The sequence below is a fragment of the Silene latifolia genome, chromosome 3, assembly GCF_048544455.1.
Source record: "Silene latifolia isolate original U9 population chromosome 3, ASM4854445v1, whole genome shotgun sequence".
Classification (NCBI taxonomy): Eukaryota; Viridiplantae; Streptophyta; class Magnoliopsida; order Caryophyllales; family Caryophyllaceae; genus Silene; species Silene latifolia.
Genome location: NC_133528.1, coordinates 128719557 through 128791645, shown reverse-complemented (window position 1 = coordinate 128791645; position 72089 = coordinate 128719557). Strand labels below are relative to the sequence as shown.

At 39.1% G+C, this 72089-nt stretch overlaps 3 protein-coding genes across 5 annotated transcripts in view; 2 read left to right on the top strand and 1 right to left on the bottom strand.

The window, feature by feature from the left end:
• The window catches only part of LOC141648013 (protein PLANT CADMIUM RESISTANCE 8-like), a 3338-nt gene extending 665 nt beyond the window's left edge, over positions 1 to 2673 (top strand). The window contains exons 1-5 of one of the 2 annotated variants that reach the window (XM_074456423.1): positions 1 to 25; positions 418 to 623; positions 1329 to 1400; positions 1802 to 2014; positions 2313 to 2673. The exon at positions 1 to 25 is cut by the window's left edge and continues 64 nt beyond it. In XM_074456423.1, the coding sequence (XP_074312524.1) occupies positions 431 to 623; positions 1329 to 1400; positions 1802 to 2014; positions 2313 to 2407 (573 nt within the window). In that variant the 5' untranslated portion in view covers positions 1 to 25; positions 418 to 430 and the 3' untranslated portion in view covers positions 2408 to 2673. Of the gene's footprint in view, positions 624 to 1328; positions 1401 to 1801; positions 2015 to 2312 lie in introns of both variants that reach the window. The other variant, XM_074456422.1, reaches the window with a different exon arrangement.
• A 33111-nt stretch (positions 2674 to 35784) lies between these two features.
• LOC141648012 (putative CoA ligase CCL8) lies at positions 35785 to 57246 on the top strand. The gene is made up of 17 exons (XM_074456421.1): positions 35785 to 36061; positions 37652 to 37821; positions 38190 to 38402; positions 39432 to 39621; positions 39702 to 39790; positions 39927 to 39996; positions 40080 to 40132; positions 40259 to 40366; positions 40730 to 40828; positions 41001 to 41093; positions 41207 to 41284; positions 41753 to 41854; positions 42032 to 42122; positions 55723 to 55796; positions 56178 to 56357; positions 56882 to 56935; positions 57042 to 57246. The coding sequence occupies exons 1-17, from the start codon at positions 35914 to 35916 to the stop codon at positions 57087 to 57089; spliced, it is 1860 nt and encodes a 619-aa protein (XP_074312522.1). The 5' UTR covers positions 35785 to 35913; the 3' UTR covers positions 57090 to 57246.
• Positions 57247 to 61995: 4749 nt separating this feature from the next.
• Positions 61996 to 67051, bottom strand: LOC141648011 (protein NRT1/ PTR FAMILY 1.2-like). Of its 2 annotated transcripts, none has more exons than XM_074456419.1 (4): positions 66817 to 67051; positions 66473 to 66690; positions 63302 to 63858; positions 61996 to 63199 (listed from the first exon to the last, which is right to left on the bottom strand). In XM_074456419.1, exons 1-4 carry the CDS (start codon positions 66950 to 66952, stop codon positions 62260 to 62262), a joined length of 1851 nt encoding a protein of 616 aa, XP_074312520.1. In that variant the 5' UTR covers positions 66953 to 67051; the 3' UTR covers positions 61996 to 62259. The 2 variants fall into 2 exon arrangements, with proteins under 2 accessions (XP_074312520.1, XP_074312521.1); XM_074456420.1 differs by having other exon boundaries at positions 63302 to 65361; positions 65684 to 66690; positions 66817 to 67034.
• Between the last annotated feature and the right edge of the window lie 5038 nt (positions 67052 to 72089).

Genomic DNA, 72089 nt, shown 5'->3' with positions numbered 1-72089 from the left:
GGTGTTGTAGCATCAACATTCATCGGTAAGAGCTTCTTCTATTGCTGAGACGGTCTTTTCTTGACTTATTGTTATTCCAGGAGACCACAGTATTTGGTGAATGTTTATCTCCTAATTGCTGTCTGTTTTTCTAATTGATGTGGGCCATGTTACGTGGACAGTTCGCTTGGTCACGTGTCGTGAGTAAAACACTTTCGACACATCATTTTAGGCCGGTAATGTTGAACCTTTTTTCACAAAATAGCAGTGTTCAACACCGAACACTTGCAGCAGAGTCTAGGTTGTGGCGATTAGATGAGCATCTTAGACACATTTTATCAATGTAGTTGGTAGCTGTTGTTTAGAACTGTATAAAAATAGCCAGGAATGCATTATAGTATGTAATAGCTGGAAAAATATGCCTTTCACCTATTGCAGATTTGTAGATTAGATGAGTAATGAGGACGGAGAAATCCAGCCAGTTATCGAACCTGAGTCTGAGCCTCCGAAGTCAAAAGTAGATGCAAAGACTGAAAGAGAGGCCAAGGTGAAGAGAGAAAAGAAGTCCAAGTCAGATGCAAAGGCTGTTATAGGAAATCCTTGGAACACAGGACTGTTCAAATGTCATGAAGACCGGACAAATGGTATTTTGCAGTTCTTAACTTTACGCCACCTATGAAAGGACATTGTGAGCTTGCATTTTATGCACATCTTTAAGTTATCGTAGATCCCGTAAGGCATTGGCTACACAGTATTTATATATATATGTTAGTTGACCTGTACCTAGTGAAGGAGAAGACTGATTATTCTTTGATTTATTATGATGGAATAAAGTTAATAACTATTTGAATCGCTGAAAATTGACAGCGCTTTTTATGTGAAGTCCTATCATCACCATCCCAGATTTATTATGTCCCCAGTTAAACTATGTATCAACTGATGTTACTTAAACACGACGATTTCCAAATATATGTGAAAGTGTAATGATAAGTTTTTTCTTGTTTGATGTATTTTATATTAAAAAAACCATCTTCGAAGTATCTTTTTTAATAACTGGTAGATACTGTATATTGAGAGAAAAAGTCGGTTAAATTGACTTTAAATGAGTAATAAAAGTCAAATGGAGACAATGTAGTGGGATAGAGGGAGCATCAATTAGTCATTGCTATTTTCGATACAATTTTCATCACGTTTCATTCAAAACTAGTCTGTACGTGTTAACAAGGGTAAGGCTGTGTCCATCCCCACCCCTCTCAAGCCACTATTTGCAAAAACCCGAGGCACTGAGGTAATATTATCCGTGTATTATTAAGAACACGCCATGGTAACAGTTTTGTGCTTTTCTACAGCGGTGGTGACAGCATTTTTACCTTGTATAGCATTCGGGCAGATTGCTGAAGTGTTGGACGAAGGACAGTTAGGTAATGCTATAATCTGATTGGTTTCCCTTGAATCCCTTCTACTAAGTAGTACGGAGCATGGTTACTGGATTCGTTTGGGTCCCAACGAATCGCGAATCGTTAAGAGAGAATTATATCCTGTCCTTTACTAAAAATACATATAACATATTCTATGAGAGCGAATCGTGAATCGGTCAGGGCGTATTCATAGCGAATCCAGTAACCATGGTACGGAGTAACAGTCAGTCTTGTGTGAGACCGTTTTATGCATACACCCAGGTGTTGCTATTAGTAAGCCGTTACCCTATTACGGCTGTTAGTATTTGAGGAATATAACATAAAATGAGACCGATAAAGGTCTTATAGAAGTTTCTGTAATGTACTAATGCTACATGAATCTTTGATTTCCGACCTAATTGCAGCTTCTCCATGGGGAAGTTTCTTTTACTTAATGTTGATGCCTGCAATTTGCTGCCAATGGATGATGGGATCAAAATACCGGAAAAAGCTTAGAAAGAAATATGACTTGGTGGAAGCTCCCTATGGTGACAAGGTCTCTCACATCTTCTGTGCATGCTGCTCCCTTTGCCAGGAATACCGAGAGCTCAAAGTTCGAGGACTCGATCCTTCTCTTGGTACTCCCGTCTTTTTTTATCCTCATTGATCAATGTTTTGCAATTATTTTGTTTCCGATGCTTCAAATATTCAGCTAGTCTTGCTATAGACGGATATATCCGTATATAGCTAAAGACGGGTCAAATAGTTTGAAAGTAGTGACATTTTTTGCCCCCACCACCCCACTTGTTGCTTGTTTTATTAGGAATGTGGTATTGTATCTAGCCCGTCTTTAGTTATAGACGGATATGTGCCGTCTATAATGAGATTTTGTGTCAAATATTAGACGTAATATAATAAACAAGTTAAAAATTGCAGGGTGGAAAGGAATCTTGGCTCAAAAAAAGGGAAATCTGACAGCAGATGCACAGCAGCAAAAGACCCCACCAGAAAATCAGGAGATGCTCAAGTAACCTGCATAGGATGTTAGTTTATCTGATTCTCATGTATTTAAGTCAACCATTGATTCTATTGTTCTCGGTATCTAATTTGTAAGCCATGTTTGCGAGGAAATGCTTTTTAATCAGCAAATATTTGCATCTGGTACGTAAAACTGGTTTGATTCCACTGATTTGCTTGCTAGTCCCTTCCGTTCCTAGCCTCGTGCACATTTGTACTCCAAACGATTGTATCCCAAATTATGCACGTCGAGATATACTCCACATTTATGTTTTCTGGAGCACTTGGATCAGTTGTGATACTGTGGACAAACATGAGTATTGAGTTTGATACCTAGCAATGCACTTTTGAGAAAACTCCAAGGTAAAAAGGTTTGTACCAAGCGTCTACCGAGTCTGTTTTGTGTTGGCTGATTTTTAGAGTAAACTTCCATCCCTCATTCTCGTTCGTCTCATTTCTTCTAAATATATAATACTCCGTATTCGAATATAACACTGTATTGCATTGCATATATTTTGTTTTAGGGCGCTCGAAACACTCTCAAAATAAATAATTAATGAATTGAGTATTCACTGAATTTTTTGGGACACTTGAATGAAATGACGATTGATGTATCTATCCCAAAAGGAACATTGGACTGATGGACTCTAAATCATTTGGGTAAAAGAACTTGGAAAAAGGAGTATCGTCTCCATACGAGGATGGATCATCTCCATTACTTTTTCTCTTCATTACCTTTTATTTTCTCTAATACACTAATATAAAATCATTATCCTCTCTTCACCTCATCAAAACACTTATTAGTTGAATCGTTCCGAAACAAAATCTCATTCGTTGAGAGGTAATGGAGATGATCATTTTCCGTCCAAATACATATCCTTTACAAACTGGCTCGCATAAGAGACCGAAGGACGAGAGATATTGGGAGAGTTAGGTGTGTGAAAGATATGGACGACAAGGTTCTGGTTCAAGATAACGAAATAAAGGCTATATGGAGTTCTTACTTTGATACTTTATTCAATGGACATCAGGAACAAGGTTTTGGGGATGTAGAAGTAACACCAAGCATGGTTAATTGGGAATTTGTGCGTAGAATACAAAAGAGTGAAGTTAGAAAGGCATTAAGGAAGATGGGGTCAAAGAAAGCAGAGGGACCAGATGGTATACCCATAGAAGTTTGGAGGTGCTTCGGGGAGAAAGGGGTTGAATGGCTAACCATGCTCTTCAACAAGATTTGGAGGAGCAACAAGATGCCATCAGCTTGGAGGAGAAGCACTCTTGTCCCTTTGTACAAGAACAAAGGTGATGTTCAAGAGTGCTCCAATTATCGAGGAATTAAACTCATGAGTCATACGATGAAGTTATGGGAGCGGATAATCGATCAAAGGCTTAGGAGATGTGTAGACATCTCGGATAACCAATTTGGATTTATGCCCGGGAGATCGACTATGGATGCGATTTTTATCATGAGACAGTTGATGGAACACCATCGGGACAAGAAGAAGGACTTGCATATGGTGTTTATTGACTTGGAAAAGGCATATGATAGGGTACCAAGAGAAGTACTTTGGTGGGCTTTAGCGAGAAAGGGTGTGTCTCGAAAATATATTGACCTCATAAAGGACATGTATGAGGGGGCTAGTACAAGTGTTCGCACTAATGTTGGGAGAACGGAAGAATTTCCCATTACCATCGGGGTGCATCAAGGTTCCGCACTTAGTCCTTTTCTCTTTGCTATAGTTATGGATGAGTTGACAAAGGATATTCTGGACGACATCCCTTTGTGTATGATGTTTGCTGATAATATTGTGTTGATTGATGAGACAAAAGAGGGGGTGGAGAGAAAGTTGGAATTGTGGAGGCAGACTTTAGAGACTCGTGGGTTTAGGCTGAGCAGGAGTAAGACTGAGTGTAATACTACGGTTTTAGGAGTCTCTGGGTACTCTATCGAGTGGGGCTTACTCTGTCGAGTAAGTATGTTTTGGTATACGAAACAGTGTTCTGTCTGTAGGGTACTCGATCGAGTAGCCTTGGCACTCGATCGAGTAAGCGGCACTCGATCGAGTATGTTACTCACTCGATCGAGTAAGTTGGTTATCGGGTAATATTTTGACGGGTTTTGTTAATAATGCGAGTATATATAATACGCCGTTATCTTTCATAAACACTTTTATAAACCTTGTACACCCAAAAAGAGATTGCAAACTACGTTGTTCTCCCCATTCGCATTATTGGCAAATCCCGGAGCTAGAGAGGTCGGATTTCGTTGTTCTTTGCATCATAGTGATCCTTGCGTCAAGGGTAAGATCCACGTACCATTTTTATAACATTTGGTTGACTTTGTTTAAACCCTAATTTTGGGAATTGGGGGTTTTTATGATTTATTGTGTTGTTAGTAATTGTATGATTATGTGTTAGGAAGAGGATTCGTAGAGGAGAGATTTTGAGACAGCTGCTAAGATCGTCTGCTGTGTGTTTGCATTCCAGGTAGGGTTTTCCTACTCGGTATTAGTTACATGATATGTGTGGTGATTGTCTTTGTAGTTAGTGATTGTTGATTGATTCAGACGGTTGTGATTGTATATTGTTGATTGATTCAGACGGCTGTTGATTTTGGTGTTATGGTTATTGTTTATCTGTCTGTGTTCTTCGGGGTGCATCCCTGGCTGAGTGGAGTCACTTGCGGGAGTGGTTTCACGCCCATGATTCGCCTTCTGTGGAACCCGCCATAGAAGGGATGTGCACATTAATAGACTTGGGTTCATCGCTCGATGGAGATGAGCGGGGCTTAGATGGGAACGGCTGCGGTCCCCACTGGCTGCGAGGAGTAACCTGTTGTGATGGGTACTCTGGCAGGGCTACACACTTTAGTGTGTAGTCAGTTATGAGAAGTTGATTATGGAGACTGGGGTTGATGTGACGATTGAGCTGTTTGTGTACTTGTTCCATTGTGGCATTGTTATTGTGTAATTAGTATGCGACCCGTTAAATGTTTTAAAATCGTGGTGATCCACTCGGGGTGGTGAGCGATTATTGAGCAGGTATGAGCTGATGCGTATGGGATAACTGGGAGGAGTCACTACGATGCAGTTTAGAAGTCTTCCGCTGTGTTTGATAGTTTATAGGCTTTTGATAGTAGACAGTTTTGGAGAACTTGTATCTCTTTATCAGTTTTGGTTTTTGGCATGTAATCACATCAAACGTTATTTACTATTTAAATATGTTTCTTTATTGTCCGATGATTATCATTGCCTCGGGTAACCGAGATGGTAGCACTTCCATACCTTAAGCGGTCTTGGTAAGGCACTTGGACTATGGGGGTGTTACAAAATGGTATCAGAGAGACGATCCTGAAACCTGTAACTAATGAATCTAATGAACATAGGGAGTCAATTAAAATGAACCTGGGGTAAAAGTTGTAGGAGTTAATGCAAAGGCTTAAGAGACGTCCTAAAGTCGCGAACTCGCCCTACAATTTTGAACCGGTCACGTGGGGTATGTGTCGGGATCATTATGTGCTTATTGTGTGCTTTGTGTACCTATATAGTAGTATGTTGTGTGAATTGATGGATGCATGCATGTGGAGGATGAGAGATCTGAGTTGAAAGATGATGATGACGTGAATTGTATGTTGGTTGATTATAAAGCATGAAAGTATAATGATTGATATGATATATATATATATATATATATATATATATATATATATATATATATATATATATATAGAGCAAAGTTCTTCTAAGTCCCTTTTTTTTTTTGAGTCCATAAGTCCCTCCCACAACCCTTGGATCATGCATGGTGGAAGGTTGAGATTGAAAGCAAAAAACACACTTAACACTAATGAATTCACTTCTCTCTCTAGTTTTAATAATACATTCACTAATTCATTATCATACACAATTAACACCATATTTTGTCTTATACTTCAAATTTTATGAAAATTTTGTTAACATTTTTCCCGTTTCGATTTTTTTCGTTTTTTTTTTTTTTTTTTTTGAGACAAGTTTTTATTTGTTTCGTTTTTTCGTTTTTTTTTTTTTCGAGACAAGTTTTCGACATTTTAGGATTTTACGAGTGTAATTCTAACAACAAAAAGTGTAATTTTAAAGAATATTTTCGAAAATTTAGCGTTTTACAAGTTTAACTTCAATCTTTTCCGAGTGATTTTAACGAATAATATTTTGAATTTTTGTCATTTTATCACGAATTATTGTAATTTAGCATTTTACGAGTGTTATTTTAATGACAAAAAGTGTTATTTTAGTCCAGATAAGTGTAATTTCAGTCCAATGAGATTGTTATTTTTAGTCAAGGAGAATGTAATTTTAGTCCGAAAAAAGTGTAATTTTAGTCCGAGAAAAGTATAATTTCAAATCCATTTGAGAATGTAATTTTAGTCCATTGAGAGTGTAAAATTAGTCCAATGAGAATATGACCAAGTCCATTGAGAGTGTAACATTAGTCCAATAGAGATAAGTGTAATTCTAACAGAAAAAAGTATAATTCTAACAACAAAAAGTGTAATTCTAACAACAAAAAGTGTAATTTTAGCCGAAAAAAGTGTTATTCTAGCAAAAAATAATTTTAACAGAAAAAAGTGTAATTTTAATGAAGAAAAGTGTAATTTTAACAGAAAAAAGTGTAATTCTAATAACAAAAAGTGTAATTTTAAGAGAAAAGGTGTTATTCTAGCAAAAAAAAGTATAATTTTAAGAGAAAAAAGTGTAATTTTAATGAAAAAAAGTGTAATTCTAACAGAAAAAAGTGTAATTCTAACAACAAAAAGTGTAATTTTAACAGAAAAAAGTGTAATTTTAGTGAAAAAAAGTGTAATTCTAACAACAACAAAAAGTATAATTTTAGCAGAAAAAGTGTAATTTTAGCCAAAAAAAGTGTTATTCTAGCTTTTAAAACTAGATCTAACTTTTTCATTTGGTTTTTTTTTAAAAAAAAAGATTAAATCTTCACCATCACAACAACACCAACACGACTTTACTCGAAAAAAAAATGATATGTAACAAGACACCCAAAATCAAAACTAATGTCATACTAACACCCAAAATAAAAAAATGCATGTAAAAAGACATAAACATAAACAAAATCTCATTAAACAATAAGACATTTTAAATACAAAATCTGAAAATATAATTATAAAACGAGATTTGAAAAAAAAATATATAAACATAAAATTATTTAAATCTTTCTCCTCATTTTATAGAACTAATAATTAAAATCAAAATTATATTTCAAAAACAACAACTAAAGCAACAACACACGAAATAACCGAAAAAAAAAAAAAAAAAAAAAAAAAAAAAAAAAACGAAACCAGATCTGAAAAGGGAGAGGGGAAGGAAAAGGAAAAGAAAAGGAAAAATAAAATAAAAACAAAAACAAAACAAAAACACCATCAACGACCTAACATCCCCATCAAAACTTGAAAAAAAAAAGTAGATCTTAAAAAAAAGGGTAGATGGCGGCGTGAGAAAGGAGGCGGTTGTGGTGGCTCAAGGCGGCATGCGGGTGGTTACATATTGGTTGTTGGAGAATAATGGGGAGGAGGATGAGGTGCGTGGTGGTGGTGTATGTATGTGTTGTGTTGGTGGTGGTGCTGCAGTCGGCGGAGTAGGAGAGGGTGTGGTGGTGGGTGTGTGTATGGTGGAGGTTTCGGTGTGGTGTGGGGTGGGTGGGTGTGGGGTGGGTGAGTGTGGGTCGTCAGTGGTGGGGTGATGGCAGATCTGGGGTGGGGGTGGGTGGTGGGGCAGGTTGCCGTGAGGTGGTGGGGGTGGGTGGGTCTCGGTGGTGGTGAGGAAGAAGGAGTAAAATTTTTAGGGTTTATAATTTTAGAGAGAGGAGAGGAGGTATGAAATTGTGGGAGATGGAGAGAGAAGTGGTTGAAAAATAGTATATATATTAAATTAGGGATTGATTAAGTGGGTTAGTAATTGATTAGGTTGAGTAGAGAGATAGAGTGTTAATTGGGCTAATAATCATCATTTTTAGCTTTTGATCTCAACCATTCATCTTCCTCATCCAATGGCTTGGAGGAGGACTTATGGACTCAAATGTAAGACATGGACTCACTTGATCTTTACACTATATATATATATATATATATATATATATATATATATATATATATATATATATATATATATATATATATATATATAGAGAGAGAGAGAGAGATAGGATCATGTAAGTCCTACTCTTTTGGTTGAGTCCTTGAGTCCTCATCCAAGCCATTGGATCAAACAAAATGAAGGGCCAAGATTAAAACAAAATAAATGGGCTAGATATAAAAGGAACACAAACCCTAATCACTTTTCACTCTTTCATTCACATCACTCCTCTCACTCTCTCTCTTCATCCTGACCAAAAAAAAAAAAAAAAAAAAAAAAATCGACTCCACACCAACCGTCACCACCACCACCCCACGCCGCCACCAGGTCCGTGCGCCACCACGTCACTCCCCTTCCTCTTCTCCGCCCTTCACGACACCACCACCAGTCACCTCGCCTTTCTCTTTCTCTCTCGTTCACGGCACCGCCCCATCTCCTTCTCCTTTCTCTTTTTTTTTTTTTTTTCAGATCTGAAAAAAATAAATGTTATTGGTTGTTGATGGTGGGTTTTAGGGTTTAGGGTCGTGGTGGGTTTTTCGTTTTTTTTTTTTTTTTTTTTTTTTTGCCGCGTGGGGGAAGGAGAAGGGGGTGGTGGTGGCAGTTGTGATTGTTGGTTGTGTCGTGGTTGGTTTTAGGGTTTAGGGTCGTGGTGGGTTTTTGGCGGTTGTGATTGTTGGTTGTGTCGTGGTGGGTTTTAGGGTTTAGGGTCGTGGTGGGTTTTTCGATTTTTTTTTTTTTTTTTTTTTTTTGCCGCGTGGGAGAAGGAGAAGGGGGTGGTGGCGGTTGTGGTTCGTGGTGGGTCTGCCGTGTCAATCTTTTATTTATTTTTTTTTTTTCAGATCTGAAATAAAAAGTGGCTTGGATTGTTGTTGGTTGTTGCGGTTTGGAGGTGGTGGTGGTGATGAGGTGGTTGGGGCAGGAGGTGATAGGATGATGTTGGTGGTGGTTGAGAAAGAAAGTTAGTAGTATAAATTTACATTTTTGGGACTAAAGTTACAAATTTAAGTACTAAAGTTACAAATTCAAGGACTATAGTTACACTAGTAGGACAATAAAATTACAGCTTTGTTGGCTAAACTAACAACTCGTGGCTAAAGTTACATTCTTGAAAAACAAAAGTTACAATTGAAAGGACTAAAGTTACAATATTAATGTATATTAATTCAAATTTTTACATATATAAACCACCATACGACTAAAATTATGATTCTAACGACTAAAATTACGACTCCAACAACTAGAATTACACTTAGAAAAGAAGGTAAAGTTACACCCATAAAAATTAAAAATATAAATTTACTTAAGAAACATCATAGAATTAAAGTTACGGCTTCAACGACTTAAGTTATACTAAAAAGGGGTAAAGTTACACTCATAAAAATTATAAATTCAAATTTTTTCTTAGAAACATCATACAACTAAAGTTACATCTTCAGCGGCTAAAGTTACACTTTAAAGGGGTAAAGTTACCCTCGTAAAAGTATATAAATTCAAATTTATATATAAAACCACCCTACAACTAAAGTTACAACTTAAATGACTAAAATTACATTCGTAAAACAATAAAATTACATATTCTTTTTGTTAAAATTACATAAATCAAATTTCTAAATTCAAAATTTTATATACACAATGACTTTAAAATGTAAAAAATATCCTCATAAAGTAATAAATGACTAAAGTTACACTTATCAAGTAGTAAAGTTACGATCGAAAAATGATTAGCTAAGAATAGGACTTATGGACTCAACCAAATTTGTGGACTCATTTGAACTCGACTCTATATATATATATATATATATATATATATATACATATATATATATATATATACATATATATATATATATATATATATACATATATATATATATATACATATATATTACTATATAGAGCAAAGTTCTTCTAAGTCCCTTTTTTTTTTGAGTCCATAAGTCCCTCCCACAACCATTGGATCATGCATGGTGGAAGGTTGAGATTGAAAGCAAAAAACACACTTAACACTAATTAATTCACTTCTCTCTCTAGTTTTAATAATACATTCACTAATTCATTATCATACACAATTAACACCATATTTTGTCTTATACTTCAAAGTTTATGAAAATTTTTTTAACATTTTTCCCGTTTCGGTTTTTTTTTTTTTTTTTTTTTCCGAGACAAGTTTTTATTTGTTTCGTTTTTTTTTTTTTTTTTTTTCGAGACAAGTTTTCGACATTTTAGGATTTTACGAGTGTAATTCTAACGGCAAAAAGTGTAATTTTAAGAAATATTTTCGAGAATTTAGCGTTTTACAAGTTTAACTTCAATCTTTTCCGAGTGATTTTAACGAATAATATTTTGAATTTTTGTCATTTTATCACAAGTTATTGTAATTTAGCATTTTACAAGTGTTATTTTAATGACAAAAAGTGTTATTTTAGTCCAGGTAAGTGTAATTTCAGTCCAATGAGATTGTTATTTTTAGTCAAGGAGAATGTAATTTTAGTCCAGAAAAGTGTAATTTTAGTCCAGAAAAGTATAATTTCAGTCCACTGAGAATGTAATTTTAGTCCATTGAGAGTAACATTAGTCCAATGAGAATATGACCAAGTCCATGGAGAATGTAACATTAGTCCAATAGTAGTAAGTGTAATTCTAGGAGAAAAAGTGTAATTTTAGCCGAAAAAAATGTTATTCTAGCAGAAAAAAGTATAATTTTAACAAAAACAAAAAGTGTAATTTTAGCAGAAAAAGTGTAATTTTAACAGAAAAAAGTGTAATTCTAACAACAAAAAAAATGTAATTTTAGCAGAAAAAGTGTAATTTTAGCCGAAAAAAGTGTTATTCTAGCAGAAAAAAGTATAATTTTAGCAGAAAAAGTGTAATTCTAACAGAAAAAAGTGTAATTTTAGCAGAAAAAAGAGTTATTCTAGCAGAAAAAAGTATAATTTTAACAGAAAAAAGTGTAATTCTAGCAAAAAAAAGTGTAATTCCAAGGATAAAAAGTATAATTTTAGCAAAAGAAGTGTAATTCTAACAGAAAAAAGTGTAATTTTAACGGAAAAAAGTGTAATTTTAGCAGAAGAAGTGTAATTCAACACAAAAAATGTAATTTTAACAGAAAAAAGTGTAATTTTAACACGAAAAAATGTAATTTTAAAAGAGAAAAATGTAATTCTAATAGAAAAAAATGTAATTTTAATGGAGAAAAGTGTAACTTTAATAATAGAACTTTAATGAATAAAAGTGTAATTTTAATGGATAAAAGTGTAATTTTAATGGAGAAAAATGTAATTCTAATGGAGAAAATGTGTAATTTTAATTAAAATGTGTAATTTTAATGGAGAAAATGTGTAATTTTAATGGATATAAGTGTAATTTTAATTAAAGAAAAAACCCAAAACACCACAAAATAAATTTGAATTTTTGTAAAACACTCCACAAAAACCATTAACCTTCGGATCTTTAATAATGAAAAAAGCACCAAAAAATAATGAAAAAACACCAACAATAAACCAAACCGCGTCGGGTGTAACAAAACACAACAACGCCATCATCTACATTAAGAAACTTAGCATCTAAAGAAAAATACACGAAAACGAAAAAAAAAAAAAAAATCAGATCTGGAAAACGGAAAAAATGAAACACCTAGATCTGAGAAGACCAAAAAAAAAAAAAAAAAGAAAGAGCAAAGCCGAAAAAAGACTCTTTATTCGTATAAAACAAAAATAAAAACAAAGACTCTCTTTACACCTACACTAAGAACAAGCAGCTCTCCCATAAAATTAAGAACAAAGCCATATACACTAAGAACAAGCCACTGCCACCATTATAATCCCCAAATTTAAAAAAAAAAAAAAGATAAAAAAATGGGAAGAAGACTCAACCACAGCAGCCACCACTACTACAAGCAACAACCAGCGGGTACGGGGTAGATCTGGAAAAAAAAAGGAAGAAGGTGGTGCGCGGGGTCAGATCTGAAAAAAGAAGAAGAATGTGGCGGTGGGTGGGCGACTGGTGGACGGTGTGGCAAGGGGGTGGTGGTGGTGGCGTGAGGGTGGTGTCGGGTTGTGGGTGTTGGGGTTGTGGTGTGGTGTGGTGTCGGTGTCGGGTGGGGCTGGCCGTGGGATGGCGGGTGTGATGGTGGTGGGTCGTGGATGGTGTTGGTGGTGTGGGGGTGGTGTCGGGTTGTGGGTGTCGGGGTTGTGCGTGTGGTGGTGGCGTGAGGGTGGTGTCGGGTTGTGGGTGTCGGGGTTGTGCGTGTGGTGGTGGCGTGAGGGTGGTGTCGGGGTTGTGGTTGTGGTGGGTTTTTTATTTTGGGAGGTTTTGATTTATTTGGTTTTTGGTAGGTTTTGATTTATTTGGGTTTAGAAAGATGAGAGTATTGAAATTGTGTGAGATGAGAGAGAAATGTTGAGTGGAAAAGTGTATATATGTTAGATTAGTGGTTAATTAGGATATGTTGTTAATTAATTAGTATAGTAGAGAGAGAGTGGTAAATTAGCTCATTAATCTCCTTTTTTTTTGTTTCAATCACAACCCTCCATCTCCCTCATCCAATGGCTCTAAAGAGAACTTATGGACTCAAATGTAAGAGGTGGACTTAGATGATCTTATTACTATATATATATATATATATATATTACTATATATATATATATATATATATATATTACTATATATATATATATATATATATATATATATATATATATATATATATATATATATATATATATATATATATATATATATATAATGTGGCATGTTAGAATTATGAAAGGAAAATTGTTTTGTTTTTATATATAAAGCAATGCGTAAGTATGTATGTTGTTGTTGTCGTTTTGTGTATGAGTATATAAAGTAGGGAGTGTGAATTGAACATGTGTTGGGTGAATATGTTGAACGAATATGGTGGATAAATATGAGGTATGATGGATGAATTGGTGGAAAAATATGAATAATCGTTGTATGATAATATGATTTCTGATAAAGCATGTTATATGATGGAAGAGATTTTATATTGTTGATTATGCTAGTAACATGTGAATAGGAGACTTGATGTTATATATTTGTGATTTTGTTTACGTAAAGTTATAGAATAAAAACGTGTAGGCAATACATGTTTGGTAAGTTGAATGATGTATGTGCATAATGGATGTTGTTGCTTGGCTTTTGAAGATAGTAACATGTGGTTAGGGATACTAAGTTTATGAGTATTGAGTTGTTTTTGTCTATCTTGTTGTTGTTTAAGTTGTTTGGAAGTGAAAATCAAATAGTTATGTCGTCTGATTACAGCAAAGTTGTCTTTAAACTGTTATAACTTGAGATGCATAAATGATTTTGATGTGATTCCAATTGGAGGTGATAGCTTGTTCTTTTAGGATTCTAACGATAGGTCACACGCCCAAAACGACCAAGAAACGAGTGAGTTATGACCGTTCTCTGGCTGGACAGTGTTGAGAAATGCGTAGGGTACTCGATCGAGTGGCCCTCACTCGATCGAGCACCTCTTGGTACTCGATCGAGTAGCCCTTACTCGATCGAGTAGCCCTGATAATTTGTTTTACGTGCTTCTGACCTTCACCTACTCGATCGAGTAAGTCTTTTACTCGATCGAGTGGCCTGTACTCGATCTAGTGACCTCTGTTTTGGGTCATATACTTATCCTTTGACTTCGTTGCATATTATGTTTAATTCAAAGGTGTTATATTGCTTCTTTATGTGTGTTGGTCATGATGCGTAAGTTACCCAATTTTATGATGTAAAGAGTGACACCTATGGTGAATATGAGTTCGGTGGGGAGGACATGAGTTATATGTGGTTGTGATAGGTAGTGGAAAAGAAAAGGAAGATTGGTAAGGCTTATAAGGCATGGAACATGTTTTGTGAGATGAGATGAGCGATATGATTGTGCGTTGGGTAATGTAAAAGTAAGTGAATGTGGGTAAGGGATGATGCGAGTCTAAGGAACGTGAGAATGAAAAGGTTGAAAGGAAGGATGTGGATAGTGGCAACTTGAGATGTGTAAAGACTTATGGAGGGATATGGTTAGATTGCGTTGGTTAAGAATGTATGTAATGAAAGATTATTTTAGAGGGATTGAGAAAAATGGTATATAGTGAACTTAATGGAGATATGGCGCGACGTGGATTTGCAGATAGTGAGTGAGTATGGGAATTTGTGATATCAAGAGGTGAAACTAATGTGTGATTTTCTTGGGCAAGTAACGGTACGAAATGAATTTTGGGGTTCAAAAAAAAAAGAAAAAAAAAAGTGTGAGACGGTCTATAGCATGATAAGAGAATATCCTGATTTGTGATAAGTGTGAGTAATATCATGATAAGAGAATATCTATGGTAAGAAAGAGGGAGATGATATCGATATAAAATAATGAGATGTGAGTTTTGGAACAATGAGAAGGTAACCGGAGCACTAGTGAGTTAGATAGAAATAATGAAGAGTTGAATTATTAAGGGATTTTGTCGAGGGTAAAAGAAAATAATGAGGGGAGTAAAACTAGAAACATGTTCACCGAGGTTATGTGATATAAAAGTAAGGAATCGTCGAGATGTATGATACTATCGTGAGGATTTGAGTTTACAGTTATATAGAAGTTCCAGGACAACATGATAATCATGGGTTTCGAGGAATTAAAGAAAGTAAAAGTTGGGTAAAGAATTTGCACGATATGAGATTTTGGTGGAGAGTTAGATGACGATACATTTAAGGATAGTATTGGGAAGAATGTTGAGGTAATTTTTGTTGATAGGTTGATGTTCGTTATTTGGGAAATTAACCGAAGATAGGAAAGAAATCGTGATGTTTAGAGATGAGTGTAAGAGGTTTGATGTCCGAACGACGATAGTGTTGAGGTGTTGTCACTATTGGTTAAGGGTGATGATAGATAAGAAAGATAACATTTCTAATGAGGTTGATTTTGTAGAGGCCGGATTGAGATGTATGGTTGTAAGAAAGTATAAGATGTGGTTAGATGAGGCGGGTGCTAATAGTTGAATAGTAATGGTATGGTTATACTTGGCAGGAGGTGATGGTTATGCGAATGGGGGAATATGTTATGAGGGGCATATGAGTTAAGCTCGGGCGACAGGTAACCTTTATCGAGTGGTAACTTACGTGATCAGGACTGACTAGTTGGATGTGATTACGGGTCTATGACGTGTATAAATGTTTGTGTGAGGTTCTGACCTCACGGGAAGTGGTATGGTGTGATAGTTATAAAGCTGTTATCTGAATGTTCTGTAATATATGTTGGATACGGTAATCAAATTGAATGATATTCAAAAAGGTAATAATTTGATTGATCTGGCATGGCTAGTTATAATTTTATGTGTATTCTGTGAAATGGTAGGGATGATGTTCATGAGGTGCTTATCTGTTTATTCCATATAATATGTTGCCTTGTGATCTAGTAAAGCGGTTTTGAGTAAGTTTTATTGTCCGGGAAGTTGTACTGAGTCAGTGCTTATGGGAATTGTATGTGGTTGTGATGTTTCTCGATGTGGTTGTTGTGCCTCGGGTGGTGATCCGGGTACGGTACTTCATGTTGTGATGCGGGTATTTTCGCACTGCGGTGTGGCTGTTGGTGGCGGTGTTGCGATGCCGTCACCGGTTGTGGTGGAGTAGGCGAGATGATTATGATATGCGTTTTCGAAAGTACATACCAGTTAAACATAGATTGTTGTTTTGTTTGCTGCTGTTCCATGTGGGTTTTGGTTGAACCTGTAGACTATTGTTTTGTTTGTTGACGTTTCTTACCAGTTTCAGTTTGGGAATGAGGGTAGAGTATGATATGAAAGAGAGTTGTATATGTTTTCGTTGTTGACATGGTATAGTGATCTTCTGTTGATGGGACACAGTTGTGAGAAATTGTTACAGTAATTTTGATATTGTTTTAAGATGAGGCATCGGTAGTCATAGTCATGGCAAGTGATTCGTGGAACATGTGTTGTAAGTATCTGAAAGCGGCGGGTGGTTCATAATCTTTTGTTGAGATAGTGAGTGCAGGGTATTGGGAATTGGTGTCATGTTAAGTTATGTATGAGTTTTGCGGTATGAAAGAAAAGAACTTGAGGATATAGTGTGAGTGTACGTAACAAGTGTGGATCGTGAGTTATGCTTTTGGCGATAGAAGTTTTATATAGTTTATATAGAGAGGTATGTCATGTTGCGGTAATGTGGAAGAATTGAAGTGTTGGGTTAAGCTAAAGATTTTGAGGTATAGGTTAGGTGGTGTGACGAGTGAATTGAATTATGAGAATTGTTTAAGTAAGAGAGCCTTAGATATATGCATGGCGAGTGTTTAGATTATAGGTGGCTATCTTTGACATGCGGTGGTGATGAGGATAATGAGAAGATATAGCTAGGATTTAGTATTAGTGAGTTACGAGGACGTAACATTTATCATAAGAGCAGAAGGATGCGGTAAAGAGAGTTTGATGGTTGTAGATGTTGTAGTATATTTGGAAGTTTGAGTCTTAATGGAGATTAAAGGATGGTTTTTTGTTGTGGTTGATTTTGTTAAAGGTCATGACCGTGCTTGTAGTAGTGTGATGTCTAGGAGTGCGAGAATATTTCAATAGTGTTGACAGTTGAATGATGATGATTATGAGTTTGATAGTTTTGACAGTTGGAAGATGATGTTATGAGTGTGAGTAAACTTCGAGGACGAAGTTCCTTTTAAGGGTGGTAGAATGTAACATTCCGCTTGATGTTTATGAGTGTCTTGATATTGGATTTTCTAGTGGATGATATGTTACGGAGCTAGCAGCGTTTGTGGACGGTAGTTGGTTATGTGTGGAGTTGGTGTCGTGAGAGATATAATGTAGTAGATACTATATCGTAAGTCATGTTGTGGAAGTAAACATATTTGGTGGAGTGGGTGTTAAGAGTTCATGTTTTATAGGTTGGGTTTTCGTCTGAGTTCGTAGCTATGTTGTTGTGTCTTGGTCGAGTTAGTATGTTTGTTTTTATGTATGGGTTGAATTTCGGGGACGAAATTCTTTTTAAAGAGGGAAGAGTGTAATACTACTGTTTTATGAGTCTCTGGGTACTCTATCGAGTGGGGCTTACTCTGTCGAGTAAGTATGTTTTGGTATACGAAACAGTGTTCTGTCTGTAGGGTACTCGATCGAGTAGCCTTGGAACTCGATCGAGTAAGCAGCACTCGATCGAGCATGTTACTCACTCGATCGAGTAAGTTGGTTATCGGGTAATATTTTGACGGGTTTTGTTAATAATGCGATTTAGTATATATAATACGTTGTTATCTTTCATAAACACTTTTATAAACTTTATACACCCAAAAAGAGATTGCAAACTACGTTGTTCTCCCCATTCGCATTATTGGCAAATCCCGGAGCTAGAGAGGTCGGATTTCGTTGTTCTTTGCATCATAGTGATCCTTGCGTCAAGGGTAAGATCCACGTACCATTTTTATAGCATTTGGTTGACTTTGTTTAAACCCTAATTTTGGGAATTGGGGGTTTTTATGATTTATTGTGTTGTTAGTAATTGTATGATTATGTGTTAGGAGGAGGATTCGTAGAGGAGAGATTTTGAGACAACTGCTAAGATCGCCTGCTGTGTGTTTGCATTCCAGGTAGGGTTTTCCCTACTCAGTATTAGTTACATGATATGTGTGGTGATTGTGCTGTAGTTAGTGATTGTTGATTGATTCAGACGGTTGTGATTGTATATTGTTAATTGATTCGATTTTACTGTGATTTTGGTGTTATGGTTATTTTTTATCTGTCTGTGTTCTTCGGGGTGCGTCCCTGGCTGAGTGGAGTCACTTGCGGGAGTGGCTTCACGCCCATGATTCGCCTTCTGTGGAACCCGCCACAGAAGAGATGTGCACATTAATGGACTTGGGTTTATCGCTCGATGGAGATGACCGGGGCTTAGATGAGAACGGCTGCGGTCCCCCACTGGCTGCGAGGAGTAACCTGTTGCGATGGGTACTCTGGCAGGGCTACACACTTTAGTGTGTAGTCAGTTATGAGAAGTTGATTATGGAGACTGGGGTTGATGTGACGATTGAGCTGTTTGTGTACTTGTTCCATTGTGGCATTGTTATTGTGTAATTAGTACTGACCCCGTTAAATGTTTTAAAATCTGTGGTGATCCACTCGGGGGTGGTGAGCAGTTATTGAGCATGTATGAGCTGATGCGTATGGGATAACTGGGAGGAGTCACTACGATGCAGTTTAGAAGTCTTCCGCTGTGTTTGATAGTTTATAGGCTTTTGATAGTAGACAGTTTTGGAGAACTTGTATCTCTTTATCAGTTTTGGTTTTTGGCATGTAATCACATTAAACGTTATTTATTATTTAAATATGTTTCTTTATTGTCCGATGATTATCATTGCCTCGAGTAACCGAGATGGTAGCACTTACATACCTTAAGCGGTCCTGGTAAAGCACTTGGAGTATGGGGGTGTTACACTGAGTATTTGAGGTGTCAGTTCACTAAAGTTGTAGGGTTGAGATCGACAGAGGCGGGAAGTATTATTTTCGATGGGAATGTTGTTGAGGGGTCAGATTTCTTCAGATATCTAGGATCTATTATTCAAAAAGATGGGGAGTTAGACGGAGATGTGGCTCACAGTATTAAAGCGGGATGGTTGAAATGGAAGAGTGCTTCAGGGTTTTTATGCGATAAAGATATGCCCCAAAAATTAAAGGGAAAATTTTATCGCACGGCAATTAGGCCTGCCTTACTTTACGGTTCCGAGTGTTGGGCCGTGAAACATTGTCACATTCAAAAGATGAGTGTGGCGGAGAAGTGTATGTTGAAGTGGATGTGCGGACATACAAGGAATGATCGATTAAGGAATGAGGTGATTCGGGAAAAGGTAAAAGTGGCGCCAATAGAGAACAAGATGATGGAAAACCGACTAAGATGGTTTGGCCATGTGAGAAGGAGACCTATGGGCCTTTTGATAAGGAGGCTGGAGACTTGGAGAACAGAAAAGGTCCCTAGAGGTCGAAGAAGACCGAGACAGACATGGTTGAGAGTGATAGAGCATGATATGAGATTTCTGGGGCTTGAGGAGAGTATGGTGACGGAGAGGGCACAATGAAGGGAAATGATACATGTGGATTTTTAGTATTTTTTTCTGACATATTTAGTGTTTTTTATTTAATTTACAAATTTAATTTTTTGTTCTTCTCTCCTTTATTACACTTTTTTACCAACCACTTTCTTATATATTTTACTTGAGTTACTTTTAAGGCATTCCGGATCCTTAATTCTATTTCGGTTTTCAAAAGCGTTTTAGTCTTTTCTCTCGATTTAAATTTTAAGTTTTTATAAAAGAAATCCGGAATTCGATTTTAAAACCCGTAAGTTTACCTTGACTTTGCATTACATTTCCGCTCTTCCTTTTGTTTTTCATTTTCCCTTTGTTATTCGCATTTTGAGGTGTGCGTTCACCCATGGACAATTGACACGCCTAAAATGTCGCACTAAAAGACGGCCAAATTAACAATTTATATACCACTAATTAGCACTAATTAGCACTAATTATAAACTAGTAAAATAGCAAGCAAGGGATCGAACCCAAGAGAAGATGGGTTTTACAATAGTGAAATTAAAAGAGTAATTAGAACAAGTGTAACAAGCTAACAACAATTATGTAAAAAAAAGGGGCGGGGGGGGGGGGGGGGGTTGGTTTGGTTTTCAAGGACAATTAAAGGAAATTCAAACAAGAGTATGCAACAAGTAATCAAGCAAGAGAGTTTTAAGATGGAAATTAATCAATTTTAAGAGAAACTTAACCCGACCCAAAGTTTGGCACTTTAGTTGACAAAACCCCTCAATCAATCCTTCTAATCAATATTATTGTCCTATTAGTGAGATTAAATCTCCAAATTTCCTTAATTAGAAGTCAATCACAAGGAAATCACACTTAATAATTGACCCAACTTATCAATTCTTCTAGTGGAAATCACACACATAGATTCATTAACAAGAAGATGAAGCAATAGGAATCTAATAGGTGGAATTACTCACATTGAAATCACAATTAATGAGCAATCACAACTTAATCTCTCTAATGTTAATTAAACCAAGAAGAAATCACATTCATTAGTCTAATAACAAGTTGTTGCAACATGAGGTTACAAGGAAATCACACTTAATAAACCCAACAACAATAAATTAAGGAACTTGGAAAGATTATGTAACAAGGAAATCACACTTAATCACAAAAATCTAACAAGGATTCCAAAATTAAGCAATTAAACACAAGAGATTAAGAACAATAATAATAATTAAGGAAAGATTAGGGAGTCTTACAACCAAAGATTAAGCCTTTGAGTCGGATTAAGAAAGGGAGATTAGTTCTCCATGATTAGATCTAAACCCAATTCAAAAGATGAAAATATTCCCCAATTACAACTTGATTAATTAAAGTGAACAAAAAGATACTTAACCTACTTGTAAACATCCTATTTATAGTCTACCGTAACTTAATAATTATGGGCTTAACAAAGGAAAAGCCCGTAATACAAATCACCATGAAACCCAGAATTTTCGCACCGTGCGAGTTCTGGTGTCTGGAAACTCGCACGGTGCGAGTTTGGTCCTGGAGTGCGTCTTTCTTTCGTTCTTCCTTTGATCCTTTGGAAGACTTTCTCGTGGTATTTCTTCAAGCTTGTTCTTGGCTCTTCCTTGGACACTTCTCTCGATCTCTTGGCTTCTTAATCTTCACTTGAAATCATGCTAAATGGTGAAGCACATGGAATTGGCTAAATAACGTCAAAAACCGTCACCAAGTGTTACCAAATGAGCTCAAAATGGTGCCAAAAAGTAGTAGAAATAGGAGCTCATCAAACACCCCACACTTAGCCCTTTGCTCGTCCCGAGCAAACTAGAGTAAACCTAATCACCACCTAGGCCAAGAAGTATGGGCACTCCTAATTCCCCTCTCTTCATCTCGCTCTTCCTACTTATATCATCCCTCTTCTAAGCACATGGTCACTTTCCTTCATAGCTCCAATAAGTGAATAAGTGACCCAAATTCCACCAATTCGAACCTCTCTTCTATCACTCCCCCTCCTTATGTCATCCCTCTTCTAAGATGATCCTAAGTCCACCAATTCATCCATTCATCCTTTCCCAAAACTCATCACATCCTCCTTATTACTCCCCCTGGCCCTTATCACTCCACTTGGTTCAACACAAGGCTACCATGGTCATCAAAGCCTCTCCTATCTATCAATTTGGCAACCTCAAACACCTCCATTTCAACAATTCTCCAACAACTCAACAACTCAAACACAAACTCTCCAACATTTCATAAGACAAGTCAACACAATCCCACACAACAAGTATGCCAAGCACTAGTAACAAAGTAAGCTTCCAAATCCCCCTCCTAGTCTTGGCATACTAACATCCTACCCTTCCGGCCTTCTAGAGCTCCGCCACTTATGTCACCAACTCCAAATGGAAGTAGTCATGTATGTGACATGATTTCAAGGTTTCAAAGAGGTCACAAGATTTTCCAATTTTTCCTACTTCTCTCATTTTGCCTAAACCGCCCTTTCGGGTTTTCGGTTTAGCTCTTTTCCTCACCTCTACTCTCGTGGCTCGCACTCTTTTCTTCATTTTGCCCGGAGCGCCCTTTCGGGTTTTCACTCCGGCCTCGGCCACTTTCCCATTTTTGCCTAGGATGCCCTTTCGGGTTTTCATCCTAGCCGGGTTTTTCTTTCTTTCTTTTTTTTTCTTTTTTTTTTAACGAAATACAATGCATGGAATTGAATATATCACAATATATATATGATACCAACTCATGCCCACCCCACACTTAAATCTTCACTTTGTCCCCAAAGTGTAAGGTGAACACCCTAACTCACTCAAGAGTGTGAGCTTGAGGCACCTCCAAAGTCCGGAGGTCCTCCTCTTCTTCTTAATTCTCTTCTTCTCCGAAATCTAGCCATTTTGGCTCTTGTTTCCTCAACCTTAGTCTCACTATACCCTTGGTATTGGGTGGGGAATTGATGCATGAATTGAGCATTCATCGCGGCCACCATATTAAAAGTTGCGTTTGAAGTATAACGCATCTCTTCCAAATCCTCTTGATAATGGTGGTAGCGGTTTTCGGTGATTCCCCACCGAGCATTCTCCGTTAGTTGCATTTGGTAGAGGGTAGACTCAATGTTTGAGACACGGTTGGTGATGTTGGTTTGCCATGTGTTGAAGGCCGGGTAGTTGAATTGAGGGTCCGAAAAAGGATGTTGTTGTTGTTGTTGTGGCATTTGGGGTGGAGTGAAGTGGGGCTCATTATACGGGGCATTAGGCATGGGTCCATCAAATGGTGCATCATTATGAGGCATGTCACCAAAAGTCAAAGCCCCTCCCCCTCCCCCCCCCCTCCCCACTTGCGGTTGCTCTCATCCTCTTCCGGCTCAACTACTTGGGCTCTATCAACCCAAAGGTACACAAAGACATCGTCGGGAGGCATGTAGAAATCTTGTGCACTCCCCCAACCCAAGGGTGAGTTAGGGGGACGGGGTAGATACATGTAATGCTTGGAGTTTTGCCCACCCATGCACCAAATGACCACGGGGGTGATTTTGTCAACCACCTCAATCATTTTTGCGTGCTTCAAGTAATGGTAGTCAATGAGACCACTACCATCAAGTTCATAGGCATTGGGTGGAAATGGTACACCCGTCTTTTGCACAATTAATTCAATCATGCCCCCAATAAAAATGGTCCCTTTTGAATTCTTTTGTAGTTCAAGGCAACCACTCACAAACAAGTCCACCCAATCCGGTACTCCCCTCCCTTCCGGGGTCATCGACCATAGACATTGAATTTGTTGGTATTGTATTTTTGTTGGTTCGGTCATGACCAAGAAGTTGGTGTTTATATGACGGCTTAGGAGGCGCAAGACCGGGTTGGAGATGGTGGTATTCTTTGAGTTTCCATGACGCACATCTCCCGTAATATCATTCCAAAAAGAACTCATCAATTTTTTATCAAGGTTTTCTTTGACGGGGGCTTTGGTGATATGTAGGGCCTCTCGTACCTCATCATATGTCAAGGTATGGGTAAGGCGACATGCCCGAAATTTGATCCCCAGGACCTTGTCCCTCCCCAATTTCACTTTTTCCAACGAAGATAGAAACTCAAAGGTAACACCCCTTCGGATATGTGCGGCCATGTTAATGTAGGCCTCAAGTACAACTTTTTCCAAGAGCATTCGGGTCAAGTCAAGCATTCCCAATTCCGAAAGAACATTGTGGTCTAGGAACTTAGTTTGTACCATAGTTGACACCGAAGCAAACTTCTTCCAATTTGAGAGGGCCTTGTCTCGGAGGCCCTCCTTACCCGAGTATTCATTTTCATCATAATCCGAGGCTCCCTTGGGTCCTTTTGAGGAGGAAGCCTCGGTTGCTTTGCCTTTGCCCATTGTAGAACAATTGATTTTTCAGGAAAACACAATTTTTGTGGAAAAGATTTGGGTGAGGCAAATGATCAAACACCTAATATGCACTACAAAAAATGATGTGCTAATTAGCTATTTGTTGGAATAAAAACACCTCACAAGTTAAAAGATTGTTTAAGGACAACTTCAACACAATTAAACAACTAAATTTCGATTTTGAAGCACTCAAATTCGAAATCTAGTAAACTAGGAATGACAAGGAGAAGAATAAGGTGTTATACCTCCCTTTGATCCTTGTTTGTGTTGTTGGTTGATGAATTCTAACCACAAATGCTTAAAGTCGTCCCTTCAATCCAATTTGCAACCCAAAAATCTTCAATTTCTTCAATTACTCGAAACCCTAAGTCGAAAATGATGATGGTTTTGTGAATTTTCTGCAATTTACCTTGCCCAAATTGATGTTGGGAGATGAAAGTTGATAAAACTTGAAGGTAAATTGCTTGATTTTGATGATTTGAGAAGGTTTTGATGGGTGATTTTTAGGGGTTTAGGGTTATGGTGAAGAGGGAGTGTAAATTCTAAAGGAATTGGGGAAGAACAAATGAGGATGTCGTGGGAATTGAGGCTGAAATGCAAGTCTTCTCGGTTTCTCGCACGGTGCGAGAAATGCTCTCTGAAAAGTCGCACCGTGCGACTTTGCTGCTGGAAGTGGCTTTTTTGTTGCTTAATTCTCCACTTTAGCCAATCCTTTTACACATCATTCTTCCTTCCTTTCTTCACATATGCCCTTGAGTTGGTATCCTATCACTAAAACACACATTAAACCGTCCTAACATGCCAAAAACATTAATGAAAATGCAAATGATTTAATTTATAATGCGAGAATTAAAGGATGCAATTAATTTAAACATGAAAAATGCAATAAAGACAATGCAATGCGGAATTTAAATATGCAAGGGAAGGAAATATTTACAAACTTGTGGCTTTTATTTAACGTCGATGGCTCGACAAAGTTGCATCTTCATTAATTTGAGTAAATTGGATCAACAAGGTGGAGTGTTTCCACTTCACCCACTTCAATTCCTTCATGATAATGCGTAAGCCTTTGCCCATTCACTTTCAAAACTTTCCCGGATTTCAAGCATTTGATTTCAATTGCTCCATATGGGAAGACACGAACCACTTCATATGGTCCCATCCACCTAGACCTCAATTTCCCGGAGAAAAGTCTAAGCCGATTTTGAAAGAGTAAGACTTTCTCTCCCACTTGAAACACTCTTCTTGAAATCATATTATCGTGCCATACTCTTGTTCTTGCCTTGTAAATGGAAGCATTCTCATAAGCATCATTCCGGATTTCTTCCAATTCTTGTAGTTGAAGTTTCCTATGAAGACCCGCTTCATTCATTTGCAAGTTGAACGACTTGACCGCCCAATAAGCTCTATGCTCAACCTCTACGGGTAGATGACACGGTTTCCCAAAAAGTAAGCGGTAAGGTGACATCCCGATTGGCGTTTTGTAAGCCGTGCGATAGGCCCACAAGGTATCATCCAACCTCAAGCTCCAATCCTTGCGGTCGGGATTCACCGTCTTCTCAAGGATAGCCTTAATCTCCCTATTAGAAACCTCGGCTTGACCGTTGGTTTGGGGGTGATAGGCGGTTGATACTTTATGAAGTACCCCATACTTTTTGAGAAGAGCTCCAATGGCTTTGTTGCAAAAGTGAGTGCCACGGTCGCTTATCAAGGCTTTTGGGAAACCAAACCGAGAAAAGATGTTGGTTTTGATGAATTCTCCAACTACCTTTGCATCATCGGTCTTGGTGGCTTTAGCCTTCACCCACTTGGAGACATAGTCCACCGCCAAAAGTATATATATATTGCCACAAGATGCGGGAAATGGTCCCATAAAGTCAATACCCCACACATCAAATATTTCACAATAGATCATTGGGGTTTGTGGCATTTCTCCTCTTTTTGAAATGTTGCCAACTCTTTGGCATCTATCACATGTCTTCACCATAGCATGAGCATCTCGGAATAATGTGGGCCAAAAGAAACCTCTTTCCAAGACTTTTCTAGCCGTTTTCTTGGCTCCAAAATGCCCACCGCAAGCATACTCGTGACAAAACTTAAGAATTGGAAGGATTTCGGTATCCGGGACACATCTCCTAATAACTTGATCGGCACAAAATTTCCAAAGATATGGGTCATCCCACACATAGTATTTGGCATCACTCTTGATCTTGTCCCGTTGAGAGCGAGAAAGACCCTTTGGAAACTCTTGTAAGACCAAAAAGTTGACTATATGTGCATACCATGGCTCAATGGATGACAATGCTAGGAGTGTGTCATCCGGAAAGGAAGCTTGTATTGGTGATTCCAAGATTTCTTGAGTCTTCTCTTGCACAATTCGACTTAGGTGATCCGCCACCGTATTAGTTGTGCCCTTCTTGCCTTTGAGTTCAACGTCAAACTCACTCAAAAGTAGCACCCATCTCATCAAACGGGGCTTGGACTCCTTCTTGTTCACCAAATGCCTTAAGGTGGCATGATCCATGAAGATGATGACCTTGGCTCCAAGAATATAAGGTCGAAATTTCTCTAAGGCAAACACCACCGCAAGAAATTCTTTCTCGGTAGTTGTATAGTTTCTTTGAGCCTCATTCATCATTGTCGACGCATATTGAATAACATGCGGTGCTCTTCCTACCCTTTGGCCAAGTACCGCGCCAAGGGCATAATTGCTTGCGTCCGACATTATCTCAAACGGTTCATTCCAATTGGGAGGTTGAATTATAGGTGCCGAAATAAGCTTCTCCTTGAGCATATCAAAAGCTCCCTTGCATTCTTCACTCATGATAAATTCACAATCCTTTTGAAGTAGCTTGCATAGAGGAGCGGCAATCTTGGAGAAATCCTTAATAAAACGCCGGTAGAACCCGGCATGTCCTAGGAAAGATCTCACTTCACGAACATTAGTAGGATAAGGCAAGGTGCGAATGGTATCGACCTTTACCTTATCAACCTCAATCCCCCTAGAGGAGATTACATATCCCAAGACTATTCCTTCATCAACCATGAAATGACATTTCTCATGGTTGAGAACGAGGTTGGTATCAATACATCTCTTCAAGACCCAAGTGAGATGACTCAAACAATCCTCAAAAGATTGGCCATGAACGGTAAAATCGTCCATGAATACCTCAATAAAGTCCTCAACATGATCCGAAAAGATGCTCATCATGCACCTTTGGAACGTTCCCGGAGCATTACAAAGACCGAAAGGCATCTTTCTATAGGCAAACGTTCCAAAGGGACATGTGAAAGTTGTTTTTGTTTGGTCCTCGGGTGCAATTGAGATTTGAAAATAACCCGAGTAGCCATCCAAAAAGCAATAAAAAGCTTTTCCCGCTAACCTCTCCAACATTTGATCCATGAAGGGAAGCGGGAAGTGATCTTTTCGGGTCACGGCATTGAGCCTACGGTAGTCGATACATACCCTCCACCCATTTTGAACTCGAGTGGGGGTCAAAACACCTTCATGATTCTCGACTACCGTTAGCCCGGATTTCTTTGGGACAACTTGGGTTGGACTAAACCATTGACTATCGGAGATAGGATAGATCATACCTACATGAAGGAGTTTGAGTACCTCTTTCTTCACAACATCCATCATTGGAGGGTTCAAACGCCTTTGTGGTTGTCGGACGGGCTTTGCTTCATCTTCAAGAAGAATCCGGTGCATGCATAAAGTGGGACTAATGCCTTTGATGTCGGCCATTGTCCACTCAATTGCTTCCTTGTGTTGCTTAAGAACTCGGATGAGAGCCTCTTCTTGCTCCTTAGTAAGCTTGCTTGAAATAATTACCGGTAAAGTTTCTTCATTTCCTAGAAATGCATACTTCAAGTGGCTTGGTAAGGGCTTCAATTCAACAATAGGAGGCTTGACAATAGAGGGAACGAGTTTCTCTTTTGGTAGCTCTTCTAATAATTTGGAAGAAAGGAAGAAAATTTCATGGACAGGGGATAACTCGCACCGTGCGAGTTCTGGAGCTGGAAAACTCGCACCGTGCGAGTTCTCTGCTGCCTTCCGGATTTCTTCCTTTTCTTCCCATTCTTCCATTGGGGGATTTTCCTCTAAGTCCTTGATTGTTTCCTGCAAATCACAAGACAAAGCATACCCCGTATCCTCTCCAACCAATCCATTAGTCAAAACAACATTTAATGCATCAACTTTGCACAATTCATACACGGTTTGCACAATTGGTTCAAAAATTTAAAGAAAACACAAAGATGAAGTCTCGGATGGGTACTTCATAGCCTCATGTATGCTATACTCAATCTTTTCCCCCTCAAATTCCATTGTGAGGCGTCCACTAGATACATCAATCTTGGTGTTGGAAGTTCTCATAAAAGGCCTTCCCAACAAAATGGGAGTGGAGCCTTTCTCGGGTTCCATTTCAATCACATAGAAGTCGGCGGGGAAAAGCATTTCCCCCACCTTCACCAAGACATCTTCCACAACCCCCTTAGGATAGATATTGGACCTATCGGCCAAAGAAATGACCGTACGAGTCGGTTTCAAAGGCCTAACTTGAGTGACTCATAAAGGTAATTGGACAAGACATTAATGGATGCACCTAAATCAAGCATAGCATGTTGACAATCCAAGTCACCAATTTTATAAGGAATAGTGAACATGCCCGGATCACTACATTTTTGTGGCAAACGTTTTTGAAAAATTGCCGACACATGTTCATTAGCCCTTACCTTTTTCATGCTCTTTGCCTTATTGGTCCTCTTAGTAGTGCACAACTCTTTTAAAAATTTTGCATGCTTGGGCACACTACTAAGAAGATCAAGGAGAGGAATGTTTACCTCCACTTTACTAAAGATATCATAAAGGCTTGAAGTTTTCTTGTCAATTATCCTTGTATCATTCAAAGCACTCGGAAATGGAGCTTGTGGCTCATATTCCGGAAGCGGTTCATTCACCTTTACTTGTTGAGGTGTAGATGCTTCCCCTTGTTCCACTACCACTTCAATTTCATCTTCAACCACATCCTCCACTTCATGAATAATAGGAAGTGGTGTTGTCTTCTTAGGAGCCTTGGGTGCCTCTACCAACTCTCTACCATTCCTCAAAGAGACCGCTTTTGCTTGTTCCTTGGCGGGCGGAGGAATGGTGTGAGAAGGGAGACTCCCTCCTTGGGTGGGTTGGGAATTGAGTGTAGTGAGGATTTGACCAACTTGGGTCTCAAGGTTAAAAAACCTTGAGTCGGTGAGTCGGTTTTGTTGAATCACGGCGGTTTGAAATTCCTTGGTATTTTGTTGCATTGCCATTTGATTCATGGTAAGTGTTTTCATCATCTCTTCCAAGGAGTTTTGTGATTGGTTTTGATTTTGATTTGGCTTTTGAAATGAAGAGTTTGAAGCCCCTTTTTGATTTTGATTTTGGTTTTGGTTTTGGTTTTGGTTTTGGTTCCCACCCCAACCCATATTTGGATGAGATTTCCACCCTTCATTGTAAGTGTTGGAATAGGGATCAAACTTCCTAAACCCAATAGCCTTCACCGCTTTAATTGCCTCCTCCGTTTCCAAAGATGGACACCCATCGGTGGGATGAGTTGGATCATTACAAAGACCACAAAATTTCACATGAGAAGCACTCCCACCTCCTTTTGTAAGTTCCTTCACCAAATTGGTAAGAAAATCAACTTTCTCCTCCATATGGTTGGAGCCTTGCCTTGAAGAGAATGTTCCACTTGTCTTCTTAATTCTCCTCCCAAAATTCCTAGAGCTTCGTACCAATCTTTCAATCAACTCATTTGCTTCTAGGACCGACATATATTCAATCCCTCCTTGGGTAGCGGCTTTAATCATTCTAGCATCATCCTCAAGTAGACCACCACAAAAGTTCAAGAGAAGGTCGTGGTCGGTATACCCATGGTATGGGCAACTAGCAAGAAGTTGTTTAAACCTCTCCTAATACTCATACAAGTTCTCCCCATCCATTTGTTCAACATTACTTATTTCTTTCTTCAATTGAGATGAGAGACTAGCGGGAAATCACTTTTATAAGAAAGCCTTCTTCATTTGATTCCAAGTGGTGATGCTCCCGGTAGGGAGATAATAAAGCCAATCATTTGTCGCGTCCTTGAGTGAGAAAGGGAAGGCCCTTAGTTGAAGTTGCTCATCGGTAACCCCATTAGGCTTCATGCTTGAGCAAACAACATGAAATTTGTTTAGATGCTTGTTGGGGTCTTCCGTGCTAAGCCCATGGAATTGGGGCAATTGGTGAATGAGCCCGGACTTCAATTCAAAGGTGGCATTTTCCGCCAAGGCCGGAAATGAGATACACAAGGGCACTTGTGTGAGATCTGGGGCGGTAAGTTCTTTAATGGTTTTAGGCCTTGGTGGATTCTCTCTCTCGCCATCTTGGTGTGGATTCCCGTCTTCACGATCACCCATGATGATTTGTATGGGTATGGGTTGTTCAAAAGGGATGTTGTTATCTTCTCTTTGGTCTTGTTGAAATCAGGGATCAATTTCTTCAATAACCGGGTTGTCTCTTCTAATACCTCCTCCTATCCAAGCAAGTGATCTTTGAATCTCCGGATTGAATGGAAAAAGTGGTTCACTTGAATTCCTAGTATTGACCATAAACAACTCTACACAAGGGCACACAATCAAAAAGTTCACACAAGTGATGAACAAGACACTAACAACAAGAAACAAAGATTAACTAACACAACTATCCTAAAACACAAATAACACACTAGCAAAACCGTTACCTTTCCCGGCAACGGCGCGAAAATTTGACACGCCTAAAATGTCGCACTAAAAGACGGCCAAATTAACAATTTATATACCACTAAACACACTAATTAGCACTAATTATAAACTAGTAAAATAGCAAGCAAGGGATCGAACCCAAGAGAAGATGGGTTTTGCAATAGTGAAATTAAAAGAGTAATTAGAACAAGTGTAACAAGCTAACAACAATTATGTAAAAAGGGGGGGGGGGGTTTGGTTTTCAAGGACAATTAAAGGAAATTCAAACAAGAGTATGCAACAAGTAATCAAGCAAGAGAGTTTTAAGATGGAAATTAATCAATTTTAAGAGAAACTTAACCCGACCCAAAGTTTGGCACTTTAGTTGACAAAACCCCTCAATCAATCCTTCTAATCAATATTATTGTCCTATTAGTGAGATTAAATCTCCAAATTTCCTTAATTAGAAGTCAATCACAAGGAAATCACACTTAATAATTGACCCAACTTATCAATTCCTCTAGTGGAAATCACACACATAGATTCATTAACAAGAAGATGAAGCAATAGGAATCTAATAGGTGGAATTACTCACATTGAAATCACAATTAATGAGCAATCACAACTTAATCTCTCTAATGTTAATTAAACCAAGAAGAAATCACATTCATTAGTCTAATAACAAGTTGTTGCAAGTCTTGCAACATGGGATTACAAGGAAATCACACTTAATAAACCCAACAACAATAAATTAAGGAACTTGGAAAGATTATGTAACAAGGAAATCACACTTAATCACAAAAATCTAACAAGGATTCCAAAATTAAGCAATTAAACACAAGAGATTAAGAACAATAATAATAATTAAGGAAAGATTAGGGAGTCTTACAACCAAAGATTAAGCCTTTGAGTCGGATTAAGAAAGGGAGATGTGACACCCTTAAATCTAGCCTTAGTTATATACGTAAATTCTACGGAAAAACTGGTAGAATATGTTTGTAAATGGTTCAACTAGTCCAAAAACCTGCAATTTCAAAAAAAATTTCTAACTAAACCATTCACAACCAATTCCAACTCAAGAAGAGTGTCAAAAACCCTGCAACAACTGATAAACTAATTTACATGCCATAGCTAAATAGAAAGTAGAATGATACAAACCCAAAATAGAAAAAGGGAGACATATGTCCCTTCAAATAATATACAAACCAAAAGATAAAAGGTTTACTATAATAATAGCCAAAAACTAGGTCCAAGGTTCCTTGCTCACTAGCTCGTCTGTGACCCCCAACAAAGCATCAACAACCTGTCAATCGCATTTTATACAAACACGAAAGCCACAATTCAGTGGGGAGTAACTTCGAGTCCTCCCAACCACGAATCGTCAAAATTAATGTAACATGTAATGTAACATGTAAACAATTTGATAAACCATTTACTTATCATGTATTCTAACAAATGACCCCTAAACTGACCAAACTAAACTATCATGTGAATCAGATAACAAATAGTAATCCAAACTTTATCAATCAACCGCTTACATCTCACCTATTACAGTTCATAAAGTCACCATACAAGAAAGGACAATATATCAAAGACAGGCATAAGTTCTTAGCACGGTCAATAGTCACTTTGTAACTCGAGTCTATACCACGAGGTATGGAAGGTAATCGAACCGGTATCTTGGCTCAGCGGTTACTATTAAGAAAACATGGCCAAGAGACAACACAACCCTAGCCTAAAATCTGCGCAGACCTAGACATGCGGATACACACCACCGCACCCAAGACCCACAACTTTTTTTTAAAACAAAGTGAAGTGAGTACCCTAAGGACACCACCGAAGGGTTGGCTAGTACTTAAGCTGACCCCATACTATCAAAATAAGTACCTGAGGTCATGCCCCAACTTGGATAAACACCCACTAGTCAGGAACACAAAGGCTATCAAGCAGTGAACATATACTCGTCAAAGACTATAAAGACCTATCTATGATGGAGGCCGAAATACTCACCTAGGACCTAGTCCCACTAGTCCCGCTTGAATATTTTAGCCCACACCACACATGACTCACCACACAAGTCAATTAAGACACCCACTTAACCTTAAGAGGGCAAAAGTCCTACTGTCAATATAAATTCTAGCATTCTATCATGTGAAAGGCTTATAATGTCTATTTACAAAGATACAATCCCAACAGAATCCTCAATAAGTATTCAATACTAATTTCTAATTCTAACAATAGTAACCATATTAAAGGCTTTAGGGGAATCTAGGGCCATTACTACAAAATAAGAAACTATTTAAATTCAACTTACTAAATAAGAAGCTATTTAAATTCAACTAACTACACATGTGAAATAGAGATATAATAAATGGCCTAAAACAAGAAAAAGGCCGATTATCTAATTCATTCAACCGAATTTTTACCCGCAACCCCACCTGCGGCAGTGCAGGTCAAATTGCGGTGACCAATCACTCAATTAATCGACATCGCATCGATCAAAGGGACTAAGGCTCGGTTTTTCGGCAATCAACAAAACATTACAATTATAGCTATAAAATTCATTTTGAGCCTATTAATTACAATTTCCTTTTGTAAACTACCCTAACATGTGATAACTATTAATATAAGCACAATTTTACCAATAACATAATTTTTGTTACTATCAAAATACTACCCGTTTGTTACTTATACTATTCTAACCTTAATTAACCCGAAAAGACCAAGATTGTACGAAAACCCGCGAAACAAGCACGGACCGACCCGGGCCAACCGTGGGCTAGCCGTGGGCCTGCCACGGGCCTGCCACGGCCTGCCACGGCCTGCCGGCCTGCTGCCCGTCACCCTATACCTCTTAATTTTCCGTTTTTTCTTCATTTTAACTCGTTTTAACATCATCCAATCATTAATTAATCGTTCCATTACTAATATCCTAACTTAAACTAACCAAAAGGCTTAAATTAAGCATGCATGCAACCATATTTTAACATGTGAAAATTATTACTTAAACCAAAAATCACAAAACATCCAAAACAACAAAGATTGTGACGATAATCCGTCGAGTAACTCGAAATATGTTACCTTAAGCTAGAAAAAGAGCAATTAACACCTTGAAAACCCAAACCCTAACGACACTAGCCGCTATCCTCTATAATATACGAGTCCCCGAACTCGTCTTCCAATCCTTCACCTAAATAAACAATTAAAACACAATAATAAGCATATAAAACCGAAAATACCGAAAATTGGTCTTAAAACAACTTCAATAAAACTGAAATTAAATTGTACCTATCAATTAGCAATCACAAACAGACTACCACATAAAATCCTAATTCTACCCATCCTACCCTTCTCTCAAGTTTATTATTTAAAGGTCAAGTGATTCTAAGTGGGGTGCACAAACGTGCATCGGGAGCAATATGCTCTGATACCAACTGTGACACCCTTATTTCGAAATAAAAGATTTTACACGGTTTAAACTATTTTTAAACATTTCAAAACTATCAAAATAAACACTTTTCTTCAAAATATAATTCAAAGAAATATAATTTTATTATATTTTGAAGAAAAGTGTTTATTTTGATAGTTTTGAAATGTTTAAAAATAGTTTAAACCGTGTAAAATCTTTTATTTCGAAATAAGGGTGTCACAGGAGATTAGCTCTCCATGATTAGATCTAAACCCAATTCAAAAGATGAAAATATTCCCCAATTACAACTTGATTAATTAAAGTGAACAAAAAGATGCTTAACCTACTTGCAAACATCCTATTTATAATCTACCGTAACCTAATAATTATGGGCTTAACAAAGGGAAGGCCCGTAATACAAATCACCATGAAACCCAGAATTTTCGCACCGTGCGAGTTCTGGTGTCTGGAAACTCGCATGGTGCGAGTTTGGTCCTGGAGTGCGTCTTTCTTTCGTTCTTCCTTTGATCTTTTGGAAGGCTTTCTCGCGGTATTTCTTCAAGCTTGTTCTTGGCTCTTCCTTGGACACTTCTCTCGATCTCTTGGCTTCTTAATCTTCACTTGAAATCATGCTAAATGGTGAAGCACATGGAATTGGCTAAATAACGTCAAAAACGTCAAAAACCGTCACCAAGTGTTACCAAATGAGCTCAAAATGGTGCCAAAAAGTAGTAGAAATAGGAGCTCATCAACAGTTCTAAAGGATGATTCATGTCAGCCGACCCCAAATCATTTTGGGATTAAGGCTCTGATGTTGTTGTTGTTGTATACATATCCTTTATGCATTTTTTTTATATATAAAACCACCTAATTTTTATCTTTAATCCGAAGTCGAGTTGTTCACGGACTTGTCCAAAACATAGACGGAAGTAAAATCGGACAAATGACAATACATTTTTAAAAGTTTGACACTGAAAACCCCACAAACTCGTCTCAAACCAGATATGCGACAACAAGCACTACGTCGAGCTTCAACCGTGTATTTACAAACTGATGTTGGACAACATTAATTGATGATCAAAGACCCTCAAACCCAAGTCCCAAACTACTTTGAAGGCAAACTTAATTGCATGCCCATTGGAGTGATACGGGATCTCATAAAATTTAGGACATGAGACACGTTATTTAAATTTAATAAAATATATATGCCTAAATTCGTCTAAATATATCCGATTCAAATTCGTCTCATCATTTTCGATTCAAATTCGTCTTCTAATCAATCACTTTCAGTCTTTCGACATCTCATTCGTCATTTATAAGTATCCGACACACTTAGGCGTGTCCGCGTATATCCAACAAGTGTCAAATCCGACACGGTATCAAACACGGGACGGCTGAGAAAAGTGTCCGTGTTATCTAGATTACAAGTACTCCAGTACACACATGAAGAAGAAGAAACTATTAAGAAGAAAACAAAATACACAAATTCTCATTGAAGACATGACATATCCGTCACAAGCTTGTGACGGATACCACTTTACCTCACAATGTACCCACTTTTTCTCTCTCTGCAACACTATTCATGTGGTCCCCTTTCTCCACTAACCCATTTTGTTACCATTTTATCTCACAAAATATCCGCCACAAATGGTAACCCGTCACAAGGGAGACCAATTGAACAAAATATAGATCAAGTGCCAATTAACAAAGAAATCAAAGAGATTAAGTAGCAAAGTGAAATAGAAATAGCATTGAATGTGACGTTGGTTGTTTGGTGGTAGTAAGTTAGCTACAGAATACAAATAGTTGATGGGAACATTTAATAGTCTCTATATACATATTTCACCATTAAAGTCTCGTCTTCTTCTCAAATACCACCGCCCATGTCACCATTATTGTTATTCTTCATCTTTCTCTCTTCATTTCACGTCTCTCTATCATCATCATCCTTTCTCCAGTAAGTTAACTTATTTTTTATTCTTTCATTTTTGCACGTTATTTGTTCGACGAATTGTCTGATTGATTTTATTGACTCTGCTTTTTTTTTTTTTATATGTTTTTCTTTGGATTTTTATTGCTTTATTGCATGTGGGTATTTTAATTTTAATTGGGATTTTGTATTATGTGTTGGAATTTATTGTTGATCGTCTCATTTTTAGTTGTCTTGATAGTTTTGAGATTTGAGCTTAGCTGGTAAATACTCGCTTTGTCAATAGTTTACGTTTACTTATGTCGCGAGGGAAAATATAGCAAATGTAAACTATTGATCACGACAGAGCGAGTATATGATTTATGAAGGTGGTAGTTAATGTTAGAATTTGGAATTCGGATTTGCATGTTGGTACTCCCTACAAATCAACCAGGGTTTTTTGTTTAAGAAAATTCTCTTTGGGAATTGGGATATATGATCAGTAAGCCATATGATGTACTGAGTAGTTAATGAAGCATACTATGAAATGAGCTTAATGAAGGTAGCAAATTGAGGTTTGTCTTTGTATTAGATGACGCCATTAATGGCGACTATCAAACTTCTCCTGGAAAACTAGTGGCAATATTATGAACCGTTAGACACAATTGCCAGTAGCTGAAATTCTCGATTTATATTGTTATGATTTGAGTTTGGTGCTCCACCAGTATCAACTTTGAGTGTTTATTTCACTAAATTCATGTGGATATACATTGTAAAATTTGTCACATTTTTATTGTTGTATTATTTTCTATCATCCTTTTGATAACAGTTGTAGTTATATTCTGAGGTAATATCTTTCAAATACGACGTTGTATGATCACATAAGTCAAATGAGGATTTTATAAATGAGTTAGAGAGGGTATATATACAGAGTTAAGGAAAATGAAATCCTTGTGGCACATTGATAAATGAATTCCACCATTCTCTAGGGGTAGTTAATGGACAGAGGGAGGAACACTGAACTCGTTGTAGCGTATTGATAGCTAGTCTATTTTGACCTTCACAGTGCTGTACTATGTTAATCATGGTTGGGGGTTTAATTTCACTATGGGACATATGTTTGCTTCAAGGCAAATATTGTTCGAGACCGTTTCACTGAGAGACCGAACTAAGCATAGATTAACTAAATGAGAAATATTAGATCTTAAGGAAGTATTTTGGTTGATCTCATAATGAGGTTGCGTCACAAAGAGTTATATCTATGATCACTACTTTGCTTCATAATTATGGTTACCGAATTCGCTCGTTGCCCTACGAATCGCAAATTGTTAAAAGCGAATTCTATTATGTTGCTTACTGAAAATACATATAACACACATTCTATAAGAGCGAATCGCGAATTGGTAGGGACAGTCATAGCGAATTCGGCAACCATGCTTCATATGTATCATGGCAGGATTTCTTATTCTTCCTTGGATTTGCTTAACTAGCAATTGATGAATGTTAGCGCTTCTTTGCAGTGGCGTACATTTTGCCAGCTTTGTTCTACTAAATGTCTTTCTCCTTAAAATATCGACTTACTTTTCTTTGAGACTCTTGTCGTGTCATCTAATGGAACCCCTTAATAATTTTCTACAGCGTCAACGTCAAGTTCATTCATGGAAGTGGTGAAAGCGGTAGCAAAGCAGGGGTCTGCAGCTAGTAATAGTATCGCCCTTAGAGCTGATAAAAAGAGTTACAGCTACCGCCAAGTCATCCAGTCCGCACAGAGAATATCCAGTCTTTTGTGTACAAGTGCCTCCGATAGCGTAAGTTAAACATGCTTCAACAGATACCAAGTGTGTTAATTATAAATCACCCTTGTCAGACTGAAATAAGAGGGCTTCAATATATCTCGTTTATGATGATCGTAATTGCGCCCAAACAAAACAGGTTTCTGTTAAACACAATTTGCAGAAGACGTCAATTAATTGTTTGACTTTGACATCTTTATGCAATTCTTTCACTAAGATCAGCTGTTGATACGTGTGTATATAGATACTTATAGATTCTATGCGAAGCAATTGTATAGAGCGCTTAGTGGTGGACTGGTGCATATATGTTTTGCTGATCAATTTTATCTTCTGTCTAAAAATTTGGACAGTCTTTGATATATTCATCTCTTGAACTTATTCAGGCTTCCGGAGGAATACAAGTTGAACATTCTTCAGTGCCTGGGGATGGCGGCAAGGCCTATTCATCTCCTGATGGTATTCGAGTGGGGATTGTTGCTAAACCTTCCGCTGAGTTTGTTGTGAGTGTGCTTGGAACATGGCTGAGTGGAGGAGTAGCTGTTCCACTTGCGCTGAGCTACCCAGAGGCTGAACTTCTGCATGTCATGAAAGATTCGGTTAGCGCTTTAACCGCCTTCCTTACTATTATAAGACACCATATCATTCCTTCGGCCATATCACGCCTCTAGTGTATGTCAAAAGTACTAAAATGCTCTAGCTCCAACATCCGAGCCTTTTGCATAGAAACCAAATAGCACAGAGAAAATGTTGTCCTTAGTCCCTTACCGACGAAGCTAGAAGATCATGCTAGAATCTACTTTATGACTTCCCTTATCAATTATGACACTTCTGCTTTCATGCTAGAATCTACTTTATGACTTCCCTTATCAATTATGACACTTCTGCTTTCATGCTAGAATCTACTTTATGACTTCCCTTAATTTATATCCCAAATCTTATCTATACTTTCAATCCTAATGTCCGTGAAATTCTGATATGTTTATTGTTTAATAGCCTGTTACGATATGTGTTCCACAGTTCCACTTGTGAGTCTTCCACAATCCACATTGACAAAAAGAAGATGCTTGATTACTTTATACACAAAAGAGCTTTTCCTTCCATTTATAGCTGGTTGTGAGATAGAATCTTCTTCGGGTTATGAAGTGAACTTTGTCTTGTTAATGGATGTGACCAAAACTCGTTCTATATGGAATTTAGAGCCGTGCCGTGTTTCCTCCTCTCATTGTCAATTAGTTCTAGAGTTCTATGTCTAGAACTTCATTTAGGCTTGTGATTAGGCTCTCCCTTCTCCTTGCAAGCATAGGGTAAAATTTTGGTTTTGGCAACGGTCGCGGTATTTGCTGTCACGACCTAATCTTGTAAAATAAGCCAATGTTGCCTCAAAGCACGGTAGTCATGATCTTAAAAACCTTTGTAAAATGATTATGGGTGTTGCAGCCTTGATTTAATACCCTGCTTGTGAGTGCAGCCCAAACCTGTTATAGGTAGAATGTCACATTCTCACATTCATAGTTATATGGCTTTACGTCCAAAAGGTGATTTTAGCTTTTATAGCGATGGTTATTGTCTCTGATTCTTTTGCTGATATTTTCAAGAAACTAAACATTTTCATATTTTTGTATTAGGATGTGTCCATGGTATTGAGTACTGAAGACCATCAGGAGCTTATGCAAACTATTGCTACTAAAACTGCTGCCAAGTTTTCACTGATTCCTCCTGTTCCGAGTATTACACCAGACACAGAGACAACAGCTGATGGTCATTCTGAAAGTGGCGGATCAAGTCTGAATGCGCTCGAAATGGCAACAAATATAGGTGTCTGTTTGTATTCAGAGCCCCGTTTTTTGTGCTCCAATATTTGCAGTAATTAATGCTCTTTGACACCCGAATCACAGGGGCGAAGGCAGCTCTAGTTATTTACACCAGTGGAACAACGGGTAAACCTAAAGGTGTTATTCACACGCACCAAAGCGTTTTAGCCCAGGTACTCCTCCAAGTTTCTGTTCATTCTCATATATAGGCTGGAGGCTATTTGATGTTTTATGTATTTGTAGGTGGTACCTTCATTGAGTAATGTTAATTATTGCTTGCTTAATGACTGCAAACTATCATTCTTGTAGGTTCAAATGTTGAAAGAAGCTTGGGGATACTCGTGTTCCGACCATTTTTTGCATTGTCTACCACTGCATCATATCCTTTTTGTATGCCTTAGTTAAATCATACGTTTGATCTCTTCTTTGCAAACTTGTGTGTATCCTTAACCATTGCCTCACATGTCCATGGTCTATTCAATGCTCTACTTGCTCCTCTTTATGCGGGTGCCACTGTAAGTATTGTTGATGCTATATTTAAGAATTTAGGAACTTCATTTTGCTGAGGCCTGTGAGTTGAGTGCTACGATTTTGCCATAATATGACCTTTTCAGCACTATTTACAACTGTCAACACTGTAGGTTGAGTTTATGCCAAAATTTAGTGTCAGTGGCATCTGGCAAAGATGGCGTGAATCATACCCGACAGATGAGACTCATGTTGATAGTGCCGTTACTGTGTTTACTGGAGTAAGTCTCTTGATCTTGAATTTCTTCTTGTTAATTGGCAGAGTATAAATGATTCTGTTTGATTACAATTTTCTTTTGCTATTTTATTGGGCTTTCACGCGTGAGGTAGACTGGATTAATTAGATAATATGTTTCTTCCCAGTGCCATGAATGTTAATGAACATACATCTCGAGAAAGTATAGACTAGAGTGTGCCAAACTCTTGTGTTACATGGCATTAGCATGTCAGGTGTTAGGGTGTTGCTGCAAAATTTATCTTGTTATTCCTCAACAGAAAGATTAATTTGACAAAAGTTCTCCAGCAAATTTCGGAGCATCTTTCAAAACCAAGATTGTGACAATGTCAAATGTTTTCCTGTGTAGGTTCCAACAATGTATACTCGGTTAATACAGGGTTATGAAGCAATGCAGCCAGATATACAAGTTATATCAGCCTCAGCTGCTAGCAAGTTGCGCCTCATGGTATATGCGATCATTATTCCTTTCATTATTAAAGCAACGCTAAGAAGTATTTATAATGTTGTCTTCTTCACGCAAGCGGTTACCATTTGACCACTTGTGTTACACATCTGAGCTTTGCTATTCCCAAAGAACAGAGGAGTTAATTATAAAACAATATTTTACTGTCTCCCAGATGTGTGGTTCCTCTGCACTCCCTTATCCTGTCATGCAGCAGTGGGAAACTATTACAGGTCATCGTCTTCTGGAACGCTATGGCATGACAGAGGTTAGCTGTCGAAGTACTCTTTAAATCCTGTATACCTTGTACTGTGATTTAAGAATTAGTAAATGTATACTTGACCACAATGATTTCTGTTGACTGTTGTCATTTATGTGTAGTTTGTTATGGCACTTTCAAATCCCCTGGAAGGTTTAAGGAAAGGTGGGACTGTTGGCAAACCACTTCCTGGAGTAGAGGTTAGCAAGATACTATCTGGTCACCTGTAAGATTGTAATACATATGTATGTAATTTCTTGTCTACTACGGTAATGCTAAGTACCCGCACCTAAACTTCATTTCATACAGATCAAAATCTCCCCTATTCTTTGGCTTTGAAATATGATCTAATTAAGTGAATGGGGCACTAAATTTTCTGCTCTTCTTGAGCTGTGAAGTAGAAGTCAATCAATGCAATTCTCACTTCAATTTTGATTTATCGGTCAACAACTTTTAGTAAGAACAGTTGTAAGGCTGCATACATCTGACTCACTCTTTAGGGCAGTGGGTTAATGTTATGCTTTATTACTCCTACCATTCTAATTTCCAAATAGTTTCTCTACTGGTTTTTGATTGGAGATATGATGTTTTTCGGACCTCCTACAGATGTCGAAATTATCCTCGACAATTTATCTTCTTTACTCAGAAGATTATTTTTTTGTCGACAGGTCAAAATCATTGCAGAAGATGATAGTGGGAATTCAACAGATGTCGGAGAGCTTTGTGTGAAAAGCCCTTCTTTGTTTAGAGAATATTGGAAATTGCCTGAGGTATGTGGTTAGTTCAAAAACTGCTTATAACTGATATTCAGTTTAGAAATTTCGCCCCCCTTCCCACTATTTTTATTCCTTTTCATGTAGATTTTATAGTAAAAGCTCTTTTTGCCAATCTGGATCAATAAATGGTTGCTTTATATTTGTGCTGGTTTTCATAAATATTACTTGTAGGTGACAAGAGGCTCATTTACCGATGATGGTTTTTTCAAGACGGGAGATGCTGTAACTATGGATGGGGATGGTTACTTCATAATATTGGGAAGTAAGTTCCTTCGATCTACAGCTAATTTTCTATAGATGGTCATTTTAAAATACACGGCATAATGTGTTGTTTCAGCTCAGCTGGCCTTCGTTGGAAAGGTCTTTTTATTAGAAAAGAACATTTTCATGTAAATTTCTGTTTTAAGTTTTATTTCTGCTAGCTATTTTACTTGAGGAAACTACTTCTTCTAGTACTACACAGGCACATCTAGGTATAGTGGTGTTATAAACTTCGTTGTTAGGGTACAACTTACAAGTACCTGATAGATATGTCTGGCATAACGTAGTATATACCAATTACAATTACTCATGACCAAACATCCTCCGAAGCCAACCATTTGGGGTTATTATGTTAACTCTATAACTTAATTATCCAACCTTTAGTCCAAGTTTTACTCCCCCCTGACAGTTTGTTTGATACTACCATCGTTTTCGCATTTGCTTATATTGTTGTTTATAGTGTCAGCATCATTCGTATGGTTAGGTGGTTATTTGAGGTCTTCTACCTTTCAAAAAAATGTCCATTGCAGTTTCTCTTTGATATTAACTAGTATAGACCATGTGCAATGCATGCACATTACATAGAGTTTTACTTTTTAGCATACTTCTAGATTTCAAATTGAACTTATTAATCTTTTTTTATTTGAGAAACAAAAAAATTAAAACTGCTAAATTAATAAAAATAATTGAGTAATGTCATGAAATGTGTATTTTAATGATTTTTTTTTTTTGGATATTCTCACTTGTACCCCTCAGCTTTTTCATTTTCTAAGGCGTACCCCTCTTTTTTTGCAAAAAAAAACTTTGACCGTCAATAACTCTCAGTTACAGTTCAGAATACGATAAACATTTTTGTCAAATTGATCGTCTTTACGAGCTCTTCAGTTTGAAAAAAAAAATTCACCGACGTCTAAACTCGTAGCCGGGAATTATGGTCGGTCAAAGTTTATTCGTTAAAAAAACTTTGACCAACCATAACTACCGACTACGAGTTCAGAAAGCGGTGTTTTTTTTTTCAAATTCAAGGCCTTTACAAGATAATTGGTTTGAAAAAAAAATAGGGTTATTTAATGACAATTGTTCCGGGTGTAATTCCAGAGCAGTTATTTGTTACCACCCGTGCTTGTAGAATGACGTCTTTGGTTGAATCCTCCTTTCGGTCTCCTGAAACAATGAACAAACTGAGGGCTCGGCTTTGGACCGAGCGAACTCACTCCGACGCTCAAGTCAGTAAACTTAAAGAGAGAAGTTGTTGTTACTTGGCGAAGTATATTTTGTAGAGAGATAAGGAAGATATTACCAGATGAATAGTGATTCTTAGGTTAAATTGTGGATCCTCTCCTCAATGAGAGTTGAGGAGTATTTATAGACTTTCACCTTTTGTCACGTAGTGGCCAAGTGGCCAAGTGGCTAGCAGGTGGAAAGACTGATCTACCCTCGGCCGAGGAACCCATGGCAGGCCGGCGGGGTCTGTTGACTCCATGCCGAGGGGTCTTGGATATGAGTTCGCGGATATGTGCCCCGGCTGGCTAGTTGCCGTGGCCGAGACCCAAGAGACAGTAGACAGTCTGCGTCGGTTAAATTTGTCTAAGTCGTTGACTTGTTTGTGGATATCTTTGACCTTGCTCAATATGTTGACTCGGTCAGAGGGTGCAGAATATGCCCCATCAATTTGCCCCCAGCGTAGTCTATGCCGTGGTATGGGCTCCGATGTATGTTGAGCGTATATTCTGCGTAAGTCAAAATTTTCTTTCTCGGCCTCTTCTACCTCGGCTTGGTTCTGCTTAGGCCGTACCATATCCCCCCTCCACATGGATGTGTAAAGGACATCCGATGTGGAAAAAAGTGACGCCGGCCGAGACCCGGGGTTGAGAGTCTTAGGTTGTTTTTGATTGCCCCGTGCGTGCTACCTAGCTTGGTTGATCATGTGGCGGCGGAGAAACGATACTTTAGGAATTTGTTGAGGCGGATGGATAGCGAAAGAGATATGAAGGGCGTGTTGAAGACGCTTGTCACATTGCATTGATTGACGTTCAACTTTTGCAACGATTGACATTCCGTGGTTGCATGTCCGACACGTGTCCGTTCGATTGGTGACGTTTCATGGGTCAGTGCCCTGATTGGTCCTTCTTCATGGGCTTTCCCCATAAATAGGGCGATTAGTCCCCAAATTGGCCACCAATTTCATTTTCTCTAAAAATTTTCTTCTCTAAACTTTCAAGGGCTTTCTTTCTTCTAATCTTGAGTCGTTACTTGGCTAGTGCTTTTCTTCAAGGTAAACAAACGAATTTTTCTCAATCTCTTATTTTGTTAGGTAATTGTTGCTACCATGTCTTCTGCGATCTGGGACCTAGAACCGTGCGCCGGGGGTTCCCCGTCGCGTCTTGATGAAGAGGAGGCATCGGCCGCCGTCCCGCTAAGGTCCGGGGGTCCTAGGTCTCCTTCTCCCGAAGTTGACCCGAAAGTTTTGGAGGGTTGGGAGGATGATGACGAAGGCGATGAAGACTTTGATGATGACGGTGAGAAAGGATTCCTCCCGTGATGAGAGGCGCGTCTCCTGGATCACGGCGAGGCTGCGTGACGGCCTTGGCCGTGCCTGGACCAATAAATTTGCCGATTGTTCGGTGGAACTCTTTTCGAGGGTCATTTCTCTTTTGGTGAGGGGTACAAAATTGTTGTCCCTGGGGAGGGTCGGGCGATCTTTGCCCTCCCCCGGGTCATATCGGCGTATATATCAGGCACCTGGAGTATGGGCTTCGGTTTCCTTTGAATGAATACGTCACGGCCATCATCAAAGCTATGAACGTCGCGTGGCTCAACCGCATCCGTTGGCCATTAGGACGATAGTTGGCTTTGTGTGGCTCTGTCTCTTTAAGGGGAGGCCCTACGTTAACTTATTCCGCCGGCTTCATCATCTTGGCCATCGACCCCGGTAAAGTGGGGTGGTACAGCGTGCAGATGGAGTCGGGCTACGTTTCCGTTGATAAGCTTTCCTCCTGCAAGGACCGGAAAGAGCGGTGGGTGTACGTTAAGGTCTTGGGATGACTATCCGCCGCCGGTCCTTCCAAAGCCTGAAGTCGACTTGCGGTGCGAGTAAGGGGAGCGTGAAAAATGGGTCTCCGGAGTCGGCTCAAGATGGACGCCGATGGGTTCCTCTTAATGCGGATGAGGAGCGGGCGTCTGTTGTTTGATCTTTGAGAAGGGATGGGTGCCCCAGGCTCGGATTATTCTTCGAGGATGAGGCGCTTTGCTGCGCGTCGGCCTCATCCTACCCTCGAACCAGGGTGAGTAGGGTCGGTGTGAGGCCCATCTTCGCTTTGTTATGCTCCTGTTTTTAGAGCTTTGTTTTACTTCTTTTATGTGACTCTTGTCTGGTTTCTTGCACCCAGGTTTGGCCGAGGATCATGCGGGGGGGACCTTGAAGAGGTTAGGGCTTGATAAGGACGGGAAGGTCGTTCGGCGGCGTCCTCGGTGTGACGCGCATGATCGTGGACGGCTCCCAACGAACTCATGGACAAGCAAAAGGCACCGGATCCGTGTGGCTCAACACGGGTTCTCGGAGCGTCTTAGAAGAGAAAACCAAAGCGGCGTCGGCCGGCGACGTTGATCCCAACTCCCTCTCCAACCCCAACGGTTCAGAAGGAGCATGTGGAGGTCGTCGATATTACCGCGGAGGTGGTGATCGTTGCGAAGGGCCCTCCTCCTCCAAAGAAGAGAAAGAACCACCGCCGCCTACCGTTGGGGGAAAGAATGATTCGCCGGTCCTTCATCTAAGAAGATCCAGACCATACGGACCTAACCCGTGGTTCGGACTTAGTCGGTTCATTATGCATTCCCGATGACGAGACTCTCGGATGTGTCGATGAATGTTGACATGGATCTTATTGTGTGAATTTTTTGTAGATTCGCGTCGTCGGCGTACGCCGTTCTCACGATCGACAATTAGAGAAGCGGCTGAAAAGGCGGGTGATAGAAATGTCACCGTTGACTCCTTACTCCGAGAAGGTTCCCCCGCCGAGCTTGTGGCGGAGGGTGCGAGATTATATAAGAGGTCACGAAATGGACTCAACTAGCCGGTTCCCACATTATGGAGCAAGAAAAGGCTATGGCCTAAGCTGGGCCATTGATCGAACGGCTTAAGCTTGATCTTTTCGCGCGCGAAGGGGAAGCGGGAAGGCTAAGCTTGACCTCCTTCTTTGCACGAAAGCGTGTGGAGGAAGGCGAGAAAAGTCGCTATTAGTAGAGAGGGCCAAAGTTGAGGTTTCTTGATGCCACCGCCGCCAAGTTCTTTGGAGGAGCGGGACGGTATAAGGGCGATTCTGACGTCGTTGTTGCGAAGAGGGAAGAATGGAGGGAAATGTATTTGGCTCGATCGGAGGCACATAGGGACACAAGGGCTATCCTTGCCCAAAGGGAGAAAGATATTGAGATGCTTCAAACTCGGATCATCCCTAACATGTGCGCCCGATTAGGGACCAGGAGGAAGCGACCAGGGAGGCAATCAAGAAGCTCATTCTGAAGGCTCCTTCCCGTGGGAAAAATTTGACCACTGGATGAGATGGCCGATCTTTGCGGAAAAAGCGGCTGCGAAAAGGCGGAGGCGGCGAAGGCGGCTCGGATAGCCGAGGCCAAGGCGGCCTACGATCGAAAGTGAAGGAGGCCAAAGAGGAGGCTGAGAGGCTAAAGGCACGTGAAAATGACGAGCTTTCCTCTGGGGCCGGCCACCGAAGATGATCTTTGCTTCTGCCGATGGTGGGCGATGCCGGCGTAGGGAGACGGGCGGTCGTCACCGGACTCACCCAAGATCTCGGATAGCTTTAGGCGTTCGGGGCCAACTATTGAGCCTTTCCTCCCTGCCATCTTTTGGCGCTTCAAATGTCATGTCTGTAACCTTTTGTTTTTCTTTTCCTTGTTTTTGTAAAACTTTGGTAGGTTGCGTTTTGGCTTATCCCTATGGGGACGGTAGTCGTCCGTATTCTTCTCATTTGTAACTTTGTTATCATTTTTAATAAGAGTTTGCTTATTTTGCCTGCGCTCGTAGAGGTCTTCTCTTGTCTTCTTGCGTTATTAATTGAGCGCTTTTTCATTTTTACCTTCGGCTTGGCGAGGCGGCTAGAATGCGTATCTCAACTGCGTTTAACGTCTTTTTCTTGAACATGTTAGCATGTTGGTCGCTTCCTCTTTCACTCTCGGTCTAGCCGAGGCGTCGGAATTGCGCTTCCCAACCGCCGTTGTAAACATGTTAGCGTATCGACCGTTGTGTCCTCTGCCGCCCAGGCCTTCGGTTGGCCGAGGCGACTAGAGGTTACTGGTAGCGACAACGTATGTTAGCGTATCGACCGTTGTGTCCCCTGCCAGGCCTTGGTTGGCCGAGGCCCAGGGGTTCTGGCGCGGCAATTTCGTTAAGCGTATCGACCGTTGTGTCCCCTGCCAGGCCTTCGGTGAGCCCAAGCGACTAGAGGTTCTGGCGCGACAACAGTATGTTAGCGTATCGACCGTTGTGTCCCTGCCCGGACCTTGGTGAGCCGAGGCGACTAGGGTTCTGGCGCGACAGCGTCAGATCTGTCAATCTGCGTTGTAATGATCTGCCGTGGCGTCTACTTCCTGGTAGTGACTATGGGGGGGAAATGAACACTTTGATGGAAAACTTGGACGATTCTTCATTAGATATAAACATGCGTTGGGGTGCCAACAAATGTTTTGGACACCTCCGCCGCTACACAAAGTATTTCCTGAGATTGTCGGTGTTCCAATGGCTCATCAAAGGCACACCCTCCATGTCGGTCAACCCCAGGTATGTACCGCCTCATTTCTTCAACCACTTTGTAGGGACCCTCCCGGTTGGCGTTAGTTTACCATGAATGTTTCCTTTGTTGGTGGCGGCCGACTTTCTTAGGACTAGGTCCCCTACTTTTAAATCCCTCTTGTGGACTCTCCGGTTGTAGGCTCTTCTCATTCGGTTTTGGTATCTTTGCCAAGTTGAGGCGTCTTTGTATCTCGGCTTTCTTCGACCGTGTCTAGGGAGGTTCTTAAACCTTCCTCATTTTCAACCGGGTTAAAGGTCGCCGTTACGAATGTCGCACCGTTGCTTCAATTAGCGGGGCGCCGGACCCTGAGACTAAGTGGAACAACCGTACCGTTGCTTCTTTCTCCGTGGTTCTTAGGGACCATAGGGCCTTGGGTAGTTCATCGACCCCATCTTCCCTTCAGGTCTTCAACTGTCTTCTTCAAACCGTTAGAGGATTGTTTTATTGGGCGTCGACGTCGGCTGTCCAGTTGCTCGTGGGTGTGACAGAGAGGAGTATGCAAATTTGATACCAAGTTCCTCCCGGCCCATCATTATTGTGTCACTCCAAAATTCTCGGCCGTGGTCAAATACCATGACTTGGGTAACCCAAAACGAGTTATGACATTTTCCCAGTTACCTTTCTCACGCCGTGGTCTTGGCCGGTACCGCTACGGCTTGAACCCATTTGGTGAAGTAGTCAACGGCGACAATCAAGAATTTTCTTCCTCCGGATGCGTTGGAAATGGCCCTAGATCCATCCCCCACTTTGTGCAAAAGGAAGGGGACTAAGTGTCGGTTGAAGGTCTCGGGATGGCGCGTGTATCACCGGAGCATGCATCGGACAATTTGTTGCACTTTTTGGTTTTGGCTCTCGGAATCCTCAGCATGGTGGGCCGAAGTAGCCGGCTCGGAGAGCTTTGTGGGCTAGTGTTCTTGCCCCCGTGATGACCGCCGCATGCCTTCATGAATTTACATCGAAGTAGCTCGCGTCGGTTGGGCCGACGACGCACTTCAAGAGTGGCCTTATCACGGACCTCCTGTATAATTCTCCTTCAAACACCAAGTATCTTGCTGCGATCCTCTTTATCTTCTCGTGAGAGATCTGCGGTCCTCCGTAACTCATTCATCGGTTTGTACTTCATTATCGGAGTCATCCACGTCGTCTCGGCCTCTATGTCGCCCACCATGCCGACGGTCTCGGTAATGCTTTTGGCATTCCCGATGTCCACCAAAGACGGTTCGACGATATTCTTGATGGTTGACCGCAAGCTTTGAGAGTGCGTCGGCTCGGTTGTTCTCGGACACGGGAATGCGTTGTATCTTGAAGGATTTCAACTTTGAAGTGTCGGCTTTTACCCTTTCCAGGTATCTTACCATCCCGTCGTCCCGAGTCTCGTATTCTCCTCGATTTGATTAGCCACTAAAAGTAAATCATTTTCAAAATGATGTGCTCCGCCCGCGACCTAGCTAGCTCGACTTCGGTTATCACCGCCTCGTATTCGGATTCGTTGTTTGAGGCCGAGAAGGTAAATTTCATGGCGTACTCAAACTCGTCCCCGTTTGGGGTGATGATAAGTATCTTGGCTCTGAGCTGTTCGTCGTGGAGGACCCGTCGGTGTATACCTCCCATACTCCGGGTTTCGCTCTTCTTGGTATGTGCACTCGGCCAGAAATGCGCGTGCTGTCCATTTATCGATGGCCTCGGCTTGTCGAATGCCGGTAGGGATAGCTCTCTTGCCCGTTTGATGAGCTGCGGATTGCTCAAATTTTTCCAATGCTTTCTCCAATGGTTGGTCGGTTAAGACCGTCACGGATGTGCGTCGAAGTAGGGTTTCGATTTCCTTGCGGCGGCGACGACAAAGAAAGGTCGCTTTTTCAATCAGCGGGTAATTTCTCTCGGCGGGCAACGGCGGGCAACAACGTATGGTGACAAAGTAGATTGGTCTTCTTTGTTGTCCTCTTCTCCGACGACGATTACGACCGGCCAGGTGGCGAGGTAATCTGCTATGTCGGATATAGCGTCTCCCCAAGATCGGCACAGACGGGGTTGGGAGAGTCGGAGATGAGCTTTCGATCTGGACCCGGACTAAGTCGAACCACGAGTTAGGTCCGTACCGGTCTGGATCTTCTTAGATGAAGGATCGGGTGAATCATTCTTTCCCAAATCGGTAGAAGCCGCGGTGGTTCTTTTCTCTTCTTTGGAGGAGGAGGGCCCTTCGCAACGGTCACCACCTCCGCGGTAATATCGACGACCTCCACATGCTCCTTCTGGACCGTTGGGGTTGGAGAGGGAGTTGGGATCAACGCCGTCGCCGACACGGACGCGCTTTGGTTTTCTCTTGGCACGCCTCCGAGAACCCGTGCTTGAGCCACCGCGGATCCAAAGGTGCCTTCAACGGCTTGTCCATGAGTTCGTTGGGAGCCGAGTACGATCATGTGCGTCGGCCGAGGACGCCGCCGAACGACCTTCCCGTCCTTATCAAGCCCTAACCTCTTCAAGGTCCCCTCGAGACGATCCTGCCAAACCGGTCTCGAAAGAAACCGACAAGAGTCACATAAAAGAAGTAAAACAAAGCTTTAAAAATTGGAGCATAACAAAGTAAGATGGGCCTCACACCGACCCTACTCACCCCGGTTGAGGGCGGTATGAGGCCGACGCAAAAGCAAGCTCATCCTCGAAGAATAATCCGAGTCGGGGCACCCATCCCTTCTCGAAGATCAAACAACAGACGCGCCGCTCCTCATCCGCATTAAGAGGAACCTACCAAGTCCCATCTTGAGGTGACTCCGGAGACCCATTTTTCACGCTCCCCTTACTCTCGCACCGCAAGTTGACTTGGTCTTTGGAAGGACCGGGCGGCGGATAGTCATCCCAAGACCTTAACGTACACCCACCGCTCTTTCCAGTCCTTGCGGAGGAAAGCTTATCAACGGAAACGTGGCCCGACTCCATCTCGCACGCTGTACCACCCCACTTTACCGGGGTCGATGGCAAGATGATGAAGCCGTGAAATAAGTTAACTCGTAGGGCCTCCCCCTTAAAGAGACAGAGCCACACAAAGCCAACTATCGTCCTAATGGCCAACGGATGCGGTTGAGCCACGCGACGTTCATAGCTTTGATGATGGCCGTGACGTATTCATTCAAAGGAAACCGGAGCCCATACTCCGGTGCCGATATATACGCTGGATATGACCCGGGAGGGCAACAGACCGCCTGACCCTCCCCAGGGACAACAATTTTGTACCCCTCACCAAAAGAGAAATGACCCTCGAAAAGAGTTCCACCGGAACAACTGGCAAATTTATTGGTCCAGGCACGGTCAAGGCCGATCATGCGAGCCTCGCCGTGATCCAGGAGATGCGGCCTCTCACACCAGGGAGGAATCCTTTCCTCACCGTCATCATCAAAGTCTTCATCGGCTTCGTCATCATCCTCCCAACCCTCCAAAACTTTCGGGTCAACTTCGGAGAAGGAGACCTAGGACCCCTGGACCTTAAGCGGGACGGCGGATGCCTCCTCTTCATCAAGACGCGACGGAACCCCCGGCGCACGGTTACTAGGTCCCATCGATCGCCAGAAGACATGGTAGCAACAATTACCTAACAAAATAAGAGATTGAGAAAAATTCGTTTGTTTACCTTGAAGAAAAGCACTAGCCGAAGTAACGACTCTGAAGATTAGAAGAAAGAAGCCCTTGAAAGTTTAGAGAGAAGAAAATTTTTAGAGAAAATGAAATTGGTGGCCAATTTCAGGGACTAACTCGCCTATTTATAGGGGGAAAGCCCATGAAGAAGGACCAATCAGGGCATGACCCGTGAAACGTCGGCCAATCAAATGAACGACACGTGTCGGACATGCAACCACGGAATGTCAATCGTTGCAACAATTGAACGTCAATCAATGCAAAAGTGACCAAGCGTCTTCAACACGCCCCTTCATATCTCTCTCGCTATCCATCTTCCTCAACAAATTCCTAAAGTATCTGTTCTCCGCCGGCCACATGATCAACCAAGCTAGGTAGCACCGGCCGGGGGCAATCAAAAACAACCGGCACTCTCAACCCTGGTCTCGGCCAGCGTCACTCTTTTTTCCACATCGGATGTCCTTTACACATCCATGTGGAGGGGGGATATGGTACGGCCTAAGCAGAACCAAGCCGAGGTAGAAGAGGCCGAGAAAGAAAATTTTGACTTACGCAGAATATACGCTCAACATACATCGAGCCCATACCACGGCATGACTACGCTGGGGCAAATTGATGGCATATTCTCGCACCCTCCGACCGAGTCAACACATCGAGCAAGGTCAAAGATATCCACAAGCAAGTCAACGACTTAGACAAATTAAACCGACGCAAGCGCGGCTGTCGGCTGTCTCTTGGGTCTCGCCACGCAAACTAGCGCCCGGGCACATATCCGCGAACTCATATCCAAGACCCCTCGGCATGGAGTCAACAGACCCCACCGGCCTGTCATGGGTCCCTCGGCCGAGGGTAGATCAGTCTTTCCACCTGCTAGCCACTTGGCCACTACGTGACAAAAGGTGAAAGTCTATAAATACTCCTCAACTCTCATTGAGGAGAGGATCCACAATTTAACCTAAGAATCACTATTCATCTGGTAATATCTTCCTTATCTCTCTACAAAATATACTTCGCCAAGTAACAACAACTTCTCTCTTTAAGTTTACTGACTTGAGCGTCGGAGTGAGTTCGCTCGGTCCAAAGCCGAGCCCTCAGTTTGTTCATTGTTTCAGGAGACCGAAAGGAGGATTCAACCAAAGACGTCATTCTACAAGCACGGGTGGTAACAAATAACTGCTCTGGAATTACACCCGGAACAACAATAATCCATCCTAAGGTCCTCCTTCCCCATTTAATCCATCCTATTAATTATCCCATATTAATCTTATCTTTACTATCATTTAACTTATTTTACACCAGCCCCCATGTTTTGTTGTTGTAACCGGTAAAGCTCACTAATTTGCAGGTTTCTTCTATTTTTTACCCTTTCCTTCTTGTTTCATCTTTCATCTTTGCTTCTTTTTGCATCTTTCTGATTCTTCCCTTCTTCTCTCATCTTTTTGATAATTTTCCCCCCTTGATTTATCTGATCTCCATTTTTTTGCATCTTTTTGGGTAAGCTTTAAGAAATTCAATGGTGGGTTCCTTTTTTTTCTTCTTTTACCCCGAATTTATGACCTTACTTTCATTTCTTCTTCATCCTTCTTCAATTACAATTCTCAATTAATCAATAAAACACATCAACCATTTACTCCCTCCCTTAACTCCTCAAGTCCTCTATAACCAACCACCGACATCCACACCAACACCAAAACCAACAAGCTACGTCATTTTCTTAAATCTGACAACATTAGATCTCGAAATTCTACTCAGCGGCGGCGACGGCGTTCACCAATCTTCCTTTCATGATATGCGGCGGCGATTTCGAGGAGTTTGTGATGGTGGTGCGTGCGGAATTCCTTGTGCGTGAACTCCTGCTAACACGGCGGTTGTTCGGCGATTTTCGCAGCGGAGGAGGTGGTAGAGGGTTCTGGAGGCGCTGGTTTGAGTTTGACGGCGTAGGAGACGGGTTGGGGATGGTATTTTAGGGTTTTCGTCGGGAAAAAAGCGGCGGAGGAAGAGGTAAGGTGGTGGGAAACGGTGGAAGTGGGAGAGGGAGAGGGAGAGGACATGGCGACGGGTTAGTGCCACCATTGATGATGACATGGTTTGATCTGAAGGTCTATGGATCAATGGTAGTAGAAATGGCTGACCTGTATAACATGGAGGGGTTTAATTATTTTGTATTTTAGTTTTTTTTTTTAATTAAAGGATTAAAATGAAAGGGGTGACCTGTGTAACAGGTTGCCCTTCCAGTGTATCAAAATAAGTTAAATGGTAGTAAAGATAAGATTAATATGGGATAATCAATAGGATGGATTAAATGGGGAAGGAGAGGCTTAGGATGGATTATTGTCATTAAATAACCCAAAAAAATATTACCGTTTCCTGAACTTGTAGCAAAGAATTATTGTCGGTCAATGTTTTTTTGTGAAAAACAAGGGGTACACCTTAGAAAAGGAAAACGTTGAGGGGTACAAGTGAGAATATCCCTTTTTTTAACCCCAAAACTAATGATATTATTTTATCAATTTGTAATAATTTCATATAGTTTTTAGCCAACACTTATGATAATTAGTAAATGAATTTTTTATCATAAAACGATCGGAGGCAAATCTTATGCACGGCCAATCTATGCGGATTGTGAGTTTTTGAAGTTTATAAATATTTTAACTTAATAGATTAGGCACTTTTGTAGCTCACAATTAGGGATGGCAGTGGGTCGGGGACCCGACCCAGACCCTGAGGGTCGGACCCTAATGGGTCGGGTATGGGTCTCATTTTTTCAGACCCAATGGGTATGGGTCGGGTATGGGTCTTAAGAAAATATTTCGGGTCCGGGTCCGGGTCTAAGTTATGAGACCCATACCCGACCCTTAGACCCTTTATTAAAAAAAAAAAAAAAAATCACAACTTTGCTGAATTCATACTGGCAGACCGTAGAAACTCAACTAAAGTCTCTTTCTCTTCCCACCTCCCGTAAAGTGATAAAACCCAACCAAACTTTTCTGACAATACCACCACTCCACCACTGACACAAGAAAACCACCACCAGAGCACTGATACGCGACTGGCAACCACCTCTCTAATAGGCGGCGACCGACAGCCACCATTAACGGACCCGACAAATCGGATGGAGACGGCTATCAAGTACGGTATTGATTTTTGGGTTCCGAGTTTGATTCTTTCACATGTATTTGGATGTAAAACTAATTTAGGTCTTCTTTGTCTTTCTTAATCTCTTTGGTATGTATATTGGATTTGGTAGTGTACAATAGAGATTAATAAACTCATAATGTTAAAGTAGTATGATTTTTTTTTTAATATTATAGACCCCATAGCTGTTAATCCTATTACTAAAGTGGCTGAAACTCGGACCATGGTAGACCTGCACCCTACCCTTACCCATAGGGTCCGGGCATGGGTCCTCAAATTTTAGACCCTTGCGGGTCTGGGTCGGGTACGGGTCCAAAGGGAAAATATCGGGTCGGGTCCGGGTCTAGGCGGACCCTACCCAGACCCTACCCATTGCCATCCCTACTCACAATACCTATCGAATAGATTTCAAAAATTAGGTCCAATCCTAGGTTGTTATGTTTTAAACTGGAAAATTTGCAGTTTCACTTAATCTTTTAGTAGATAGGGGATTTCATTATTGAATATATGAACATCATCGAATATTCAAATTTATGCGTCTCAATCTTACGTACATTATGTCAAATACCTTATGTCTTTGCCTTTGTGAGCCGTTGCAATGTATTTTGTGGCTTTATTGCGAACAAATGTTCGTTGGAGTCGCCTAACAAGAATCATCATCTGAATCCGTTTAGTCTCATTCCACCAACACAGGCAAAGGTAAATAAAGAAAGTGAACTAAAATAACATAAAGATGAACGAAACAAGTATGTTGTAGAAGTAAAGCAAAGGAAGAAAAAAAAAGTAAAAACCAAAATTAAAGCGCCAAAATAGGTCTGTAAACTAATAGAAGTAAAAGAAAATTGTTCTTTTGAGTAAAATGGTTAAAAAAATAAAAACTACTCCGTATTATGTTGGCTATTATGTTGGCTATTATCTTGTCAAGCTGTATCAAACACAAATGTTTTGGGCACATTATCTCTCCATTACTGACATCCCTTGTCCTGCTCTGATGTGTTTGTATGTGATTCATTTAACTCATTGTCAAAAAAGGAACAAGTGCTGATATCATGAAGGTTGGTGGTTACAAACTATCTGCATTAGAGATTGAAGCAATTCTTTTAGAGGTGAGTCGTCACTTATATGTTTAAGATTACACTGCATTCGGATATGTAAATCTCTGATAGACGATGTATCAAACCTATAATTAAGCAATTAGCCTCTTAAAAGACGGTCTAATATTAATATAATATGAGACCAACATTTAACTATAAACTCCACCCATGAACCCACTAAATTAAAAGTAATTGTCCCGTTAATCAGGAAATATGGGTCGGTCTCATGATAGTAATATTTTCACTAGGCCACTTTATATAAGAAATGCTTTATTCATTACAACACTGATGAATACTCATCCTAGCATTCATATTCAAATCATTAAAGACTTTGGTGAATTTTAAGGGAACCAACACATTTGATCTTAACACAATTTTTGGCTCCTCGTGTAGCATCCTGCTGTTTCCGAGTGCTGTGTGTTAGGCCTGCCCGATAAGACCTATGGAGAAGCAGTGTGCGCAATAATTGTGCCACGGGAAGAAACAAAGAAGAAACGACAAGCAGAGTCAAAACCTGCTATAACTCTGGAAGAACTCGTCCTATGGGCAAAAGAGAAACTTGCTCCTTACAAGGTATACTACAACATTTTGCTTTTACCATTCTTTGTAGTGCTGCTCTTTTTTCATATTTCCAACACTGAGAGTCCGAGACACCCATGTTATTTTGGTATAGCAAGTCTTCTATAAGACCTTGTTGCTATGAGACTGCCTCTAATACTCGCTACATCCATTTCGATGGATAAGTGTCATTTGTCTTCTTAGTGATGCGAAAAAGGTCAAATTAGGCTTACTTATTGCCAAAGGGGAGCAGTAACAAATATCATACTAAGACAGTTATGCAGGAGTTTGCGAGCACTGTGTTCTCAATCTTCTCATTACTTATTACTTACTCCCCCGTCCCAATAGTTTGTTTGCCTTTGATTAAAATACCCCTGTCTATGAATAAAAAAAGGGTAAATAAACGACTCATACCGTGTCTTGTGTGGCATGTTTATTTGATGAGGTGTACAACATCAAGTGACTTGCTTTGTATGTATACAATTTTCTCGTGTTTCTGTGCATAAACTTATCAGCTACTTTCACGTTTTTTATTGCAGTTACCAACACAACTATATATTTGGGAAAGTTTACCTCGAAATGCCATGGGAAAGGTAAATAACAAATCTGTTTGTTGGAAAAAAATTAAGAAAGTAGCACTATTAGCACTACCTGAGAGGCCGAGACTAAGAAATCCTGTTTAATCTGGCTTAATTTCAGGTAAATAAGAAAGAGTTGAAGAAATTACTAGTTTCTGAGAGCCAGTGAATTAGTTTATAAACTGCAAGGTAATGTAGTTGACAGTAGGTTCATTCTTTGCTTCCGTAGCAGATTACATTGATGACTGGACATTAAACATTGTGATTCGAGACTTCAAAATATTGAGAGAGTTCCCATTTCTATGCAAATGCATTACTTTTTTATACGTTTTCATGCCATTTCTATTTTTGCATCAATGTGAAGGTGTTTCCCACAGCAAATGAATCTATGAGCATCTAGATCAACTGTTAAGGAGTCAATTTAACTTAACCAGAGGTCTCGATTTTCCTTTGATCCTTAAAAGTACAACCGTGGTAAAACTTAAGTGAGCACAATACATTCAAAATATTACAATTTACACATGATACCTTGTTTCACAAAGTGTCGTTCCATTAAGAAAGTTTTCGTCTAATACAACACACCCATGTATCTTGGTTCACAAAGTGTAACTACTTTTTCCTTTTGATCTTGGAATGAATTATAATTGTTTTATATGTTAACTTAGTTTATTTTCTAAGTACTTTTTTTACTTATTGTAGTACCTTTTACGTAGTATTTTTCATTTATCTACCCCTAACTTAAAAAACTCTTAACGTAAGTCTTTGAAAATCTAATCATAAAACACTTCAATTAGTCAAATTTATTTAATTATTAACGATAAATTTGAATATGCAAGAGATGTTTGACGCGTTAAATCACAAATTATCAATCAAATTAATATTTCTTTCATGGTTTTTTCTAATTAATTTTATTTAAGTTAGGGTTTTGGGTTTGTTTACGTGGGTTGTTCAGTGGTGGTTGACGACATGGGTGAGAGTTGACGATGGCATTTGTGGGTGTGGTGGTCGTAGGGTGAGGCGCACGGATAAGAGGGGGTTGTGTGGCAGTGGTAAGGGAAGGGGTGGGTGTGGTGGATGGTCGTAAAGGGGGGCGATGGCCCACAGAGGTCATAAGTTGATGGGAAGGCGAAGGGGGTGGCCGACGGTGGCCAAGGGCCAAGGCTGAGGGCGGTGGGTGGCCATGGGAGGGGTAGTCTTGGTGGCAGGTTGAAGGTGAGTTATGTGTTTTTTTTTCTAATAATGCAATACATGTTCTAACTGATCTCGGCCTGAACCTTACCTAACTCTAAATAACACAGACTGATAAAAGTGGCTAACCGAAATGAACCTGATTGAAATCAAACTGAAACCGAAACTAACATTAACCCCACTAAAACATAAACCGATTCACCTCAATCCAAAAACGAATCGAATAACCCGTTTACCAGGTTTACCAGATCTACTTTATGATGAGCAACCTAACTTTTATTTTGACAACTCAGAACTTTATGATGAGCAACCTATTTAAGTATTTCGGTTATTATTTTAAAATGTCAAGTTTTCAAAATAAAACTAAAATTTTATTAGTTCCTACTATATATATTTGGACATATTATTGGACTAATTTTATTCATAAGACAGCTCAATGTAACAATTTGAGCAAAAATGATTCATCGAACTTGAAATAAATCCATCTTTTCTCAAATGGAGAGGCCCACGTTTTGGTTAGGCCTTCATCATCATCATTCAAAATGTTGTAAATCTTTCAACTTTATTTGGTAGAGATTCTATGTTAAATGCAAATAACAAAAATATACTAGTACTCCGTACCATCTTGCACCAAAGCCAGCAATTTGTTGACATGCCATATTTTGAGTCTTGTCAATGCTACACTATTATAAGGAAAACATAATCCTTATAATCACCCCAAAATCTCATTTGTGACGACACGTATCCGTCACTTTGGAGTGACGGATACCATTTTTTCTCTCAAATGACCCAAATAGAGGATAGAGGGAAGCACATGGGGTGCCCCCACCTTGTCCCCCCCTATTCGTTTTGTGAGTGGCATTATCCGTCACTTGCTCCGACCCGTCTTCAGCAAGACTAAGTATAATCACAAATTCTTGTTTCAGTCGGATCATTTCTATCTTATCAAAAAGACGTGATTTTATAATCATTTTATGGTCAATTGTAATATAATGGTTCAGCTAGTATTACAACTTATGATAACTTGTTTCTAAAAGTGATCACATTTAACTGTAAAATTATCTCAAAATTCCATCTAATTGTTTCAGACTAAAATGATCCGTCATAAGGGAAACCAACTGGTCACTAATCTTCTACAATGTTTTTACATAAATTCTCATTTGTGACGGGCATATCCGTCGCAAGCTTGCGACGGGTCAAGTATTATCCATGTGGGGTGGATAAGACAAAAGCAGAATGCTAGGGACTAGCATTCTGTTTTGTCTTATTTACCCACATGGGTATTACTTGATCAGTCGCAAGCTTGTGAGGGATATGTCCGTCACAAGAGAGATTTGTTGATATCAGTCATAACTCCGAGAGGGGATGATATAATATCAAATGTAATTACCAAATTATCTTTTATCATCGTTAAAAAGGATATTTTAACTGTTTTGTTAACGGATCTAAAGAAGTCTCTTTCAGCAACAACCACCAATTGTGTATTTGAGTGGGATAGGATGTTTTAGGCCCCAATCTATGATGATCGACCACCTCGTGCACGTGCAAAAGTGTAAATATCCATAGGACATGAATGATGAAAAAACATAGACAAGAACATTCAGAGAAGCACAAGTAGACAGGTAGTTGATTGTTCCACATTTATTCCCAACTAGTCTGGATGAATTTGATTTTTCGAGTTGCCATAATATTTGATTCGTCACATCAATTTTAATCGAATTCGAGTTTGAGTAACATAAGTTTCTATGCATGATCAACGATTCAATGTTACTCATTCAACGAGTTTTGGATAAAGTCATCCTACTTCGGATGTAATGAGCTTTCTTTCAAATTCATGGCACAACATAAGAGAACTGGTATATACACCGGGAGTTTGAACTAGTTATATCACCCAAGTTAGATATTTTAAGTTGAAGTTTACCCATTCCATTTACCCTCATTAAATTGGAATTGTGATTATTCCCAACAATAAGTCTCTCTTAAGTAGCACGGAATCTTATTTGAGCATAAAGGATTCCGAGATTGTGAAGAGGGTGGTGTCAGATGCTCAAAGTACATGTGATATGGATTTGAACTTTAACCCAACAAGAAGAATGAGCACTTTTTCTAGGAAGACATTTTTTGAGTTCTTCAAAAAGGGTGGGGGAAATTTTCGACTAAGGATTTTAGGACAATCTTATAAAAGCTCCTTAAAGGTAAAAAGGTGAGGTTTTATGATAAAAAAAAAAAAAGAATTATCCACCATAACAGTTTGAATCCTTAATACTGAGGCGTCTAGGGAGAGGCATCACTAGAGAGCGCGGTAAGAAGAAGAGGAGGAGATGTCCACAAAAGCGGAAATCAAAGATTATATGACAGACGTCAACAAAGATTCAACTCCTTTCATTATCACTAGTGCTAAGCCCGCTTGTCCTAACACAAGTTAGTTTGAGTGTGTCCTCAACTTGTAATATCCTCACATCTCCTGGTTCTCGAATCCTCCATGGACCCACTAAGGTTGTTGTCCATGATTCAAGTCTGCCGGTTTTTCCTTTGGTGACTGACAAGGCTAATTTGCACTCAAGCAGGGTGTTTCTGATGTTCATCTGCAGGACTGCACTCCCTTCTACCCGAAAATAATTACAATTTTGCTTAGTAAATGAGCACATAAATTATGTGAATCTAGTGGTTGTTAAGACTACTTTTTAGTTAGAGATCATGGGTTCAATTTGTTTATTGAACAATTTTTAGGGTAAGTTGCACTCCTCTTCTCTTGATAAACGGGTTGCAATCCGAGTACGCGTATGCTTCACAGGTACCTTATGAAACATCTTGTGTGAGGGAAAAGGAGAATAATCTTTTGAAAACATAGCTTGTTTACTTTATTTGTACTTCCCAGAAACTCAGTTGATAAAGAAGAGAAAAGAAATGTTAGCTCAATTAGACAGCTCCGATCATCCCCTTAAGAAGTCTACTTTATCTGTCAACCTCATCTTTTGTCTAATTTCTTACGCAAATAATGTAATAATAAATCCCGACTCCGAGAGTCGGGTGTGTATGAATAAGACAAAAATGATATATCTAAGGAATAACAAAATGTTTGTCTTATGATCTTATATATACAAATGAGTTATTATTTGATCCATTTTAAATTTAAAATGAAAACTTTTATCTTAAATGAGTTATTATTTGATCCGTTTTAAATTTAAAATGAAAACTTTCATCTTAAATGAGAATTTTATAAATTCTCTCTAGATCATCTCAATGATGCACAGATTTCAATCATTGGTAGTAAGTCCAAGCCATTAAAGCAAAAAGTTAACTTGGTTTCAAGTTCAACAAACTCTAGTCAATGCCACACACTAAATACCCATCTCTCCATGTTACTTCCATTACAGTAATAAATTAAGACCAAATTCAACTACTGTATTTCACATCTAATAAACAATTACACTACCTGCTAATCAACCTGTATGTCATATTGTCAACTATAGATCTATAGTTGTTATCTGAACTACTGTACTTCAGAGCAAAAAAAAATTGCCATCTTCTTCTTTATCTGACAATCTTTACCAAATTGCCTACTTAGTTTACACTTGTTGTCAGATTTTCATTAATTAACTAAGATTTTCGGTACAAATATTCGGTAAACGAAAAGTCGAAAACTTTTAAGTTAATCCGAGACCATATAGTTCGGCATTACTTGTCTTTCTGCCGTTACAAACACCCCTGGATGTGTAGGTGCACGGTGCACCGGTCCATAAGCTAGGGATATTTTCAGAGTTAGCATACTCCTTCCGTCCCAGTCATTAGTTACATTTACTTTATTTCCCCTCACAAAATAAATCAAATGTAAACTATTCACTGGAACATTCGGAACTGAGGAAGTATAATGAAGCCACGGAGAATTTTATATCAATTACATTAATATATAATTATAATATAACTTCAATCACAATTAATTTACAAGCACAACACTCAAAAAATAAAATAAAAAAGAGGAAAAAAAACTATGAAACAAGGTTAAAAATTTTGTAACATGATATTGACAGGTCAAAAAACACAACAAACCATCTACATTCTAATATGCCATAATTTTGGCATATAATTTAAGCAATCACACCTATATCATCATATTCAAAACCATAAATATATCAAACCTTTGCCCAAATTCATTTCAACACCTTAAAATTATCTTGCAATTCACCCTTTTCATGCCTACTTGTGTTCCTAAGCATAGCCAACTCTTCTTCCTTAGTCTCCCTAGGAACAACCTTTTTTCTTTGCTCGATGAGCGGTCCGTATGCCCAACTACAATACATGTAGTAAAATAGATTCAGGAAGCTCAATATAGCGAGAAGCCAATAGTAATAGTCGTAGTGACCTTGGTTCACGTTACTCGCTATCCAACCTTCCTTCCCTTGTTTTTTAGTAATTCCGTTCACCACGTTTAATATCAAGCTGGCGATTAAGCTTCCGAATGCCATCCCTACACCATTGAGACAAGTTGCGATACTTGACATGTTCTTGGGGAGCTCGGAGTAGTAGAATTCTGTTTGTCCGATTCCATTGAAGGCCTCGGCTAAACCACCAAAGATATATTGAGGAATCGTCCACATGGCGGACATTTGGATTACACCCATTGGATTGTTTTCAAAACCCGCTACTATGGCCTTTTGTCTACGAATACTCTCTACAGTCCCGGCGGCCACCATTGACATGAAGGAGCAAAAGAGACCGATTCCCATTCTTAGCTTTACGTTGAGTCTAACAGGTCTGCCACATATCTTTGATGTTGTAGGAAGGAGTACGCGGTCATAGATGGGAATCCAAACTACTATGACAACGACTAGAAACGTACTAAAAGAGGCAGCCGGGATTTCAAACTTTGAGCCCAAGTGTCTGTCCATCGTCATGGCTAACAGGACCGGGAATGAACCTACACTTACAGTAACCGACATCATAACTGTAGATGACCAAACCGGGAGGACTCTAAGAAGGGACTTCAACCCTTCAACATCATCAACTGTGCAGAGTCTCCATGCATTTCTCGGCAACCCTTCAGGGGTAATATCGTCAGGATCCTGAATGATGCAGGCTTTGTTCAGAAACCTACAATTACGAGTAAAAATGTAAGTCGATTGTCCCAAAATGCTAGAATTACAACATACAAAAGAGAGCAATTATCGTACGACAAAAAAAACTAAGTCAAACCTTAATTTATCACTTGGGTTTGACGATATCATATCTTTTGTTTGGTAATATTGCACATTTGAGCCTTGAATCGAAAGACTCGTTTTTCTGTTCTTATAAGCTGCAACAATGACTTGAGTCAAGCTGGTAAACAGACTTCTTTGTACCTTCATGGTTAAATACCACCGAGAAGCAACAAAGAAAGAGACTGCAGATAAGAACATAAGGATAACGGGAACTCCAAACCCGATCCTCCACCCAAAATGATCTTGAATGTACACAACCACTGTCAAGGCGATAACAACTGAAAGACAAGTGCAAGCATAATACCAGTTAAAGAAAGTCTCTAAAACCCTCTTATTCTTGGAATTTTCTCTCTGATGCACTTGATCGGCACCAAACGCCTGAGAGCAAGGCCTAATGCCACCAGCCCCAATTGACATTAGAATAAAAGCAAGGATTAGAAACGCGTATTGCCCTGCAGTCGGGGATTGACAGGTGTTGTTGGGGACTAATGGGTTACACGGTGGAGGCTTTATTTTCGGAAGAACGGTTGTCATCCACATAATAATCATTCCCTGCATCAAAGACATACCGCACACTAAGAACTTTTCCCTAACAATAACCAAGTTTCACAAAAACATGTTGCTAGGTAATTCATGTCACAGCCAAATTATCGACATTCTGTTACAATGTCACGGCCTCATTTTTTTTGGAAATGAGTTAGCTTAGTGAAAGTATGGCAAATGCTCGGACCACCTACCCTCGCTTTCATCGCATCAATAAATTCGGGACGTTATTCTAACATGCGGGTTTACATCAAACAAGTTGACGAATTAATGGAAACATATGAAACTTAAGAGATATAAATAATATCATAGGAAATTCATGTACTAGTAAATTGATTGATAAGTGAAGCCAGGTCATGTGGTCCCAAAAACCACATCTCATTTGGGGTTTGTATGGGATTGTGAGCTGGTCCAATTAAGTTAACATCACCATCATTAATGATTAAACATACAGATTATGCAGGTATGGCATGAGCCAGACCATTCTTAACTGGTTATAATCATATTGATTCTCGTCCCGAGATGTATTCACTTAAACATATTACGAATTATAAACTTCCTCATGCAAATCCGCAATGACTGTGCTTGGCACAGAGGAGACAACCCTCGCATTGCGTAACGACACTAAACCCATCAAGCATTTTACAATTAATTTAACTTATTAAGTTTCGTGATCGGAGTACTATACAGTAGTAGACATCAATTAATGATCTTGAAAGTTACTATTAAAAATACACATATCTGTAACTGTATTCAAAATTCTAATAAGGAAGTAGAAGTTGCCATCAGCTACTGTTATGTAGGACAGTAGGTTGTCCCAAATCAATTTGGAACATAGAAAAATCAAAGCTAATACCGTTCAAAAAGTCAGGAGATAGGACTTTAAGGTTTTGGGGTGGGTTTTATGTTGAATACGCATTTATGACGTCCTATACCGTCTCTTATAAGACTCGTCAATAAAACAAGCTTATACTACCTCCGGTCATTTGTATCTATTCAGACTGGTACAAAGATCAAGGAAATGACAAAAAGAAGAGAAAAATAATGATAAATTAAGAATGCTCTTGCATGTCCACTTGACAAAAATAGAAATAGTTAACTGAGTAATACACACCAAAATTAAAATAAATAAATAATTGACGAGGAAAGTACAACAAGGAGTATATCAGATTGTTATTCTGAAAGAACAAGGTTAGAACCAAAATTAGAAATGAAAAGTCAAAATCATTGCTGAACATTAAGGATTAATGGAGTGTGGACTCTTAACCACTAAACTCAAGGTACAATTGGTATTGCTGAACATTAAAACCAACCTTTTGAAGCCTTAAATAAGCATTAGATTTGCTCTACAATAAATTTAAGTACCTTAAGGACACTTGAAAACATTAAAATAGCAATAATTCATTTTAATCACAATTTCTCATTTGTGAGGCGTCACAAATCATAACCGGTTAAAATACTGTTAAAAAGTGGAGCGGGTTGTGAAATGTCACAATTCACTATTCGTCATAACTCAGGGCTTGCTTGGAATGGGAGTAATTATTAAGGGAGTAATGAAAGCTAAAATAAGAAGAAATAGGAGGAGATTGGTGGTTACTGGTGGTTGTGGAGGGTGGAAAGAGGAGGTGAGGGAGGAATTATTACCTCCACAAGGAGGTAATGCATTACTTGAGGGGGGGAGGGGAGTAACAATTAATCCCTTAATGGAGGGACTATTACACTATATTTCTCCATTTTTATCCATTTCTATCTCCAACCTCCATCCCTTCCCTCCATTTTTTAGTTCATTTTAGCTCTATTACTCCCTTAATTATTACTCCCATTCCAAGCAAGCCATCAGAAGCAAGAATAACCGCTATGGTCTTTTCATAATTATGGTGATTCTGATTAGTGATTATAACACAAATCTAACATAGCCTAAGAAAAGCTTATTATTAGACCAATCAAAATACATACTTGGACTTAAGGTCATAAATTAAGACAGGTCCATCTTATACAAGTATTTGTGCGACCATTCTGGCTTTGCATAATTCAAGAAAACAAAAAATTGCATATATTTGGCTAAAAGAAAAGAAAAATTCTTATACTTTCCCGGAAGACCGTCGTTCATACACCTATAGCCGCTATAGGTATCCACCTCATGGAATATTATAATGGGTCAGGTGTAAGGAGTATGGTTTAAACACAATAATTTTTTGAAATGAAAAAGTGAGGAAAAGGGCAAAAAGAGAGATATTATTATGTTTCCAAAAATTCTTAATAATAATTAATTAAAAAAATCACGAACACCCATACGCCTACATGCCATGTGATTATGCAAACATCACCCCAAAAATCGTAGCAAATTAAATTCAGAAAAAGCAAAATAAAATAAAAAAAGTCAAATAATGGAGACTAGTATAATTGTATGAGTTTATATATGACTGTGGACCTTGCTGACAAACACTACACTACATCTTACTATAATAACATCATATCATGTGCTTTGACAACTATCAACTGTACTACTACTACTATCTTCTCCCACTTCTTAATCTAAAAACCCATCTTGGGTACAGTTAGTCTTGTGTAAGACGGTTTAAGGTAGTAGTAAAATAAGATGAGTAGTTAAGAAGTGTGTTACCAAGAGAGTGATGATGGAGCCAATTCCAATTGTAAGAAACCGGCCCAAATAAGAATCGGCGACGAAAGCGCCAACAATGGGCAGGAAATTGAGTGCAGCATTCCAAAAATAAAGCAAGTTTTGAGCTTTAGTAACACTCATCTTGTAATCCTTCATTAAATATATGATCATATTTGGTATTAATCCATAACTTGCAACCTTCTCAAATGACTCATTTGCTGCATTTACAAATTAAAAAAATTAATACCCATAATTATTATAAATAAAATGTCATGTTTATTGAACAAACGTATGGAAATGACTTGAACAGAGGAAGGAAGGACGGAGTTGTTAATTAATTTTACCTATGATGAATGGTATAGTAATAAAACCACCCTTTTTGGTATTGTTGTTGGTGGAATTGGAAGGGGAATGGTTATCTTGTTGTTTGTGATCTTGGGTGTGTAAGTTCATCTTTGGGTCTTCTTCATTTGTTTCCATTTTCTAGTTTTTAGAAAGAGAAGGTGTGTAGAGAGAGAATGGAGGGAAGGGAAGTGTGGAAGCTTTACGTTATGCGTTGGAGGAAGTGTTGGTACCATGTACTAGTATTTAAATATAGTCTGATTTTTGGTTTATTTTCATAAATAAATATAATTATAATAAGGAAAAAAAATGAGTAGTTATTCTAGTTTAACATTGTCGTATGTACATGGTGTAATAACTCATAGAATTAGAATTTTGCAGTCCCTCACATCCAGACCAAAGGTTACAGTTGCTTTATCACACTTGTCGAGGCACGTTTTGTAACGTGCGTATCTTTAGTTACACATTATTAAAAATTATAAAAATTTGATATTCTTATAGCATTCATGACGATAAATCAAACAAGATCTCACATGATTATATTTTATCTTATAGATTAAGAATAATATCAAAGATTCCCTACGACCATGAATAGTGCCAAAAAGCAACTGTAACTTTTGGTCTGGATGAGAGGAAGTAGTTAGGAGTAGAGGTGGAACACAAATTCTTGTTTGTGACGGCACATATCCGTCACTCTTGAGTGACGGATACCATTTTACCTCACAAAGTACCCACTTTTTCTCTCTCTGCAACACTATTCATGTGGTCCCCTTTCTCCACTAACCCATTTTGTTACCATTTTAACTCACAAAATATCCGTCACAAATGGTAACCCGTCACAAGGGAGACCAATTGGAGGTGGAAAATGGGTTAATCGTCAATTGGGTACTGTTTGGGTCGGGTATTTTGGGTTTGTTAATTATTTTAATAAAGTTTGATAGTTAAGTTATCAGGTCATTTCGGGTATATTTTGAGTCACTTCAGGCAAAGTTATTTTGGTTCGGGTATTTTTTTTGGTGAGTAGTTAGTTAAACATCATAGTAGAATTAATCATAAATTTTTGTAATGAAAAAGGAACCAAACATGTTAGGTAACGAAAGTGATATAAATATACGATGGAATAGTAGTAATCGGCATAAAATCAAAAATGTTAACTAAAATTTTAAATGTTTTACTATCTACCTTAGTTACTCTAATTTCTACATTTAAAACATATTGGGAATTGAGATGTATTTTAATCAAACATATAAAAGTTGAGTGAATGAATAGAGTATTGTTCGGGGTAGGGGTGTTCACGGGTTCAGAACCGGACCGGACCGGACCGCAATGATCCGCGGACCGGACAACCCCATATCCTAAACTCGGAAACCGGACCGAACCGGACCGGTCTGGATCCCTTTAGGTCCGGGTTTGAACCGGACCGATTTTATTTTTAAAGGTAATTTGAGGTGATTTTTTTGTTTGGACCAGGCCGGAGACCAGTCACAATTATTTATATGAACCCGGAGATTGGACCGAATTTTATTTGGTCCAGACCGGACGGTCCAGTCTACTTTATATGCGACCCTAGTTCGGGGAGAATCGGAAGACTGTCTATGCTAGTCTCTCCCTAGGTGTTATCCTTTATGTCACAAAAGCCGCAAGGTCCATAGCTCCCCATTTCACAAAAATTACGGATAATAATATGACGGAAGCAAAATACAAGCCGAGAAATTTATGAGGTTAACAAATTATAATTATCAATTAACTAAAAATAACACACAAGAAAGGGAAAATGAAATGTAAATAGTGATGTAGACGGCTTGAAATGAATAGTACGAAGTATAAATAAATGATTAACGATAAATAAATGAGATGTATATAATCGTATAAGCTATTCCCTCCACTCAACTCCATTTTGCATGTTTCTCTTTTGCATACTATTCACAAGCGGATATTCAATTTCAATTTTCCATCGATACATAAGTTAAAATATATTCATGTGAGATCTTATTTGATTCGTCTTTAAGAGTACATTAAAAATATCTAACTTTTAGAATTTTTGCACGTAGCTAAAGATATTTACCGCGTAAAAGTCGTGTTGGCAAACGTGATAAAGCAAACATGTAAAGTAAATTTGAATGGAGGGAGTATTTTTCTTTTACAGAGTACAAATGTAGTATTTGATAATTTATTTTTAAAATGATAGGAGTAGTATTCTCTTTGTGTTACTTAATAGTTTATATTTACTTTATTTTTTAAAGGGATATAAAATAAATGTAAGTAATTAAAAAGGAAGTAATTAAGGAAAAAAAGGGTGATGGCACAATCCACTAGTAATATTGAGGGGATATGGGGGGTGGGTTGCTGTGGCAGATTTCACACTGACAAAGTAGTGACAGAAGGAAGGGGAGGAAATAAAGGTTTGCTTTTACAGACATGTTGCGTGTCCGATCTTTTACTTTTTGGACGTTTGATATTCTCTTCTCCTCTTCTTACTCATGATTCATCATGTGTGTAAAATTAAATTTTGATGTGATTTGACCAAAACATTTGGAGATGTAAACAGCTTAAAAACTGTTACACTTGGTAATCCGCAAATTATTAGTCTATATTAACTATTGTAGATTTAAATATTCAAGAAATTATGAGGGCGTTTAAAAATAAATTGTGTAAATGTACGTATAAACGTAACTTTATTAGTTTGGAACATGTTGACATAATAATCATGTAGCCTTGAATTGTTTACACTTGCATGTGAAAATATTGTAAATGATATATATGTCATATATTTTACCCGATTGCAAAACATCGACGACGTTCTAGTAACTATCGACGACGTTTTCATTACTAAAGACGACTTTACCCCTACTCTCTCACTAACTAACACATTTTCCTCTCTAATTCAAAAAATCCAAAAAATAACCCACCACTCCCAACACGCCACCACCACTCCCGCCAACACGCCGCACGACGCAACCACCACTGTCGCAAGGTTAGTCACTTTTCTCAATCTTTTTTAAAGTAGCTTAGTTGTTAATAAATCGTTTTTAATTGTTTGTTTCCCTTCTCCTTCCCTTAGTGTTCGTTTGGATTGAAGGAATTGGAGAGAAGGGGAGGGGAGGGAAAGGGAGGGATTTAATTTCCTTTGTTTGGATAAAAAATATGGGAGAAAGGAAATGGAAGGGGAGAGAAATGAGAGGGCTTATTTTCCCTCCTATAAAACAAACTATAATCTTTCCAAGGGTGGCAAGATTTGGAAAGAAAACTTTATATGGACTCTAATTATACCACCAACATCCTTCAATCCTCCATCCATTCTTCATCTCCCTCCTTCCTCCCCTTCCATTTCCCTTCATAATTTTTGTTATCCAAACACTCACATTCCATTTGCCCTCCCCTTCTCTCCCCTCCCTTCACCTCCCCTCACTCCCCCTACCCTCCCCTTCCCTCCTAAAATTGTATCCAAACGGACCCTTAATGTTGTTGTTAATTGATTATATGACTTCAATTTGATTGTTTAATTAAATTAGTTGTAATTAGTTTATGTTTTAGGTTGTATCCAACTTAATTGAATTAGTTTTGAATTGGTTAGTTGTTTCTTGTTAATTTCTTGTTAATTAGTTTGTATGTTGTTGATTTCATTATTATTTGTAATTGAGGTGGTGGTGTTGGCGAAATATGGTGGATTTTGTGTCTATTTTTATTGTTGTTGGTGCGTCGAGTATGTCGATTTTGGGGAAGGGAAAAAACACCATGGACAAAAGTTGAAATTCAACTTTCATCCATGGTGCAAACGTTGGGATTCAACTTGGTTGCCATGGTCGAAACTTGAATTTCAACTTTCATCCATGGATAAACGTTGAGTCTTGAGGTTGCTCCATGGTTGAAAGTTTCAAATTCGTTCCATGGCAAAACGTTATGTCTTGAGGTTCGCTCTGTATGAAATATGAACTTAGCTGATCGAAATACCCTTAATCGAGACGTCATGTAAGAAGACTGCCCTAAGTCAGTTAGACCTCCATACAGGTGCTCCTTGGGCTCCTTGGTCACCAACTTCAAGGTTAACGCCTCCTTCCGCACAATGGTGCACTCCACAGACGGAAGTGGGAATTGTTCTCAATATGACATAATGTAGAAGAGAAGAATAGAGAAGAAGATGTTTTTTTGTGTATTTTCTAATAAATAAAGGTGTGGAAGGTTGATCAATTTATAGGCATAAAGATAGGCTCCAACAGTCACATTGGATACCAGAAATCTGTAGATTAATGACCATAATAACAGTAATCAATTGTAATAAAATCGTAAATTAAGTGTAAATATTATTGTGTAATAATGTTCCAACGACTAGAATTCCAACAGCTAGAATCCGAAGAATTAGTTTGGACCCGAAGCAAAAACGTAGCCCCAATTATTATGTAATAATGTTCCAACTAGGGCTGAGCAAAATTATACGATACGGTTTTATTATACGTATCTGATACGCTATACGGATTTAATTATACGGATTTTCGGATATCCGATACGAATTTTCGGATATCCGATACGGTTCTTTAAAAACTGTATCGGATAAGGATCGGCAAAATATGAAACCGGATATACGGTATCCTATACGGTTGCCTTTTTTTTCTAGAATAACATATTAAAATATATACATAAATCACAAACTATCCAATATATAGGTGATTAAACCTTATTAGTATTAAACTTTATAAGTTATTTACTCTTATAACTTTATAAAACACTTTTAAGTTACTAAAATAACCAATAATCACACATAGAAAAGAAAAAAAAATATTAAATTACATAAGTAAGGCTGAAAATCGGATACCGGATATACGGTTTCCGGATATACGGAAAAACCGGATATACGGTTTCCGTATATACGGAAAAACCGTATCGGATAAGGATACTAAAAAAGGAGATTTAAAAAACCGGATATCCGATCCGGTTTCCAAAACCGTATCGGATATACGGTTTTGCTCACCCCTAGTTCCAACGACTAGAATTCCAACAGTTAGAATCCGAGCAATTAGTTTGGACCCGGAGCAAAAATGTAGCCCCACCACACCGCGCACGTGTCACGAGCCGGCCGGACGGCGGCGACAGCGCGCGTGGAGAGACTATAGTCTCTCCCCTATTATCTAGTTAACACTAGATAACTCACTCCCATATATAAAGTAGTAACTCCCCCACTATTCTACCAAAGTGTGACAAATATACGGCACATTTTAGTTTGGAGCAACACATACTCCAACAATCCCCCACTTGGTCCAAACTAAACAGATAGATAAGA

What these genes read in the sequence shown, in the direction of transcription:
- LOC141648011 (XM_074456419.1), bottom strand. Translation starts at nt 66,952, where the DNA reads ATGGAAACAAATGAAGAAGACCCAAAGATGAACTTACACACCCAAGAT. An exon ending in GCTCCATCATCACTCTCTTG is followed by an intron (nt 63,859 to 66,472) that starts GTAACACACTTC and finishes TCTTTGATGCAG; the next exon opens with GGAATGATTATTATGTGGAT. An exon ending in AACCCAAGTGATAAATTAAG is followed by an intron (nt 63,200 to 63,301) that starts GTTTGACTTAGT and finishes TCGTAATTGTAG; the next exon opens with GTTTCTGAACAAAGCCTGCA.
- LOC141648012 (XM_074456421.1), top strand. Translation starts at nt 35,914, where the DNA reads ATGGGAACATTTAATAGTCTCTATATACATATTTCACCATTAAAGTCT. An exon ending in AATATTGGAAATTGCCTGAG is followed by an intron (nt 41,855 to 42,031) that starts GTATGTGGTTAG and finishes TATTACTTGTAG; the next exon opens with GTGACAAGAGGCTCATTTAC. An exon ending in TTGAAGCAATTCTTTTAGAG is followed by an intron (nt 55,797 to 56,177) that starts GTGAGTCGTCAC and finishes CTCCTCGTGTAG; the next exon opens with CATCCTGCTGTTTCCGAGTG.